This window comes from Cynocephalus volans, chromosome 10, assembly GCF_027409185.1.
Source record: "Cynocephalus volans isolate mCynVol1 chromosome 10, mCynVol1.pri, whole genome shotgun sequence".
Lineage (NCBI taxonomy): Eukaryota > Metazoa > Chordata > Mammalia > Dermoptera > Cynocephalidae > Cynocephalus > Cynocephalus volans.
Genome location: NC_084469.1, coordinates 55,072,134 through 55,141,210, shown reverse-complemented (window position 1 = coordinate 55,141,210; position 69,077 = coordinate 55,072,134). Strand labels below are relative to the sequence as shown.

The 69,077-nt window shown below is 36.9% G+C and overlaps 1 protein-coding gene and 2 pseudogenes across 2 annotated transcripts; 2 read left to right on the top strand and 1 right to left on the bottom strand.

Annotated features, from left to right (window-relative positions):
• The first annotated feature begins 23,461 nt into the window (after positions 1–23,461).
• On the top strand, positions 23,462–39,495 carry ZNF260 (zinc finger protein 260). 2 transcript variants are annotated; one of them, XM_063111908.1, is made up of 4 exons: positions 23,462–23,593; positions 25,518–25,741; positions 35,031–35,841; positions 35,914–39,495. In XM_063111908.1, exons 3-4 carry the CDS (start codon positions 35,510–35,512, stop codon positions 36,740–36,742), a joined length of 1,161 nt encoding a protein of 386 aa, XP_062967978.1. In that variant the 5' UTR covers positions 23,462–23,593; positions 25,518–25,741; positions 35,031–35,509; the 3' UTR covers positions 36,743–39,495. The 2 variants fall into 2 exon arrangements, with proteins under 2 accessions (XP_062967978.1, XP_062967977.1); XM_063111907.1 differs by having other exon boundaries at positions 35,031–39,495.
• LOC134389883 (5S ribosomal RNA) lies at positions 26,201–26,319 on the top strand (annotated as a pseudogene).
• A 16,725-nt stretch (positions 39,496–56,220) lies between the features above and the next one.
• On the bottom strand, positions 56,221–57,161 carry LOC134387398 (heterogeneous nuclear ribonucleoprotein A1-like; annotated as a pseudogene).
• Positions 57,162–69,077: the final 11,916 nt, after the last annotated feature.

Below are 69,077 nucleotides of genomic sequence, written 5' to 3'. Positions count from 1 at the left end.
AGTTTCAGAAGAGAAAGTTACTCAATGGATTGCTAGAGCTAATTGGACTCATCCTTTAGATTTTAATGAAACTAATGAAGAGGCTGACAGAAGCTCAAGCTGTTGCTAAACATCTCTTAGATGCTATCCCTCTGATTTTCTCAAAGAATGCTGATTGGAGTAAAATTCAGCAATGCCACCAAAGTCCAAATGAGACTGTCCTTACTTTGACAGATTTGGAAGAAATTTTAAACAGTATTCAGGAATGCCTTACAACTGTTGGGTCCACCGCCGGCCCACTGGAACAGCCCTACCCTCGTTCCTTTTGGTGGGCGAGCAAATGGCCCGGATTACTCTTTCCCTCCGGTCCCCTTTGGAAAGAGACGGGGAAAGAGAGCCATGAAGAGAGGTGAGCACAGCCGCCGGCCCCAACCAGCCTGGTTAAAGGACACTCGGACACGGCGGGGGTTCTGTCAGCAGTTCTGTTTATTATCACACAAGCACTTGCTTTTTTAGGCAGATGGGGAGGGGAGGTTTTAACATAATCCTATCAGCTTTAACGGTCAAGAGCATGCATCCTATCTCAATGCCTAGCTATTGCAATCACTCAGTGTTCACGAGTGCGGAAGCGTGTATTTGGCCAATAAGGGCTAAGGCAAGGTTCCCACAGACACTCCCACCCTACTTCCTCCTGACGCCGTCTTAGGCTGCAACGTTAATACGCCCTTGTGAGCCATAATGGCGCCATTTGTAATGTCACTTAAGGTGGCGTCAGTTTTAAAGGCCCGACGTACAACATTGTTGGTAATGATCAAAATGTCTCAACGATTAATTCAGCTTTTCTCTCTCAGTGGATTAGATGAAGCATTGATGACTCGTTAAATGTCACCAATTAAATTGGGCCACTACTCAAACTCAACACTTAGTTAACATTGCTGATCAATTGTCTTATACAACTCAAAAGAAAGGAAAATCAAAATCCACTAAATTTATGAGTCTTCAGTTATAACCTATAAAATTTGAGGCTTTCAAAAACTCATCTGACCAGAAAAGTGTTTGCTTTTACCGTAAAAAGCCTGGCCATCTTAAAACAGATTGCAGGAAACTTAAGTGGCAATTAGAAAAGAAAGCCACTGAGGTGTCCTCTGAATGAGGATGCTCTTAGGAATTGCTTTCCTTTTATCCTAACTCCTTGGGAGAAATTGATCTTGTGTGTGCCCTGATACTGGAGCTGCTCTGTTTTAAATCCCACTACTTTGAAGGGACCCCTTTGTCAGAGTAAAGAATCTTTAAATATGGTTAGAACTTCAAATAAGCCTACTAATGTATACAAGTCTTTGTCCTTACCTTTTCAGCTGGAAACATTAACCGGACAGCACTCTTTCCTACTTGTCCCATTGGCACCTATACATTTCCTTGGCCAGGTCTTTTTATAAACTTATCATTCCCATATTTCTTTTTCCCCAAAGGGACAAATGTATCTGAATTTAACAACATCTAATGCTGAACAAAATTTTTCACTTGGTGACCCTTGTTATGATGGCCTCAATTGTTTGGTTCAAATTCACTCTGCAGCAGTAAGGACTGAAACTACAGATGCCAGTATGTTACTTGCCTCCCTACCAGAACTTTTAGAGTCTCAGTTACCCACTGACATTGGAAATATTTTATCAGCAATCCCCACCGAGGTGGAGATAAATCCATCTAAGCCTCTGCCTAACAATTAACAAGACCGTCTAAGATCAAAGGCATTCTAGGGGATTAAACCCATAATAGAGGACTACATAAAAAGGGGTTAATTCCTTGTACAAGTCCTTATAATACCCCTATTTTAACTGTGTGAAACCCAATAATAAAGGATGGTGGTTTGTACAAGACCTTAGAGCTCTCAGCAATATTTTAGTCCCATGACATCCTGTAGTAACAATCCCCATATCTTGTTAACTAATATTCCTTTAAACAATACTATTTTCACAGTCGTTGATTTATGTAGTACCTTCTTTAGATACCTGTAGATCCTGACAGTCAATATCTGTTTGTTTTCACTTGGAATGATTGACAGTATACTTGGATTGCAATACCTCAAATATTTTTCTCAAATTCTTAAAACAGACTTGGATGATGTTTCATTTCCTAATGGCTCAATTTTAATCTAATATGTGGATGATCTCTGCTCTTCTGATTTGAAAGCCTCTCAACAGAATAGTCTACATTTACTAAAGTAATTAGGTATTAAAGGCCATAAGGTATCTAAGGAAAAACTCCAGTTCTGCCAAGAAAAAGTTAAAATCTAGATCACTTAATCTCTAAGGAACCCTGATCAAGTTAAAGGAATATTGGCTTTTCCTCAACCAACAACTAAGAAACAACTATGGGGATTTCTTGGATTGGTGGACTATTGTTGCAATTGAATACCAAATTTCTCTTCAATTGCTCAGCCTGTATAAAAGATTGAACAACGTGAGCCATTAATTTGCACTGACCACGTCAAGAATCTATGGATCAACTCAAAATGGCTTTAAAACAATCTCCTGCTTTGGGGCATCCTAATTACAAACTATGTTTTAGTTGATTTTTCCATGAGTCTAGGGGTAATGCCTTGGGCGTACTCACCCAAAAACATGGGGGCCAAAATAGACCTATAGGATATTATAATCAACAGCTCAAAACAATTGCCAAAGGTCTGCCCCATGTTTACATGCACTCTCTAAATGGTGTTGTTGCTGAAGTCCATGGAAGAAATCATTATGGGATCCCTGTTGACAATATATGTTCCTCATTCAATTGAGATTCTTTTAATTTGCATCACATCCAACATTACTCTGTAAATTGACTGGCTTCTTATGAAATCTTCCTGCTGTCCTCCCCCAATGTTACTACTGCTAGATGTAATAATAATTAAAACCTTGCTAATTTTCTGCCTTTACCAACAGATGAAGTTCTTCATGATTGTTTAATATTAATTGACCAACTTCTCTCACCCAGAAATGATTTAAATGAAAGATCCTTAGGTAATTCTGATTTAATTTGGTTTATAGATGACTCACATTTAAGAGATATAGAAGGAAAATATTCTTCAGGGTATGACTGTAGTCATACTGTCGAAGATGAATGGCTACCAAATGCCTCCTCAGCACAACAGGCAGAATTATTTGCTTTAACTCATGCATGCATTTTAGCTACAGATAAAAGTGCTAACATTTACACTGACAGCAAGTATGCCTTTGGGCTCACTTATGATTTTGGCATGTTATGGAAGCAGAGGATTTCTTACCTCCACTGGACATAATACTAAAAATGGAAAATATGTTTATGAGCTGTTAGAATCTGTTCAGAAACCCAAGGCCTTGGCCATAATAAACGTCCAGGACATTCCAAAGGAAATGAACCAGAAGCTAGAGGTAATCATTTTGTAGACCAGGTAACTAAACAGACGGTCTTAAAAGAAAAAGAAAGGGTTCCTCTTGAAACTTGCTCTTTACAGGTTTTTAAGCTTACTCCTTCCATATTAAAAGAAGCTCAACAATGATTCCCAGATTAAGAAGTTTTATGGGAATCAAAAGGGGGATATTTTCCCTCCCAAAATGGTATCTCGTATACTTCTAAAGATAAATTCATTTTTCCTACATGTCTACATCTTCCATTTCTAGAATATGTACATGAATTAATTCACTGGGTATATGAAAAGGTGTTTGAATGGGGAAAACAATATTACTGGAAACCTTCCTTTACAGTAGCCCAAAGGGTTGCTTCCAGATGCACTATTTGCTCCAAACATAAACCAGGGAAATCTTTCCATAGCTCCCCTGGTCATTTTCCTCTACCTCTCAGATCCTTTGAAGTCTGGCAATTGGCATTTTATCCAAGCACCCCCCTGCCCAAGTTTATAAATTTTTATTGGTCATGAATTCCATGTTCTCCCACTGGGTAGAAGCATTTCCATGCAGAAGAGCCACTGCCTTACAGGTAGGAAAATTATTATTAGAATGATTTATTACCTGTTGGAGAATTCCTTCAGAATCCTACAGCGATCTTGAAACTCATTTTGCTGTACAGATTATGAAATCTACTTGTGATATTTGGCCTTTAATACATTTTCATTGTACATACCATCCACAATCCTCTGAGTTGGTGGAATGCAGCAGTGGAACTATAAAGACTTAATTGGCAAAAATGACCGAGGCTTTTAATCTCCCATGGCTTAAGGCTCTTTCACTGATCTTGCTTAATTTAAGGTTCACACCTTTTGGAAAACATAAATTGTCTGCATTTGAAATTGTTACTGGCAGACCCAAGTCCCCACACTCAGTACCATGGACTTAAAGGGGAACATCTTATATTATTGTACAAACCTTGTCCATTTTCTTGACTATAATGCTAGGCTTGTAAGAGAGTCTATCTACAAGGCACTCCCAGTGAAGAAGATCAAAAATTGCATGATTTACATCCTGGTTACTTTGTTTATTGGAAAAGACATTTAATTAAAAATTCCCTCCAACCTAGATGGGGGCCCCTTACCAGTTTTTGCTAACTAATCCCTGTACAGCAAAGCTAAAAGGTATACAGTCGTGGATCCATATTTCTTATTTTAAAAAGACAAAAATCACTTGACTGGACAGTAACTTCTGGAGAAGGATTTTGTCTGAAGTTCACACAAAACAAGGATGACAAGTAGATGACATTTCAGGTCAGCTGCTGTCCCAAGATATCCAGACCAGACCTAATTAAGATGATCTTATCTGGACTCAATATGATGATCTTCCTATTTTCTATTATTTGTTCTTTTTTAAATTAACAGTAAATTGGATGGCATGACAATACACTTATAAAATTGTTCCAAAGTGTGGCCACTTGAGGAAATTTGTAAGACTGTTGGAGATGTCATATTCTTCCTAGGTCAATTCATGATCATGATCAATTTATGCCCATAGTAATGCCTCTTCCTAACTTTCTAGATGTTCCCATGGCCACTACATATTTCAGCCAACCAACCTGCTACTGGCCTCACTTTACAGGTGGAATTAGTTCCAAATCCTAAAACTCTGTCCCTTGTTTTAATCTTTCCAAAGTTATAAACTTCTTTTATTACTAAAATCCAATTCATTATGCCCTTCCCCCCTCCCAGTTCCTTTATTATTGGTTAAATGAATGTGATGCTGAAAATGATGGCAAATCTATGTTATGTCAACAGAGTCAACAGACTACCGTACAGATGATATCTGGTAAGCCTGTACTAAATGAGACCCTTGGTTTGACTCAATATTATCCCAGTTGTCCATAAATAATTATATCAACAAAAACACATTAGAAGGAATAACCTCTGTATCCTCAGGTTATATTTTTGTTTGTGATATGGGCCCTGGTCCAACTAAAGGACAAGTTCATTGATACCTTTATAGTTGGCAATTACAAGGTTCATGCCTGTTGGGATACTTTTTTACAATTTTGTCCCTACATAGACAACCACTAGGCCCTTTTTCTCCCTACACACCAAATTCAAAAGGACTATGTTGGCTGGACATAATAATAACATTAGTGAAAGTATTTTGGGACTTCTAATCCCCAGTGATGGAGTCTATGTTAATAGGGATATGATTTAAAATTTGTCAGCTACTATTGGCCAAATAGCTGAGGGCACTGCTAAGAGTATTGCTGCTCAACAAGAATCTTTAAACTCCTTAGCCCAAGTGGTTCTTAATACAGAATAGTTCTTGCTGGCCAAACAAGGGAAGTGTATGTGCAGTAGCCCAGACAACCTACTGCACATATATCAATACTTCAGGAGAAGTAGAAACTCTGTTAGAAAGAATTACTCAGCAGGCTAAATGGTTACAAGATACAAGAAAAGCAGATCCCCTAAATAATTTATTTAGCTGGTTACAAGCTGGTTGGAATTGGGACCCTTGTTCCATTCAGGATTATAAATTGTTGTCATTATTATTGTTAGCATTATTGTTATATTTTTTATTTGTAAAATTATTAATGACCTATATTTCAGCTTGCTTTAAATATACTGCTCCAACTAAACTTATGATTGTTCAGTGTTTAGAAATGATTCTTCATGTAAATGAATAACATTCTTGAATCATGAATTCATCTCCGGTTGCTCTTTAATTTGCCCTACCTGCAAAACTCCACTGCTCTCCCCCCACTCCCTAAAAAGGGAAATGACTTCCAAGAATGAGCCTTCCCAGCTCTGTGGGTGGGACCTGAAACATGCACAACATCAAATTGAAATTGATCTTCAAAGCTTTCTATCAAAAGTTTTTGATCAAAAGGGGAAAATGATAAAGGAAATAATCAAAATGAAGCAGGTTTTCCAAAACTCACTGCCTTGGGATAAGTTTCATAAGCTCAGTTTTGACATCTTGTTCTTAAAATAAAAAATATATGCAGTTAAAACTGCTGATTTATTGATTAATGTATAACCTGCTAGTTCTGAATAAGCTATGTAGATATTAAGAATAGCTGAAGCATGAAGCTTCTGCTTTAGGTTGCACATACATGCTTTTGGCTCCCATGTTGTAATCGGTAACCAATGATTGTGATTCTTGTATTCCATGAGAAAAGGACAACTGTGGAGCTTTTGTGGAGGTTTCCTCCTCCCTTTTGAAACTCTCCTATAAACATGCTTGATAAACATGAACCATGTGACATACACAGAATACTTTACCCAGTAACTGGAGATAATACAAATTTTTCAAGTTAAAATGGAACACTTACCTAAATTGATCATATCTCAAGCTATAAAGCAAGTCTCAATGAATTTCAAAGATTGAGATCATATGTAATGTGTTTTCTGATTATTGTGGAATTAAGCAAGAAATCAACAAGAACAAGGTAATAAGAAAATCCCCAAATGTTTAAAAATTAAGCAATACAGCTTCATATATGAGTTAAAGTAAAAAGTAAACTTAAAATATCTTCCTAAACTGATGCAAAAGAAAATATGAGGCAAGATAAAAGTACACTGATATGGGTTATTCATGCCAAAGCATGATAAAAACAGATTATAGCAAACTATAAGTGATAACATTGTCTTTAAAAACAGAGTATGGAAGGACTTTTTCCAACAATCTGATAGTGGTTATCTCCATTTTGTAAGATTAAAGAGAATTATTTTGGTCGTTTATGTTTCTCTATACTTTCTAATGTTTTTGTTCAAGAAGTTTTAAATTGATGGAGTTTGGATGTGTTGTCCCCTCCAAAACTCATGTGGAAATTTGATCTCCAATGTGGCAGTGTTGGAAGCTGTTTGAGGGCGGATCCCTCATGAATGGATTAATGCTCTCCCTGGGGGAGGGGGGAGTAATGAGTGAGTTCTCGCTCTATTAGTTCCCGCAAGACCTCCTTGCTTAAAAAGACTCTGGCACCTTCTCTCTCTCTCTCTTGCTTCCTCTTTCTTGCTTCCTCTCACCATGTGATCTGCTTGTGCCCGCTGGCTCCCTGCTACTTTCCGCCATGTGTAGAAGCAGCCTGAGGCCCATGCCAGATGCAGCTGCCCCAGAATCATAAGCCAAATAAACCTTTTTCCTTTATAAATTACCCAGTCTCAGGTATTCTGTTATAGTAACACAAAATGGACTAAAACATAAATTTACAAAAATGAAGCTGTTTTCAAAAACAAAGAGGCATAATTTTGTGATATATTAAAGATATTGAGTGTAATAATTAAAATATCAGGGAACAGTGGCAAGCACGGGTATATTCATACAAATAATAGAAATGGTAGCCCTGAAATACACACACTAATCCAAATAGGAATATAACATTGCCAAGAAGGTAGATAAACACAATAGGTAAGGGGAAAAAATTATAATACTGATATTGGGATAGAACTTTTGGGTGAAATTATATATTAAAACTCAAAATTTGGGCCGGCCCTGTGGCGCACTCGGGAGAGTGCAGTGCTGGGAGCGCAGCAGTGCTCCCGCTGTGGGTTCGGATCCTATATAAGGATGGCCGGTTCGCTCACTGGCTGAGCGCGCGCAGTGTGGCCGGTCACAAAAATGACAAAAAAAAAAAAAAACCCTCAAAATTCATAATTTAGCATAAAATAAAATTAAAATAAACAAATTAAAAACTTATAGACAAATTATGGGAAAAAAGACATCAAATTCACAGAGATAATCTCATGTGCATTTTTGACATTTAAAGTATGGTTAAAAAGAAGACAAAGGGCTTTTAATAATTCATCAGTATAGATTTCCTGATGTCATAAAAAATTATGTTCTGTTGATAAAAGCCTTCTAATATTTATTTTATTTATAGAACGTTTCTTGAGTACAAATTCTCTCAATCTATTGGAATTGTAAACCATGAATAAAACCTTTCTGTATTAGACAAATATAGAATTTCTTAAGTAACTTGACTTACCTTATTTGTATACATTATTGGTAAAGGCCTACCCAATTTCTTACATTTGTTGTATTTCTTTTTTCTTTTTTAAATTTTTTATTAGCATATTCATTGTTACAGATCATACTTATTCTTTGTGCCCCTTATGCAATTTCTCCCCTTCCACCTCCCCCACCCCTCCTTCCTTCCCCTCTATTTGTTGTATTTCTAATCATATTAATTTTCTGATGTTAAGTAATGTTTGAGTCATAACCAAACATCTTCCTATATTCCTTTCAGTCACAGATTTTCTTACCAGTGTTTTACCTATGTTTTGCCTAATGCAGAACTCCCTCAGGGTGGAACGAGGCTACACAAAGGTCATTCCTCAAAAACACTGAAAGCAAGTGAATAACCAACCGCTGCCTGATGCAAAAGATTACAGTTGAGGCAAACAATACATACATCAAAAGCTTAGGAGGAAAAGCTGAGGGGTAAGATCCTTTGAAGAATTAGGGCATTAAAAAGATACTGGATCTACCCGGTAAATTGAGAAGACATGCTCCTAGGGCAGGAGCATGCTCAGCAAAGACCTGACAAGACCCTGAGCTTTCACCTTGGGATGTTACTTAAGTTCAACATAAGCAGAAAGTAAAGACTAAGGCAGAGTTCTAAATATGTCCTGGGAAGCATGGAAAGAATATCCCAACACACAGCCAAAGGCTTAGAAAGGTTTTTTTTCTTTTATTATTTGCTTTTTTAATCTAGGCATTAAAGGAAATATCTATGAGTTAACTAGCTGACTACAAGCTAAAGGAACAGAAACTTCAGAGACTACAAATATTGTGGAACGAACTTGGCAAGAAAGGCTCCAGATGCTTGGAAGGTAGGAGAGTCAGAAGGTTTATTACGTGTGGGACCCAAGTGGACTCATGTTCTGAGAATCCTTGGACCCTGAACATGAGTTTGACAGGGTATTATAGGCTATAACCTTAGGTTTAATCTTGTATCTTAGACAAACAGCTGTTGATTTTAGTTTTTCCTTACTCATGTGACTTAGGCGAACAGACAAAATTAGAAATGCAAGCGGCGCAGGCTAGCAAGATTGCACAGGCAGAAATGCCTTTAAGCAGTTGATTATTAACTAGGCAGAGTTCTGGGGGCCCTAGGAGATAAGCACATTTAGTTACAGAGGCATTTTACAAGTCAGTTAAAATTTTAATTTTTGAATTCTCTCATCACAAAGAAATAAAGTCTTTACAAATATAGTGCAGAAAAATTACCAATCAAAAAACCTACAACCCACACAAAACAAAAACAAACCCTGAGGAGGGGAAAGAATCTGATTTCCCGTTATCCCATTATAATAATAATAAAAATGTCAAGTTTCCAACAAAAAACTATAAAACATTCAAAGAAAAAAGAAATGGCTGATTCACAGGAAAAAACAACAACAAAAATGCTTTGAGGAAGCACAGACATTGAACTTAACAAAGAATTTAAAGCAATTATCCTAAATATGCTCACAGAGCTAAAGAAAACCGTGCACAAAGAGCTGATGGAAAACAGGCAGGACAATGCTTCAAGAAACAGAGAAATCAATAGAGATAAAATTATTAAAAGAGAAACTCTCAAGATAAAAATTACAATAACTGAAATGAAAAATCCACTAGAGCAGATTTTAGCAGGCAGAAAAAATAATAAACGAACCTAAGGATAGGTCAAATTGAACTTATCCAGTCTGAGGAACAGGAAAACAAAAATGAGGAAAAAGGAATGAAGCCTAAGAGCCATCTGAGACATCATCAAGCATAACGACATACACATAATGGTAGCCCCAGAAGGTAAGGAAAAAGAAAAGAGCAGAAAGAATATTTGGAGAGAGAACGGCTGAAATTTCCCCAAATTTGACAATGTGAATCCAGGAAGCTGGAGAAATTTCAAAAAGTTACAATAAACACACAGATACACACTGAGACACACTGTAATCAAAGCCTCAAAAGATAAACACAAAGAATCTTGAGAACAGCGAGAGAAATGACTCATCGTGTATAAGAAATCCTCAAGAATATTAATAGCCATTTATCAGCAGAAATCATGGAAGCCAAAAAGCAGTGGGATGACATACTTAAAGGTCTGAAACAGAAAAACTGTCAACCAATAACTCCAGCAAAATTATTTTTATACATCCAGCAAAACTATCCTTCAAAAATGAAAGAGGAATTGAGACATTCCTAGATTTTAAAAAAGCTGAGGGAGTTTGTCACTAGTAGATCCACTCTACAATAAATGTTACAAGTTTTTCAGGCAAAAATAAAAGGATATTAGAAAGTAACACAGAGCTATAGGAAGAAATAAAGAACACTGGTAAAGGTAATTACATAGGTAAATACAAAATCCCACATTATTGCATTTTTGGAATATATTCATCTCTTCTTTCTATATTATCTAAAAGACAAATGCATAAAACAATAATTAGAAGTCTCTGTTAATCAGAACACAATGAATGAAAATAAAATTTCTGTTTAAGTCCTAGGGTACACACTGAGAAAATAACTACAAAATGTACAGAAAAAAAAATGAGAAAGGAATCAAACAGGCACAATAAAAAATACGAAACACAAAGAAGGCAGTATTGGAGTAATTAAGGAAGAAAAAAGACATGAAATGTACACAAAACAAACAGCAATATGGCAGAAGTAAATACTACCTTACCAGAAATTACTTTAAATAAAATAGATTAAACTCTCCAATTAAAAGGCAGAAATTGCCAGATAACGTTTTTAAACAAAAACAGCATCCAAGTATATGCTGTCTGCAAAAGACACACTTTAGATCCACGTAAAAAGTAACTAATAGATAAGTGGGGTAGCTATAGTAATATCAAATAAAATAGACTTTATGTCAAAAATTGTTACAAGGGACAAATTAAGGACATTATATATTGACAAAAGGATCAGTCCATCAAGAAGATATAACAATTATAAACACAAAGACACCTAATAGAGCCCCAAAATAAATGAAGCAAACACCACAGAGTTGCAGGCAAAAATAGACAGTTCTACAATAACAGGTGGAGATGTCAATATTTCACATTCAATAATGGATTTAAAATCCTTGTAGAAGACCAAGAAGGAAAGAGAGGACTTGAACAACACTACAGCCAACCTTTGAACAACACAGGTTTGATCTGCCTGGGTCCACTAATACACAGACTTTTTTCCAAGAAATATATTGGAAAATTTTCAGTTAGATACTACTACTTAAGTAAGTTACTATATAAACTAACTAGGCCTAACAGACATACACAGAACACTCTACCCCAAAACAGCAAAATACATTTAACCCTTGAACAATGCAAAGGTTAGGGGCGCTAAACCACCACACAGTCAAAAAGTCAAAAATCCATGTGTAACTTTTTTTTTTTTTTGGCAGCTGGCCAGTATTCATAACATACCTAACCAGAAATTTTCCAATATATTTACCGGAAAAATAAATCCTGTATAAGTGGACCCATGCAGTTCAAGCCTGTTCTTGTTGAAGGGTCAATTGTACATTTTTCTCAAGTGCACATGGAACATTCTGCAGGAGAGACCATAAGTTAAGCAATAAAAAAGTCCCAATACATAAAAAACTTTGTAATCATACAAAGTATCTTCTCTGACCACAATGGATGGAAACTAGAAGTCAATAATGGAAGAAAAACTGAAAAATTCACAAATATGGGGAAATTAAACAGCAAACTCTTAAACAACCAATAGGTCAATGAAAAAATCATAAGTGAAATCATAAGTGAATTTTGAGATGAATAAAAAAATACAATATATGCAAGTTTATGGGATGAAGCAAAAACAGTGCTCAGAGCTATATTTATAGCTATAAATACCTACATTTTTTTTTAAAGTGATGTCGGCAGGATAGTGGAATAGGAAGTCCCAGACCTCATTCCCCTGCAGAAACACTGATTTAACAATGATATATGGACTGAAATACCTTTATGAGAATTCCAGATTCCAATTAAGAAGTTGCAGTACAGTACTACAGGTGAGAACAAACTATAAATACCTGCATTGAAAAGGGTAAAAAGAAATTTCACCTTACCTGCATCAACCCTTCCCTCAAGCCAGCACAGCTCAGTGCCAGGACAGAACACCCCAGTTCACGACTTCTCCCTTGGGGGAAAGAGAAGAGTGAAGCATGTATTTGGCGCTCTTGCTCTCTGGAGGGCTGCCTGAGGTACTGGCTTCTCTCTTGCCTCATTCAGACTGCTGACAGAACCAGTGCAGTTTGGATGCCTGGAAGCCACTGAAAACAAAGAATAATGAGGGTGGAGAGAGGCTGCTTGCTGCTTGCTGCCCCGAGATGGCATGGTGCCATGGGGAGAAGGCACACAACTTGAGGCTTCTTCGTCAGGAGAAAGGGAGAGGAGTGGAATGTGTCTCAGGCAATCTAGATTTTTGGAAGGCTGCCCAAGGGTCTAGTATCTGTTCCACCTGACTCAGGGTACTGAAAGGAAGCTGGAATACTTTGGATGCCTGGTGGCAACTGAGAACAAGAGAGAGTGGGGTGGCTTGCTGCTGTAGAATCACAAAACTTGTAGTGCTGTAGACACACACCAGAGAGAACAAAGAATTATGAGGTCCTGAAAAAGAAATCAGCAAGCCTCTCTAATTGCAAAATTGTGTGCACAGGCCCAGAAAAGTCACCTCCCCACAAAAAAGGTTGCAGAGGCTCCCAGAATCTCCAGCCAAGCTGATTGGTGATGGTTTTGTCCTATTCAAAGCCAGTCCATAAAGACTAGAAGAATTGGCTGTTTTGGTTTTGTTTTTTTCCAAATGAACAGATCCCAACACAAAAACACACAAAGAAATATAGAAACATGGCCTAAAAAAGGAACAAAATAAATCTCTAGAAGCCAGTTCTAAAAAAAAGAGATATATGAATTACCTGACAAATAATTCAAAATAACCATAATAAAGATTCTCTATAAGCTCAAGAACATGATACATAAACAAAATGGGACTACTAACAAAGAGATGGAAAATTTCACAAAGAACTAAACAGAAATTTTGGAGCTAAAGAATAGGATAACTGAACTGAAAAAGTCACTAGAGGGGATGTTTGAACACAGATCCCTTACACCAAAAGTATAGTATGAGTTATTAGCACATTATTAGAATGCCATTCAGTCATTAATAACCAGTCCAGTCTATCATGATATTATGTGAAAATGTCTTCCAGGGTGAGGCCAACCAGGTTTGCAGTCTTCACATTTTGTTTTGTCAAATTCCAAAAGCAGGAGTGGTCCTGGCAAAATTTGGCTTCACCCTTTCAAGCATCTGATATAATTCCACTAACAGACAATATCATCTCTTGCTCAGAGCCACTTTTGAGGTGTTAATGTAATACTGGATTTTCCTCATTATATAACCCATTTATTCATTCCTTTATCCTCAGCTACTACTCCTTCTCTCCATTTATACCCCAACTTCTCCAACTTTGGAAGGGACTTAAAGTTTGGCCACTGTGCTGGTATAGACTTCAGGCAGCAATACTTGCCTAGCAAATACCTCCCTGTCAGTACAATCCCATTTAGATAGGATAAATTTACATAGGTGGAGAACTGTGGAACATTTTTTACCCCCAGGCTATATATAACTACATTCACTGTTCATCCTAATTTTGCCAGTTGGCAAGAAGGTACAACCTGCTTCAACAGGTTCCAGGTATTGGGAGAGATACAGACTTTCAAATCCAAGAGGTTAAAAGATCCCCAAACAGACTCAATCCAAAAAGGTCCTTTCCAAGACATTACAGTCAAACTGGCAAAGTCAGACAGAGAATCCTAAAAACAGCAAGAGAAAAGCATTAAGTCACCTACAGAGGATTCCACATCAGACTAACAGCAGATTTATCAGCAGAACCTCTAAGGACCAGAAGATATATTCAAAATACTAAAACAAAAAAATTGCCAGCCAAGGCTACTATACTCAGCAAGGCTATCCTTCAGAAATGAGGGGGAAATAGTGTATTTCCCAGACAAACAAAAACCACACAACCAGTCCTACAAGAAATCCTCAAGGGAGACCTGCATATAGAATCTGAAAAATGATAATCACTGCCATGAATACATAATAAAGAACAAAACCCACTGGTAGAGCAGATATGATAAGAGAAAGAGTGAGAAACTGTATCTTACCACATTAAAAAAACCAACAAACACCAAAGACAAACAACAAAAGGGAAAGAAATGAACAAAAAGATATTTATAACAACCAAACAAAAATCAACAAAATACCAGGAGTAAGACAATACTTTTCAATAACCATCCTAAATGTAAATTAAATCCCTCACTCAAAACACATAGACTGGCTGGTTGGATTAAAAAACTAGACCCAACTTCATGCTGCCTATGAGAAACTCACCTCACCTGTAAAGAATCACACAGACTAATAGTGAAGGGATGGATAAAGATGTACCATACAAATAGAAACCAAAAATGAGCAGGAGTAGCCATCCTTATATTAAATAAAACAGACTTTAAACCAAAAACTATACAAAGAGACAAAGAAGATCATTATACAATGATAAAGGGATCTATCCAGCAAGAAGACATAACAATCATAAACATATACACACCCAACATCAGAGCACCCAGATATATAAAGCAAACACTATTAGACCTAAAGACAGAGATACCAATACAACAATAATTGGGGACCTAACATAATTCTCTCAACATTGGACAGATTGTCTATGTAACAATCAACAGAGAAATACAGGATTTAACTACAATTTAGACCAACTGGACTTGGCAGATATCAATAGAACATTTCATCACACTACAGAATATACATTCTTCTCATCAGCACATGGAACGTCTCCAGGATAGACGACATGATAGGTCATAAATTAAATCTTTTTTTTGTTTGTTTGTTTTTTTTTTTTTGTCGTTTTTTCGTGACCGGCACTCAGCCAGTGAGTGCACTGGTCAGTCCTATATAGGATCCGAACCCGCGGCGGGAGCGTTGCCGCGCTCCCAGCGCAGCACTCTACCAAGTGCGCCACGGGCTCGGCCCCATAAATTAAATCTTAACAAATTTTAAAAATTGAAATCATTTCAAGTATCTTTTCAGAACACAATGAATTAAAACTAGAAATCAATAATAAGCAAAACATTGGAAACTATACAAATACTTGGAAATTAAACAACATGCTTCTGAGCAACCTATGGGTCCAAGAAGAAATTAAACAGGAAATCAAAAAATTTCTTGAATTAATGAAAGTAAAGACACATCATACCAAAAGCTGTAGGATACTGCAAAAGCAGTACTAAGAGGTAAGTTTATTGCAATAAATGCTACATCAAAAGAATAAAAACATTTCAAATAAACAACCTAATGCTTCACCTCAAAGAAGGAGAAAAACAAGAACAATCCAATCCCAATTAGTAGATGGAAAGAAATAACTAAGATCAGAGCAAAGCCAAATGAAATAGAGACAAAAATAATACAAGAGATAAAACAAAAAGTTGGTGTTTTGAGAAGATAAACAAAATAGAAATCATTAGCTAGACTAACTAAAAAAAAGAAGAGACCCAAATAAAAAAATCAGAAATGAAAAAGGAGACATTACAATTGATACCTGTATCAGTCCATTTTCTGTTGTTATAACAAAATATTTAAGCCTGGGTAATTTATAAAGAACAGAGGTTTATTGGCTTACAATTCCGGGACAGCTGCATCTGGCACGGACCTCAGGCTGCTTCTCCTCATGGTGAATAGTGGCAGGCAGCCGGCAGGTACAAGCAGATCACATGGTAAGAGGAAATAAGAGGGGGGAAGGGGGAGGTGCCAGGGTCTATTAAACAACCAGCTCTTGCAGGAACTAATAGAGTGAGAACTCACTCACTATCCCTCCCCCACCCTCCACCAGGAAGAGCATTAATCCATTCATGAAGGATCTGCCCCCATGACTCAAACAGCTTCCAATGCTGCCACATTGGGGATCAAATTTCCACATGAGTTCTGGGAGGACAATACATCCAAACTCCATCAATACCACAGAAATACAAAGAATCATTACAGACTGTTATGAACAACTATATGCCAACATATTTAAAAACCTGGTGGAAACAGATAAATTTCTGGACAAAAACAAACTACCAAGACTGAACTAAGAAGAAATAGAAAACCTGAACAGACCAATAACAAGCAATGAGATTGACACAGTAATCAGTGGTCTCCCAACAAAGAAGAGCCCAGAACTGGATGGTTTCCCTGCTGAATTCTACCAAACCTTTAAAGAGGAATTAATACCAATTCTTTTCAAACTATTCCAAAAAACTGAAACAGAGGCCATTCTCCCAGTCTAATTCTTTTTTTTTTTTTTGTCTTTTTTGTGACCGGCCGCACCGCGCTCAGCCAGTGAGCGCACTGGCCATCCCCATATAGGATCTGAACCCGCGGCGGGAGCGCTGCTGTGCTCCCAGCGCCGCACTCTCCCAAGTGCGCCACGGGGTCGGCCCCTCCCAGTCTAATTCTATGAGGCCAGCATCACCCTGATACCAAAAACAGACAAAGATATAATAAAAAAAAGAAAACCACAGGCCAACATCCTTGATGGACAAAGATGCAAAAACCCTCAAAAAATATTAGCAAACAGAATACAGCAGCACATCAAAAAGATTATAAATCATGATCAAGGGGATTCATTCCAGTGATGCAAGGATGGTTCAACATATGCAAATCATTAAGTATCATACACCACATCAACAAAGTCACAGACAAAAACCTTATAATTATCTCAACAGATGCAGAAAAAACACTTGATAAAATCTGGCATCATGATAAAGACTGAATGATAAAGACTCTCAACAAATTCAGTACAGAAGGAAACTATCTCAACATAATAAAAGGCATATATGACAAACCCACCACCAATATCACCCTGAATGGGGAAAAGCTCAATGCTTTTCCTTTAAGAACAAGATCAAAACAAGGGTATCCACTCTCACTACTCCTATTTAACATAGTATTAGAAGTACTAGCCAGAGCAATCAGATAAGAAAAAGACATAAAGGGCATCCAAATTGGAAAAGGTCAAGTCGCATTGTCCCTGTTTGTAGATGACATGGTCTTAGCTATAGAAAAACCTAAATACTCTACCAAAAAACTCTTACAGAGTTGATAAACAAATTCAGTAAAGTTGCAGAATACAAAACCAATATACAAATGTTAGTAACATTTTTATACTCCAACAATGAACTAGCAGAAAACGAAATCGAGAAAGCAAGCCTATTTACAATAGCTACCATAAAAATGAAATATCTAGGAATAAATTTAGCCAAGGAGGTGAAAGATCTCTACAAGGAGAACTACAAATCACTACTGAAAGAAATTAAAGAAGAAAAGAAGACGGAACGACATTCTACACTTATGGATTGGAAGAATTAATGTTGTGAAAATGTCCGTATAACCCAAAGCCACCTACAGATCCAATGCAATCACCATCAAAATACCAATGACATTATTCATAGAAATAGAAAAGCTATCCTTACATTCACATGGAAAAGCAAAAGACCCTGAGTAGTCAACCAATCTTGAGCAAAGTAATAATAATAATAAAGCCAGAGGCATTACACTACCTGAATTCAAATTATCTGCAAAAGCTATAGTAACCAAAACAGCATGTACTGGCATAAAAACAGATACACAGACCAATGGAACAGAATAGAGAACCCAGAAATTAATTCACTTACTTACAGACAACTGATGTTCCACAAAGGCACCAAGAACATACACTGGGAAACAGACTGCCTCTTCAGTAAATGGGGCTGGGAAAACTGGACATCCATATGGAGAAGAATGAAGTTAGATCCATACCTCTTGATGTATACCAAAATGAACTCAAAACAGATTAAAAACTTAAATACACGACCTGAAACTCTAAAACTCCTAGAAGAAAACATAGGGGAAACACTTCAGCATGTAGGACTGGGCAAAAACTTTATGAATAAGTCCTCAAAAGAATAGGCAACAAAAGGAAAAGTAAACAAATGGGATTATTTCAAACTAAGAAGCTTCTGCACAGCATAGGAAACAATCAACAAAGTAAAAAGAAAACCTACAGAATGGCAGAAAATATTTGCAAACTATACATCCCCAAAGTGATTAATATCCACAATATACAAGGAACTCAACTTAATTGTAAAAAAAAAGAAAGTAACCCAATTAAAAAATGGGCCAACAAGCTGAATAGACATTTCTCAGAGGAAAACATACAAATGGCCAACAGATACATGAAAAATGCTCAACATCACTAAGCATCAGGGAAACGCAAATCAAAAGCACACTGAGATATAATCTTACCCCAGTTAGGCTGGCTATTATAAAAAAAAAAAAATGAAACAGAGACTAACAAATGCTGGTGAGAATGCAACATAGGGGAACCCTCCTACACTGTTGGTGGGACTGTAAATTAGTGTAGCCATTATGGAAAACAGTATGGAGTTTCCTCAAACAAGTACAGGTAGAACTGCCATATGATCCAGCAATCCCACTGCTGGATATATACCCAAAAGAATGGAAATCATCATGTTGAATGGATACCTACGCTCCCATGTTTATCATAGCTCTATTTACAATAGCCAAGATAGGGAACTAACATAAATGTCCATCAATGGATGTCTGCATAAGGAAATACACACACACACACACACACACACAATGGAATACTACTCTGACATCCAAAAAAAAAAAAAAAAGAAAAAGAAATTCTACCATTGCAGCAGCATGAAAGATCTTGGAGAAAGAAATTCTCAAACAGGTCCATAAAGGATTTGCACGAGGATGTTTCATTTCAGCATTTCTTGTGGTGGTAGAGTACTCGAGGCAATCTGAGTGTCCATCTACCAGAAGAGTAGGTAGGTAAAATGTGGTCAATGCCCTGACAGATGGATTGTCACCATTGCAATAAATGAAAAAGTAAGAAGGAATAGGAGATAGTATTTATATAGATTTAAAAAAAAAAAAAAAAAACCAAACATGCACATAAAACATAAAACTTTGCAAGAATATATTCAAGCATAAAGATAAAATTAATCATTCTGAATGAGTGTCCACAGTGGAAGAAGAATGGAAGCAGGGTATGGGGTTAAAAACAGATCGATAGTCCTTGCATGGATTAGTGATTAATGAGTTTGTTAACTCAAGTTCAGGTTCAGAGGGTGGTAAAAAAAAAATTATAAACATTTATCTTCCCTGCATACTCTCTACGGAATCATGCATTTGATGCCGATGTTACTTCCTCTTTTCAGAATTTTTTTTAACTTCTAAGATTTTTCCTGTTTAATTTGTTTAGCAAGCACCTTCCAAAAAAAAAAAGTTAACTAGTAATAGTAAAAACAAATATTCTTGTCTCTTTCCTGACTTAATGGAAATGCTCCTAGTATTTCCCCATTAAGAACTCAACTGGCTTTTAAGAATCAAACACTTGAAATTTATTTTCTTGTGCACTTTCTACTATACTATGTTCCTTACTCCCATTAAGTCAGAACAGGTAATAATTCACATTGAAGAGAGTGAATTTCAATGTGGAATCAGTATAGGGGAGCCATATAGTTAGAGAGAGGAAAGTAAGAGCCTCTCAACATAGACTTTGGGACATAATAGACTGGGAAGAGCACAATCCATGTCTAAGAAAATTCAGATGGAAAGGCAGTAGACTCAATGGCACTAGGGAAATGGATTCTTGTTCTGACTTTTACTTCTGAGATACTCCAGCAAATACCCAGATGATTTTAATCATATACAGAGAGCACTAAGTCCTTATCTTCTGAAAATATTACCACTAGTCTGTTACCTATCACTGTACCCTTTAAATTTTTTTTTTTAACCCTCTAATTTTTACATATAAGAGTCTGAACATGAAAGGATACCTCATGTATTAATCATTAGAAGGTCTCAAACTCAAGACTGGACAATAGTGACAAGTTATTTTATCTGCCTGCTTTAGGACAGAAACAATAGGCACGTGCTATGCCGACAGTCTTCTTCTGGGGAAAGTGGCCCCAGCAAGTACAATCTGCCTATTTCTTTGGCTTTGCCTGTGCATAAACTCTAAACAACTGAATTACTCATCTCAGAAACCTGAATGTCATTTTTCATTCTCTCTTCTCTTCCTACATCCAATTCTTTATCAAGTTCTAACATTTTCCCCTCTAACTGTATCTAAAATCCATCTATATTTTTCTCCATTTCTACTTACCAACACATTTGTTTGGGCCACCACTGTCTCTTCCTTGGATACCACGATTGCCTTATTCTTTTTTTCTCTAATCTCTCACCACGTTTTAAATCTCCCTATTTCCAATCTTACCTTCTGTTTTCATGTTTAAGGTATCCACAAGAATAAGCCTTACTAAAGTTGTAATTGAACTTTAAAGAATATATATTAATAATCAGTAATCAAGTTTAAATGCCCAAGAAAAACTGGTTATCAATATTTTATACATTATATATAGAAATTTAATAAAGTAAGCATCAAAGAAAACAAAAGAACAGTGAGTAACAGTGAATATCTTTCACCCCACATCAAAAGTCCTGTGCATGATGAATTCATACCCAGACTGAAGAACGCTAACTTATCATAGCCCTTGGCACACCACTGCCCTCCACTAGAAGTAGAATCATCGTAGGTAATCTCAGAGAATAACACAAACCTAAGGTAAGTTTGTGCATTTCTTCTGTACAACCAAACAGAAACTAAATAATACTGCTATCATCTATTAAGTACTTATTATTCTTTCATCAATCAAATATTTCCCAAGAGCCAACTATATATTAGCCATTGTAGTAAATGCTGAAGACTGAACGACTAAACAAAAAGACAAGAACCCCCTTCTTTTACAAACCTGAGTCTAGTTATAATGAAGAAAATTAAGATACTACTACAAATTTCATGCATATAGGTGATTTTTTTTTTTTTTTTACCAAATTGCTTTCATACAACTGAAAATCCACTATTTTCATTTAACATAATATTGTCAACTCTCATACCCTTCCTTTCATAGTAAGTGCATGGTATAAGAAAGCTGCTCCACATGTAGCACATATGCACATTCCAAACAGGAAAGGGAAGAGGGCCAAAAGAATACATGCCCATCGAGGCTGCTCCTCTCCCTGCATCCCCACACCATCAAAGAGCTGTCTAAGAAGCCTAGTCTAACAGTTTTTTCTTACCTCTATAGGAGAAACTAGAACCTGTAGAGTTTTGTTTTGTTTTCTGTTTGTTTTTCTTTATCTAAGCTGGGCACTGTGTTCCTTCTAACAAGAGAGCAATACAGGAGGAGGAAATGGATATTGGGTTAGCCACACATGTGGTTAAGCAATTAACAGTATCTAATATTTAAAATATTCTCAAAGAACTTTCTACTATATGGAAGTTAAAATATCATTTAACTGAAAACATGAGAGATATATGTATATATGCATACACATAGATATACGGGTACTTCAAAAAAGTTCATGGAAAGATTTGTATTATCTGCAAATTCTATTTCTCCACGAACTTTTTGAAGTACTCTCCTCTCTCTCTATGTGTATGTATATGCATCTATATGAATATATATGTATACCTACCTATCTATATGCAAAAGTGAAATAGTTAGCACACAAGATAAACTGAACCATTTCCCATATTAATAAAAGAAAATTAGGGAGTGCAAGGAAGATCTTTCCAAAGAGAAACAGTTGATTCTAGGTTATTTGCCAAGAAAGAAAAAAAATCATGTCCTGAAAAAATAAAGCATTTCAGGAACAAAAAGAAAACACCAAGGCACCTTAAGCATGGCTTTTAGATGTCACAACCATTATTTCCTTCTCCTCTGGGGACCTCTCTTGGAGGACAGAAATGGTAAAGGAGACAACGGACCTCCCCTATGGCCCAAATGAAGAGGTCAGAGTTTACTCGGCCTGCCCCTCCGCCGACATGGGAGGACTATCCGAGGAGTCTGGGGCTTCCGTCTGTCTCAGTATTCATACAGAAGCGCCCCTTTACTATCAAGGAGCCGAGAGGTCTTGTGCTCCTACGAATATTGCCACAGACACACAGTCCCGGCTTCAAATGCACACACACACACACACACACACACACAGTGCTGCACAATCACACGCCCACCACTGGACACAAAGTCACACCCTCAGTCACAAGTACCTTCCCTCCATCCCGAACACTGCTGCACACAGTCACAATTCCCACGGGGACACAAAGTCACAGATGCACAGTCAGAAAGCATACAAAAAGCAACACACGGTCAGTCACAATCACACACCCACCACAGGAACACAGGCACACCCAGTGTTACAGCTAACACCCACCCGCGCACACGGCGCTACACACAGTCAGACATCAACGATCGTATCACAGGGTCTCACAGCACACCCGCGTAATGCTTCTCACATCCGCACACACAGTATCCAACAGAATCACAATCACACACACACAACGATGGGACACTCAGTCACAATCACACACAATTTCACAACCGCCCCCTCACTCAGCCCGTTCCGCCTAGACTTAATACTCAGTCTCAGTCCCCGACTCCTGCTCTAGACTCTTCACCGCTGGCCTCCCCCCGACTGGCGTCAGACTGTAGCCGCCAGGGCGAACGGTTCAGAGCCCAGCACGAAGGATCTGTTCGTTTCTCCTCAGAGCTGCCAGCCGCGCGAGGGGAGGAGCCCAGGACGCGGCGCCCTCTGGGAAATGTAGTTCAAAGCCCCACCAGCGACGGACAAGATGGCGTCCGGCTTGCGGCTGGCGGAAGGGATTTCTCCCTACCCCCAACCCCGAACCCCGCCTGGGAGTTTCCTGGGGCTCCTGGAATAGCATCGCACCGTGATTACCATATGAAGTCAGCCCAGAGCGTTTGAGCTGAGCTTTATTATACCCCTTTGCACACCACTGCCCTCTCCCAGAGGTAAACACAGGTCGTGTTAGTTAACACACTCCTAAGACCCTTAAACCCCTGTCCCCACCAGCGAGACAATCCCACCAGCTTTGGCAGAAGAAAAAGAGTTCGCGCGAAAGCTGACTCGAACCACTGAACCTTCTGGGAAATGTAGTCCATAGTACAAAAAGTGGAGGACGGGCCAAGACCACTTGGTCTCGTCGGTTCTGAGCTCGAGCTGGCGGAGTCCAGACACCCGGGACTGCTAGTCCGCCTTAGGAGTGCGCAGGCGCAGACTCTCCGGCTCGCCATCGTTGTCTTTGTCTGCTGGTGAGTTTGGTTTTGGCTCAGAGGGGCCTGGGTTTCTGGGCCACGAACCGGGCCAGGGGTCCTGTAGGGAAGGATCTGTGGTGCCTGCGATGAGGCTAGGGAGGCTGAAGGAGAGGAATGGCCCTCTTGTGACGTACAGTGTTCAGAGCTCGTGTGGATGGGGGCAGGGGTACAGGAGGAAACGGGGGGGTTCTCGGCCGAGTGACCGAGGGTGTGAGGCGGTGTCTGGGACTGTAGAGTTACTGAGAAACTCGTTCCAGGCTTGTGAGGCTGGATGGGTGGCTTTGTGAGGTAGTAACTTCTAAAATAATGATAATAAGGATGCGGTTTTCTGGAAAATAAAGGGAAAAGGCTAAGGAATTGAGCGGAGAAGTAATTTTAAAAGTGATTTTAAACATAAAAGCAGACCCTGTGGAGTAGAAAACAAAATCAGAATTACTTTTTTTTTTTTTTTTTTGAGAGGAAAAATTTCTGAAAAACTTTAGTTGGGTGCCTACACTCCCCGTAGGTACTGATTTTTCTTAATACTTTGGCGAAACTTTGGTGAATCTTTGGGGCCGAGGCCTTGATACTAAAGAATAGCTTTAGTAGGCTGTTTCCACCAGTGCAGACAGCACAGCATTGGGAGGCTAATTGTCCTGCCTTTGGGGCAGACGTCACGGAACCTATTGAAGACTTCGACTCCCTAGTTTGTCAGGGAGCGCGGTAACCCGACTCCTAGTTTGACCATGTTTCCCCCGACCAAATGGCCTTTGTAAATGTAGTGAAACAAAGATTCTTCTATCTACAAAGACACTTTCTTCAAGTGTTTTGTCACACTTATTCTTAACATATTTTTCAATAAAATGAAAAAGTAAAGTACCAGAGTACAAAAATTCATATACAGAGATAACGGTTTTGATACATACAAAAAATCAGTAAAAGTTATAAAGAAGACAGTACTTGTGTTTCTGCTCTTCCCTTAATTATGGGTAGTCCTGTTTCTAGCTTTGAAAATTTGTTTTTCACCTTTAGGTACTCTGTGAGCAACAGCATTCCCCTGCGATGGTTTCTTCTGCCATGGGTGACTAACAAATGTTCATTTCTATTGAAGGCTTGTCCAGAGCTCCTGGTGCATATATCCAACAGCCTAACAGACAGCTACACTTGGAGGTGTCACAGGAACTGTAAATTTTTTGTGTCCAAAATGCCATACTGATAGCTGCTTCTTCCTTTGGTCTGCCTCCATCCATTCCCTCTTCTGTATTACCTGTTCTGCCAATTCATAGCATTGTCCAGACAGGTTCTAAAGCTCTTACCCCTGGTTAAGAGAAGAGCCTCTGAGTAAGTTTGACACTTTCATCGATCATACTGCATTACAAATTGAAAACCATGGTTTATTACACATAATAAATGGTAAATATACCCATATATGTTTGCTGAATCAGTGAATGAGCATATGATTATAGGACACTTTTTATATTTAATTTCTCCTACAGTAATATAACCTATGTAAAATATTAGACCTCTAAAATTTTTAAGAGCTCTGACCTATGAATACTATCAGAATAATTTTCTATGTACTTTGTCCATATCGCTCAAGGTTGGTGACTTCACATTTACGAGAAAAGTGGTGTTAAGGGGGAAAATGACATTCAAAAATCAGGAGCAAGGCCACAAGTGACACTTGCTCAAAGGAACCTGTATAGGTTGTGATTCTGGAGAACTCTGGCAACTCAGTCTCATAGTTTCTTTGTGTAACCTGAATCGTTTCTGAAATGTGTGGACATTTTAAAGGTCCCAGTTTCCCATTTCTGAAATGTGTGGACCTTTTAAATGGCATAATGGATTTGGCCATAGATGCAAAGTACAAAATACTCTTTTTCCATCTGCTCACATGTATCTGTAAGCCAAAGAGTGATCATTACTTTGTTCTTTTTCACAGGCCAACTTCCTCATTCATCCCTCAGAGCTGCACTTTCCTTACCCTTTAAAACCTTTGAGGTAGGTTCTAAGGGCTCAGCCTGAATTCTGGGATGCTGCTTTGACCCCCCAACTGTGATGGTCCAAGTCTTGTGTCACTTTTCTGTTTACAAGTTTAAAGTCACCAGTTCAAACAAGAAGAACAATTGATGATTGAGGATGAAATGTAAAGAAGGTTCTCTCCAGGTGAGTAAGTGAGAACCTGGCAGGTGTGAATGGGATAAAAGCTCATTACAATTACTCAGTGAGAGTTTGCAACCTCTGAAATATTTTTGAAGAGATTTTATTAGCCTTTGTTTTATTTCTTATTACCCTCATTAACCTTGACAGTGGCTGGAAATTTTTTAGACACCTAAGGGACATTTCCAGGTATTCTTCTTGTATCTATACTTCCTTTACTCAGGTTCTAGAGGACTGGTTGCTCCTATAACCTCTATTCTGGATGCCAGCCTCTCTATTTCATTTGCATCCTCAATTTTATGATTTTTACAGCCTCACTTTAATGTTCATTCTGTCACTAACATTATCCATTTTTCACTTCTTCCTATATGCCAAGACTCATTTTCTTAAGCATTCAATCCTTCATAGATCTGTAATCTTTCAAAAATCAACATGTAGATTCTTTTTGTTAAAATACAATGTTTTGTCTATGGCCATGCCACCCTGAATGTGCCCAATCTTGTCTGATCTCAGAAGCTAAGTAGGGTTGGGCTTGGTTAGTACTTGGATGGGAGACTGCCTGAGAATATCTGATGCTGTAGGCTTAAAAATAAATTAATTAAAAAAGTAAAGTGTAATCTTTCAAAGACTAGCATATAGATTCTTTTCTTTCAAATTTAACTTTGTATTATTTTTCCCAATGTTGTGGATTGAATGTCCCCCCAGACCTCATTAAAACTTCATCCACATTGTAGCATTGTTAAGACAGTGGGAAATCCTATTATGGTAATTGAAAGGTGGGTCCTTGAAGAGGTGGTTAGATTGTGAGGATTATGCCTTTGTGAATGGGTTGATCCATTCATGGAGCAATGAGTGTGGTTCTGATGGCTTTAAAAGGAGTGAGTGAGCAGTTAGCTTGCTCTCTCTCACTCAAGCCATCTGCCATTTGACACCCTGCATTCTTGTGAAGAGTCACTGCCCATCAACAAAGCCCTCACCGGATATGTTCTCTGGACTTTGAACTTCCCAGCCTCCGAAACTGTAAGAAATAAATTTTATTTCTTTATAAATTACCCAGTTTCAGGTATTGTGTTATAAGTAACAGAAATGGACTAATACAGAACATTGGTAACAGGAGTGGGATTGGCTCACCAAGTCCTCAGGCAACTCTGTTCCTATGGCTTTCCTGGTCTCTAACTTGCTTTAGCTGTGCCAGGCTGGTATTGCATGCTGGTAGCTCTACAGTTCTGGGGTCTCCCTACTGGTTCTGCTCTCATGGGTCCACTAGACATGGCCCTTGGGGGGTTTCTCTGCTGCAGCTCCAACCCCACATTTCTGCTTGACATTGGTTTAGTGAAGGCCCTATGCGATGACTCTGCCCCTACAACAGATCTCTTCCTGCGTCCCTAGGCCTTTCCAAAAATCCTTTGAAGTAGGGGTGGCACAGCTCTGGTAGTCTGTGATCCTACAGACTTAACACCACATAGATGCTGCTAAGGTTTCTAGTTTTATCTTCTGAAACTGCAGATCCAGCCACATCTGGGGCCAATTTAGCTACAGCTGGAGCAGCTGGAGCAGCCGGAGCAGCCAGAGCAGCCAGGGTGAGGGGATCAGCGTCTCAAGGTGGCCCTGGACAGTGAGCCCATGGATGGCATCTCGGGGCCTCTTCCCCAAAGCCATTCTGTTTCCCTGTGCCTCTGGGCCTGTAGTGGGAAGGGCAGCCCTGAAGATCTCAGAAATGCTTTCAATGTCTTCTTTCCATTCTCTTTCCACATTCCATAAAGCTTTTGGGTATGAGCAGAATGCAGCCAAGTTTCTTGCCAGTTCATAGCAAGGGTGATCTATCTTCTCAGTATGGCCTTTGTGTTCATATTTCTATCAGCATTCTTGTCACCAACATTTAACCAGTTTCTAAGACATCCCAAACTTTCTAGGTTTTTTGCCTAAGCTCTCACCAGCATCTAGGGTTTTTCTAGCCTTCTCCTCCAAATTATTCCAGCCTCTGCCTGACACCAACTTCCACATTTTAAAGTATTTGTTATAAGCAGCACCCCACTTCTGTGGTACCAACTTTCTGTTTTAGTCCATTTCTGTTATAAGCAACATTTACTACCCACCCAATAAGGCCCTCACCAGATGTGTTCCCTTGGCTTTGGACTTTCCAGCCTGTGGAACTGTAAGAAATAAATTTTATTTCTTTATAAATTACTCAGTGTATTAGTCCGTTTCTGTTGCTTACAACAAAGTACCTAAAACTGGGTGATTTATACAGAAAAATGACATACATTCCTTACATTTCTGAGGCTGGGAAGTCCAAAGTCCACCTGGTGGTGGCAACAGTGACCCAGGGATTTCACATTGCAAAATAGTAGAAGCAGAGAGAGCAGAGAGACAGCTTCTCATTCATTCTCTTTTTAAAGCCCTCAGAACCATGCCCCACCACCATTTTCTACACCTCTATTCACTACAGCACAGTCCTGCAATCTAATCACCTCCTCAAGGCTCTGCCTTTCAATTGCCATAATAGGATTTCCCACCCTCCTAACAGTGACTGTGGGGGCTAAGTTTCTAATACATAAAACTTGGGGACACAATTCAAGCTTCAGGGAGTTTGGGGAGTACATAATTCAATCCAGTACACCCAGTTTCAGGTAATCTGTTATAAGCAACAGAAACGTACTAATGCACCCTTCTTCCATTGTTATATACCTGAGAGTTGAATTTTACCTCATTAGTCTTATCTCATATTGTCTTCTTACTTCCAGCCGTCATAGTTCAACATTTCCCCACCTCCTGCTTTTTATGGTATTGCTGACTTGGAAATTAGTACTGACTTCCTGCTAGTTCACTTCCCTATTACTTTCAAAAAGAAATAATACTATTATTTTTAAATTTTAATACATATACTTGATTCAAAATTAAAACAATGGGGTAGTTTCCTCATTCCTGGCCCTCAGTTCTCTATTTCAGTATCCCAGAAGCAGCCACTATTAACAGTGTTTTGTTTAGCTTCTAAATTTTTTTGTGAGTATATAAGAAAGCATTCAGGTAGATCAGTGACGTCATTTGACTGCACCAAGGTTACTATGGCTGCTGTATGGAGAACTGTAAAACAGTAAAGGCAAAAGTAGCAAGACCAGTAAGGAGTCTATTGAATAATCCAGGCAAGACATGATGTGGCTTAGACCTTGGTGGTCCCAGTGATGATTGTGAGAAATAGCCGGATTCTGGGCATTTTTTGAAATATGTTAACAGGATATGAAGATATAATGAGTGTGTGATCTGAGAGTAAGAGAATTGTTGCTTGAGCAACTTAGAAAATGAAGTCGATATATAAAAAGTTGAAAAGAATTTGTGAGGAGTTGCTTTGGGAGATAGAGCAAAAGTTTGGTTTGAGACAGGGTAAATTAAATCCCTATTCAAGTGGAGATGTTGAGTAGCCGGTTGGATATGTGCATCAGTTGTTGAGAGAGGTCCAGACAGGTAATTAACATTTGTTAGACACCTCAGACTCATAATATGGGAAGTAATGAGACAGGACTAAGAAATATACCACGTATAGTAAAGCTAAGTGACTATAATAAACCTGAAAATATACTGGTTTAAGGGACATAGGAATTGATTTCTTGGTCACGTAATAGTAATGTGAGTAGTCCATATTTTCATGGTAACTTTGACCCTTGTGGTCCTTTAAAGATCCATGTTCTTTCCAGGTTGTCTCTTTATTATCTAGTTGTGGTTGGAGCTGGATCAATGATGCATCCTGGTTCCAGCCAGATGGAAGAGGGAAAACTCAATACTGCAGCACAGGGGGTTAGCACACTATTTCTGTAAAGGGCAAAATGGTAACTATTTTAGGCTTTGTAGGCCCTAGGATCTTTGTTGCAGCCACAGTCATGTGCCACATAACAACATTAAGGTCAGCGACAGACCACATATAACACAGTGGTACCCTAAGATTATAATGGAGCTGAAAAAGTCCTTTTCTATTTTTAGATACGTTTAGATAACACATACACATACCATTGTGTTACAATTACCTATAGTATTCAGAATGATAGCGTGCTTTACAGGTTAGTAGCCTAGGAGCTAGGTGTGTAGTAGGCTGCACCATTTACATTTGTGTAAGGAGACTCTGATTTTTACACAATGACAAAATCACCTAGGGCCGGCCTGTGGCTCACTTGGGAGAGTGCGGTGCTGATAACACCAAGGCCATGGGTTCGGATCCTATATAGGGATGACTGGTTAGCTCAATGGTTGAGTGTGGTGCTGACAACACCAAGCAAAATCACCTAAGGGCTCGTTTTCATAATGTATCCTGTTGTTAAGCAACACATGACTGTATTCAATTCACGAAATTAGTCATAGACAATAAGAAAATTAATGGACAAGAAAATGAACATGGCCTCCTTCCAGTAAAACTCTTTACAAAACAGGTAGTGGGGTATAGTTTGCCAACCCCTGTTCTAACAGGTCCCCATTTATACAGAATGCAATTAAGAGTCACAAGCTAAATGTTGAACAAGGACCATTTTACCTGGTATCAGATGTTATTGCCTAGTTCAGTTTAGCACTGTCATTTACAGTATGAAAAATTCAGTTCTGTTAAGTGTGTGTGAAAGGTATTGATATAATACCTATAAAAATATGAAGGGCTTTAATTATAAAGGAGTTGTAATTCTTTGTTTTCTTTTGGCTTGTTAGGAATATAGTAGCTTAAGTCCCAATCTGTTGTGCATCACACTTCCCCAAATTTAATTAATTTAAAAAATAATTGGGAAATTTAAAATAAATAGTGATACTGTTACCTATTGAAAGTTTAGGAAAATTCACATATTAAGCCACCTATGCCTTGGGCTTAGGGGTAATAAAATACCTTTACAGTTTTCTCTGGTTTTCTATGTTTATTTTTGTATTTAGGTTTTCTGGTTTCAGTTTTCATAGGTTTGTATTTGGTAGGTTTTCATATTTATTTGTGTGGGTTTTACAAAATAGTCTCTATGATCCTTATTTTCTATCTATGGTTATTTCCAAATAATCTTTGTTTCTCCTTTTATTCTTTTTAAATTTTTTTCCTAAGATCAACTCATAAATTTATTATTTTTCTTTTTCTGTTTGTAGTACATTAATTTCTTATCTTTGTTAATTTTTCTTTTTTATGTTTGCTTTTCCTTTTTTAATTGCTTAGCTTATTATTATTTCTTTTTAAAATAATGTAAATATTTATGCTAAAACTTTTTTCTCTAAGTGTTTTTGCAATTATGTTCCATAGGTTCTGATATACTTTGTTTTCATAAATAATATTTTGAATATTCTGCAATTTAATATTCTTTTTGGCCAAATGATTTCTTCAAACCAATAGATAATTTACAAGTAAGAGGTTTTAATTTTGGTTTGTAATTTCTAGGGGGGGGTTTGTGGGTCTTTTGTTTTTTTTTTCGTCAAAGTATTTTGTCTATCTTTTTCTGTTTTCTAGAATAGGCTTACTATATGAGCTGATTTTGAGACTGTTCTTTGATCATTTTAAAAGGTGGTTTGTTATATATTTTCAAAATACAGAATAAACAAATTAGCTCTCTGTTATAAATTAGTATATATTTTTCTTTTTTTTTAGGTAAAATTTTTTTTTTAGGTAAAATGTCTTTGAACTTTTTAAAATTAATCTATTTATTTATTTATTTTTATTGTAACAAAGTTGATTGTACATATCTGTGGGGTACAGAGTTGAACATTAATATTGGTGTGCAATATGTGATGCTCACATCAGAATAATTATTATATTCAATAATATTTTATTTTATTTTATAGGTTGAGAAAGGTTACCTCCTCAGATACTAATGTAGTTTTGTATCTTGGATTTCTCTAGTTATACATGCAAAATTACCCTCTATTTTATCTTTAGTCCGTATTTTGTTTTCAGTATTTTTGATACATATTGTTTTAGATACATATCTTGTGTCTATAGAGTGAAGGTAGGTTTTGCTATTTTAGTAGCTGTTAAACTTAGGCATTCATCAAAGTCATATTAAATACAGATTGGGCCCACGCTCGGATTTGCTGATTCAGGAGTTGGGGCCTATCAATTTATTGTATAAACTTATTATAGTCCTGTTCTTTTAATAGTTATGTTTATTCTAATTGCATTTATTGACATAGACAATATGGTTGGTATTCGTTCTCTTATTTAATGTTATGCATTCTGTTTTAAATTCTGTCTCATCTTTTTTATCTTTGTAGGATCTTTGTGGTTTTTTTGTTTTGAGTATATGTCTTCCCTTCTGAGAATTTGGAAAATTTCTATTTTTTTCCTTTTTTTGGTTGCCTTTATATTCATAACTTTTTAGTCTTCATCCTTGATTTCTTTGCACAATAACTGTTTACTCTCTCCAAGGTTAATGGGGATATTAGTATATTTTCAGTCTCTGTCTACCATGCAGTTGGTGATTGTGATTATTCCAGCTTTAAATAGTATTGTTTGTGCCTTTCTTCCATCCCTCTTCATATACAATTGTGCATTGCTTAACGACAGAGATACATCCTGAGAAATGAATTGTTAGGTGATTTTGTTGTTGTGTGAACATTATAGAGTATATATGAGTACTTACACAAACCTGGATGGTATGACCCACTACACACCTAGGCTATATGGTGTAGCTCTTGCTCCTAGGATACAATCCTATACAACATGTTACTGTATGAATTCTGTAGGGAATTGTAACACAGTGGTAAATATTTGTGTATCGAAACATATCTAAGTATAGAAAAGGTACAGTAAAAATATAGTATAAAAGATAAATAATGGTAGGGTTTTTTATACCAGCATCACCACAAACACGTGAATAATGTGTAGGACAAGGATGTTAGAACAGCTATGATGCACTAGGCAATAGGAGTTTTTCAGCTCCATTATAATCTTACGGGACCACTGTCATATATGCAGACAGACCATCATTGACTGAAATGTCATTATGCATCATATGACCATATATGAAATTCTTTGCACCTTTGCCTTTGACCTATCTGTCAAGGTCCTATCTCTCATTTAACCTTGGGCTTTATTTTTATGAAAATGTTTCATTTTTGGCCCAGTCTCTCCAATCTCTGAGCTTCTATCCCATTTCACATCTTCTGGGTAATATAATTATTGTGTTGTTGACTGGTGAACCAAATGACCTAGTGTGATTCTGTTACATTTCTTGTATAACTTTTTGCTTTTCCTTGATTTGCCTCCTCCTTTTGTTCATTAGTTTTTCATTTATTTTTTTATGGTTCTTCCCAAATTCTCAAATAGAACTGTAAAATTTAGAAGTCTAGGTTGGAAGTAATTTAAGGTCAGGATCGCCCATTGTCTTGCAAGTTTCTAGTGTTCAGCAGTCTGATGCCTTTTTTTTTTTTTTTTTTCTTTTTACTGACCAGTAAGTGGATCACAACCCTCGGCACGGTGTGGTCCGCACCACTCTCAGCCAGTGAGCGCACCGGCCATCCCTATATAGGATCCAAACCCGCAGCCTTGGCTCTCCCAGCACCGCACTGTCCCAAGTGAACCACAGGGCCGGCCCCTGATGTCTTTTTAATGTGATAAATCTTTTTATTTCTCTTTATACGATAAATAATTTTTTGGAATTACTTAGGATCCTCTTTTTATCCATAGCTGAAATCTCACAATGAGGTACTTTTGCATGGATCTTTCTAAATGGAATGTTCTTTGTACTCAGTGGGCCTGTTTAATATGTAGATACATGATCTGTAATTGTGGGAAGTTTTCTTGTAATAGTTCTTTGAACATTTCCTGCATTCATTTTTCTTCATACTTTCTCTGGAACTTCTTTAGTGTGAAGGTTCTGAATTCTTTTACTAATCCACTGATTTTCTGATCATTACTTTTTCTTTGTTCCTTTCTCCTGCCCTTCCTTCTGTTCTTCATTTTTCTGTTCTAGGTTCCATATACTTTTCCCCAACATATTGACTTTTTAAGGTCAATATCATATTGTTTATTTCCAAAAGCACTTTTAATGGAATCCTGTTAATATTTCATTGTTATAATAATCTCTTAGCTTTCTGTGTTATTACAGTGTTATATGTGTGTGGTGTTCTGTTCTTTACCTTTTATTTTTCTATTTGTTTTGATGTATCATTTGTGTTGGGATTTTTGTTAACTGTTTCTGATCTTTAGATCTACATTAATATTTAAGATTGAGGTACCAGAGAGATTATAATAATCACTCTGTGCATGGGCGGGGCTTGTAAAACAGTGGGCTTTGCTGTGTGGCCGTCAGTAAACTAGGTGGTTTTTTTACTGTGACTCCAAATGTTAGTATCTGTAGGTGTTCTCATGGTCTTCTCATTTTTTCAGAAAAGAATCCTTTCATCATCTGACACTGCAACCACCAGCATTCTTGGAGTCCAGCAGTAGTAGAAGGTTGGGCCCCTGTTCTATATATGAATATAAACCTTTATTCATCCCTTTCTTTTCACTGTGGTACTCTCACCTACTTTGCTTGTCATCATTAAATTTGGAGTCTCTCAGTTTTACTTTGTCTGGTTAATAAACTTCCCATTTCCTTCCAGCTAAGGGAGTTGGGGGCATCAGCTGCTCCTTTTGCAATCATTTTATAAGCCCCACCTTTCACTCTTGCCCAGTCTCTCCAGTTACAGAGTCTTTTTCTTGATTTCATGTCACAGATTACCTTGTTTGTAAGGCAGCATCTTCATCTTCTGGCTTTTTATGTAAGCTACTCAGTTCTTCTATTAATTTAAAGTCTTTGATTTGCTTTCCTTCCAAAATTTCCTAATACTTTTTGTCTACTGGTATCTCCTCAACTTTTTAGTTTTTATGCATATATGCCTGCTTATACCCTTTTACTATCTTTCAGTGAAGTTCTAGGAAAACAGGAATAAATACCTTATTTAACTTCTTCTGTTCATTTTAGTTTTGGGCCCATCATCCAAGGCTCTGCCAGTCTTATATGTTTGAATTTTCGTCCTGTTTGCCACCTGTTCTTTATGTTATCTCTTATTTTGCTGATTTATAAAGAATGCAAGGTTACATTTAAAAGTAGTTAAAGCTACATGTATCTATGCTTATTATTTGTATTTGAGCTTTCTTTTATGCTGAGAAATAACTAGGCTTGAATAAAGAATTTATTTTATGATAGCAAATTGCTGCAATTTTATTAAGAATAGTGAGAAATTTCACAGGTGTTAGTGTGTTGAAGATAGTAATAAGTTTATTGGATGCTTACTACATGTCAGGCACTAAAGATTTTACACTAATTAACACTTTTTCAATGATGATTTTTGTACTCCCTTTTAGAAGCAGCCTGGGACATTTATAAACAGATAAAGACACAACATGAAGGACTTGTGAGTTAAGTTTCATCTTTCTCTGTGAAAATAAAGACTGAGGAAAAGCTCAGAAAACGTAGGAAACAGGGAAGTATTTCCTCTGAGCACAGACATTAATTCTTGAAAACTACACTTCTGTGTATGGGACTTGGTTTAAAAGAGTTTGAAATAAAATTTATACTTATACATAATTTACACTTAAACATGAGAGAAGCTGTGTAAGACCCATTAAGAATACGAAGAGAATGCTGTATTTCATCCCTTTTTGTAATCATCTTATCTAAGGGTAATCAGTGTGAGAAAAGTCCTCCATTATAAATTCAGCTTCATTAGATACCTGAGAATTACTATTATAAACATCTGAATTCAGTGAATGTGAAAAAGCTTTCATCTTTGTCATATCTCAGTCGATACTACGGAAATCTTCTGGGAGGAAATTCCCTGTACATGACAGGGATGCTGGAAAGTCTTCAGCCTGAATCAGATCTTCAGCATGATAAAATTCATACTGGAGAGAAATCTTTTGAATGTAAAGAATGTAGAAAAACCTTTAGCCTGAAGCAAAACCTCATAGAACATAAGAAAATGCATACTGGAGAGAAATCGCATGAATGTACTGAATGTGGTAAAGTGTTTTCTCGAGTCTCATCCCTTACTCTACATTTGCGAAGTCATACAGGGAAGAAATCCTATAAATGTAATAAATGTGGAAAAGCCTTCAGCCAGAAGGCAAACTTCCTTTCTCATCAGAAATGTCATACTGGAGAAAAACCTTATGAATGTGGGAAAGCTTCTATTCAGATGCCTACCCTCATTAGACACCAGAGAAATACAGTAAATAAACCCCACACATGTAAGGAATGTGGGAAAGCCTTTAATGGCAAATCATATCTTTTGGAACATGAGAAAATTCATACAGGAGAGAAACCATTTGAATGTAATCAATGTGGAAGAGGCTTCAGCCAGAAGCAATACCTTATCAAACATCAGAACATTCATAGTGGAAAGAAACCCTTTAAATGTAATGAGTGTGGAAAAGCCTTTAGCCAGAAGGAAAACCTCATTATCCATCAGAGAATCCATACTGGAGAGAAACCTTATGAATGTAAAGGGTGTGGGAAAGCTTTCATTCAGAAGTCAAGCCTCATTAGACACCAGAGAAGTCATACTGGAGAGAAACCCTACACATGTAAAGAATGTGGAAAAGCCTTCAGTGGCAAATCAAATCTTACTGAGCATGAGAAAATTCATATTGGAGAGAAACCCTATAAATGTAATGAATGTGGAACAATCTTCAGGCAGAAGCAGTACCTCATTAAACATCACAATATTCATACAGGAGAAAAACCCTATGAATGTAATAAATGTGGAAAAGCCTTCTCTCGAATCACATCGCTTATTGTACATGTGAGAATTCATACAGGTGATAAACCTTATGAATGTAAAATATGTGGGAAAGCCTTCTGTCAAAGCTCATCTCTTACTGTGCATATGAGAAGCCATACAGGTGAGAAACCCTATGGTTGTAATGAATGTGGGAAAGCTTTTTCTCAGTTCTCAACTCTTGCTCTACATATGAGAATCCATACCGGTGAAAAACCTTATCAGTGTAGTGAATGTGGGAAAGCTTTCAGCCAGAAGTCACATCACATTAGACACCAGAGAATTCATACTCATTAAAGCTCTATGAATGCCATGGATTTAGGAAAAACCTTCAGCAGAATTTATACGATATATCAGCAAATTCATTTTACATTAAAGGGACATGAGTGTGGGAAATCTTTTAGCAGCAACTCAAAACTTAAAATACCAAGATGTTTACTAAGAAGTATAATAGTGTAATGAAGACCTGTACCCCCCAAACTCCCACAACAACCATTGTCGATGCTGTACTTCTAGGCGCATTCTCAGTGAAGTTAGTGTCCATTAGTGGACACTAATTAGCATGTTCCTGGAAGGCCTATCAGATGCGTTAAGACAAAGATATGAGAAGTATAAGAATTTAAAATTGGGACAGAAAAATTTTTTTGCTTTGCTACATATGTGATATGTAAAACTATAATCAAAATTATTTGTTGTTGATGCAGTCATAGAAGTTGAGGTTGGGAGAGAATATTGAATCCAGAAACATGCACGAATTTATGAGGAATTGGTAATTGGTAGAGTTGGTATCCCAAATTGGTGGGAACTCAGATGAGTTAAAAAAACGGCCTCAGGGTAATTGACTCCTGATATGGAAATGGACTAGATCTCTGCCATTGCCATACATTAAAATATATATTTCTCATAAATTCCAAAAGTATTGAAGATTAGGATGCAAAAAACAAAATATAAGAATTTTATGGAAGGATGTTTTTAAACCCTTGGGATAAAAGAATTTCTAAAATAGATTCCAGAATACCCAGCAATTCCACTCGAGTATATACAGATACCCAAGAAACTGACTCATGTACACAGGGAATTATATACTAGTCTGTTTGTTGTAGCATGAATTATAGTAGCCAAAAAGAAAAAAAAAGTCTGTAGCTTGTGAAATAGATAAATGTGGTATAGTCACACAGAATACTCTCTAGCAGTTAAGTACAACAAATGAAATCTATAGTATTAACAGAAAGATATGAAAAATCATGTAGAGTGAAGAAAAGTGAAGTGATTGATATATTGTACTGGTACCTGTATGAATTTGAATAAAATCAACACTAACCAACCCTGGTACTAGGCATTGGTGATGGATGAACACTGTTCTGTAAAACAGTGAAGAATGAATTGGAAGGATATACACTCAATTCCTAAAAGCGATTGCCTCTTTTAAGGGAGAAGGGAGGTGGAAGAGAAGTGTAACCAAGAATGGTATTTAAAGGATACTTCAGTTTTGTATCTAAATATCTATTTCTCATTAAAAAGAAATAGAGATTCTAAGTTAAGTGTAATAAAATACTAGTTGACTCTGGGTTGTGATAATATATGTGTTCATTCTATTGTATGTGCTGTTTCTTTTCTTAAACTTCTGGAAATTAAAAAGTAGAGGAGTGAGGAAGCTGTACATGAAGTACATATTATGTACTTACATTATGGGCTTACGTTCCCAGTCATGCTAATTTTTTTTAGAAAATACTTCTAAAGTTATATCTTTATAAAATATGAAATAATTTTTTAAATTGGGTGGCAACTTAAGTGCAGTCATTTAAATTTACTCTTGTATTTCTATACATAGTTAGAAGTTAAAGCATGATTTTGGAACAGATTGGTTGGATATTTAAGGAGCATTATTAAATAATACACATACAGACTTGGTGGAGAGAATTAATTTTTACTAAAACATTTATCAGAAATTTTAGTACTCCACAGAACCAGTATTGGCATTAGAAATTAGACATTTTAAAATCAGAAAACCATGTCACTCTTAATCTTTTTTTATATAAGCCACTGAGTAAAACACCAACTTTTGTATTTCATCTTCTATTTTAACCAGCAGACTAATTTTTCTTCTCTATTCTGCCAGACAAACCAGTTAATCTTCACCTCCTTGTTTGTTTCCTTGGAGAAAATGGTGCTGAAAAGGGAGATCTCAAACCTAAGTAATGTTCTCTTATTTGAAGCAAATCTTTGAGGATTTTTGTTTACTTCATCCCTTTTCAATAGTAACTTGACATATAGAAAGCTATTAAAGCTCTTTTAGAATAATAAAAATTAGTATACATATTTAAACCTTAGGCTGTTTTCAAATACATTTATTTTAAACTCAATAAAATGCTAACATAGCTATAGCACTGCCCTACTTGTTATTAAGGTTGGTCTTGAGATAAGATTGAAAATGTCAGGGGGTGATTTTCTGAGATAATATACTGAAGTTACGTACATGTGTATCTACCTGAATCTAAACTTATCTTTCTCTGTTTTCTTCCATTCCTCATGTTGCTTTAGACATGCTTTCATATTAAGTGTTCTGTCCATGTGCTTGTGCAGCTTTGAAGTCATCAGAGCAACTAGGAACTCTAATTCAGACCAAACTATGAGGACTACCTTTAGGTGCCTTGACTTGGCCAGGGTCCTTGACCCAGCAACAAAAATGATTTTGATGGTCAGAGTAATATGAGCAGTTGTTACATAGTATTTTGTGATGTGTACTATAAATTTGCTCAGCCACCCTCCCTGTTGATTCGCTTGTTGCTCAATTGCCAACATAAACAATGCTACAATAAACATAATCAGCCCTAACATTTCAGATGTTTTTATTTCTGTGGATAGATTACAGAGAAGAGATTGTTGGATCAAAGGATATATGCTATTTTTAAGTTTTTAGTAGATGTTGTTGGAGTCATTTTCAAAAAGACAACATCTCTAGCCCTGTAATAGATAGTGTGATACTAGTTAAATTTATGCTGCTTTGATGAGTATAAACCTCACTTGCTCCAAATTTGTTTCTTTGTGGATTTTGATATTGTTAGCCTGTTTTCCTGTAGTATTATCTTGCAAAATTTTGAAGACCTCTTTATATATTACATCTTTGGAATTTGTCTGATTTTTGTCATAGAAATTATTTTCTACAAAAATGTACTTTAATTTCCATATAATCAAATATGTCTTCATTTTTTTCCTGAACTTCTGGATTGGTTGAGAATATCTTTTTACCCTAGGTTTTGCATGTAACTTCTTAAGATTTTCTTGCAAATTTTAAATAACAAATGGTTTGTTTCATTTTTCAATGTGTAAATATTTAATCAGTCTAGAATTTAATTTTTAATATCATATAAAATGAAGGTTCACTGTTATTTTCTTGCAAATGGGATTTCAGCTATACAACTACAATTAATAAAAATAATCCGTCTGGTCAGCAGCCAGACATATAGCTCGGATACCAATCTCCATGTCCACCAGCAGCAACCACAGGTTTGGATGGGCAAACAAACAGAACAGAATAGTCTTTAACCCAGCACCAGGTTCAATAGCTTTGTCAGGGCAAGAAAACACTTGTACCACATTTTCACAAGCCCTGCAACTGCCCGAGCAAGCATATTCTCCAGGGTCTGAGCACTGTGCAGGGGAGAGGAGGTCAAGATGGGTGTGGTTTATCAGCACTGGGAAACATGATCATCCACGACGTCTTACAGTAACCCAACTGCATCTTCTAGGGCCACCAACACATAAGGCATAGTTGTAAGAGATGTAGCTGATAGCCACTTAAACCACTGCCCTGGTTTCCCAGGATTTGAAATGCTTTAGTCACATAGGCTATCACATGTCTATGTGCAAGTTTGCAGCTGCCCCCAACCAGGTGCAGGATATAAATAAGGGGTTACAATGCTATACTTTAAGGAAACAGTGTGGTAGAGAGACAAATCCAAGGCCACTTCCCTTACATGGGTCAGTGGGAAAGGACTGCTCGATATTTTATCGATACAATCCTTTTCCTATTCAACTGAAACTTTACTATGTAATTCTTTAGTATACGATCCTTTCCTCATTCAATTGAAATGCTCACGTATTAAGTTTTCATTTGTACCAAGATCTTTTCAGTATTTTCTTATATCACTAATCTATTTTCCTATTCCTGTGCTAATACCATATTAATAACAATTTAACATTAGCTTTATTATGTTTTGATATTTCACAATAAAGCAAGTCTCCACTGGGTTTTTTTGTTTTGTTTTTTAGTTTTATTCACTAAGTTAATTTTCATTCTACATAAATGAGTGTAGTTTTGTCAAATTACAAAATCGAAAACCCTTTCGTGTTCTGATTGGAATTACATTTAATTACATTTATTTTGGGAGAATTGACATTTATGATACTAAGTCTTTCTCCCCTAATACATAATATGCCTTTGCATTTGTTCAAATTATGCTTCATGTTCTTCAGCCTGAGGATTCTGAAAATAATTTTAAGTGCATCCCTGCTTAATACCTTTGTATTCAAGAAAGGTTTGGTAGTTTGAAAACAAAGGTTCCTCTCCCACTTCATTCTACTGCAATCATTACATATGGGAATGATTATCATATGCTTATTAAGTACTCCAAATATATGGTAAGAAAGACAAAGTCTCTTTATTAAAAGAGTATAATCCCAACACTTAAAAGTCTGTAATTTTTGATAATTGTTATACTTCCCTGTGCACAAGTTTATTCATATTAAGATGAGTATTGGAAAGAAAATAGTAGGTGAAAAACTAGAGTTGTTGGAAGTGATATCAGCACAGTGGTGGACAAAGAAGCTCCAAGCTCCTCTTCTCCCACAGACACATTGAAAAAGCAACCAAAAGTTGTCTGAACCTACTTTGTATGACCTCTGGTAAAGAAAGATTTATAGAAACCAAGCAAATACCCAGTCAAAAAAAAAATCCATCTTAAAAATGTTAGTAAAGTTTTGTGGCAGTATTACTTGCCCTTGCCCACCTCTCCTTGGTGTGGCAGCAGTCTGTGTTTTGAGCAAGTTGCAGCCTAGTTCTCAGTTTCTCCCCTCAAACCAGAGGGAGCAGAGCAGACCTTATTTGCAAATTATTGTGTTTGCCTATTCCATCCTATCTTGGTGATATATGAAGGGCTGATGTAAAACAGCCATCTGTTCCACACAACTCAGAATGCAGGTGGGAGAAGCAGCTGACATTGCTTATAAAAGCTACAAGGCAGATTACAAACCCACAGATACTCAGGGCAAGACATTATGAGCAGAGACATACAATAGATAATGTAAGGAATGGAGGGGAGGCTGGGGTAAGACTCAGGGAAATTTGGTTATTCAAAAGCAGATCTATTTACAGGGGACTTTAGAAAGCCATGCACGTGTCCAGACAAAATTCTCAGAAAAGACCTGAGAAGACAGGCTTGCTTTTTTTTTTTTTTAATTAATATTTTTTACATTCTATGATGTTGTTGCAGAGCAGTTGAGATGGAGGGGGAGAGGAGAAAGGGGAAGGAAATGTGATGGAAGAAGGAAGAAGGAGGAGGGGCAGGACTGAAGCCTGTGGCACCACCCACATTCCCACAGGGGAGATCAGGGGGCTTCCCACGGTGTCTTGGTCATTACTGGGCTGGGTGCAGAAGTCAGGGGATGTGGCAAAAGCTCTTCCCTCCCACCTCCCTAGCTCAGGTACCCAGGGCCCCTCTTGCTGCAGCTTGATGGCCATCGCTGGGCTGGCTGTGGGTGTGAGGCGGGAGCATGGCCAAGGCTCTCGGCCCCACACCGCCCTGGCTCAGGAGAGCCCAGGGAAGACAGGCTTTCATATAGGGATGATTCCTCACCTCAGAGCAAGGAGTGCACCAGCAAAAGCCAATCTGTAAAGACTAGAAAAGGTGGTTCTTTTTTAGTTTATTGTGGTCTGTGTGTGTTTCAGCTCCTGGCATTCAAGAAAATCTGTCAAAACTTAGTTAAAAATTATCTAAAGAAACAGCTTTAAGTGTTCCCATATGACAAGGAATAGTGTAGGCAAAAGTAGGTTATAAAAGTCTCAAAACAAATGGGTTACTACAGACTTCAACAACCCCCCCCAAAAAAAGAAAGCCTGGGAGGGGCTAAATTTGATTTCCAGAATTAGCAAATTATGATAGTAGCCAATATTCACCAAAAAACACAAGATATATGAAGCGATAGGAAATAAGACTCATTCAAAGGAACAAAATTAATTGGGAAAAAAAAACCTTAGGAAACCTATAATTGGACTAACTAGACAAAGACATTAAAATAACTGTCTTAAATACGAACAAAGAGGTAAGGGAAACATGGAAAAATAACTAAAGGAAATCAGGAAAGCCACAAATAAAAAAAGTGAATATATCAACAAAAGCATAGAAATTATGAAATGGAATTGAGCTGAGGTACACAAAAATATAAAAAATTTACTACAGGAGCTCAACAGCAAGTTTGAGTAAAGAAAAATTAGTTAACTCAAAAGTAGGACAATTAAAATTATTGAGTCTGAGGAGAGGAAAAAAAAGAAAAAGAATGCAGAAAAGTGCCTGAGGGATTTGTGAGATACAATCAAGGAGACCAACTTATGCATTATCAGAGTCTCAGAAGAGATAAGAAAGGGAAAGAAGAAAGATTATTTAAATGAATACTTGCCCAGAACATTCTAAATTTGATTAAATATGTAAATCTATAAACCCAAGAAGCTCAATGAACTACAACCAAGGTATACCCAAAGAGAACCACACCAAAACACACTGTATTCAAACTGTCAAAAGAAACAGAGAATCTTGAAAGCAGAAAGAGAAAAGCAAATTGTTGCATACAAGAGATCCTCAATAAGATTTTCAGCCAATTTCTCATCAGAAACCTTAGAAGCCAAAAGGCAGTGGGATAGTATATTTGAAGTTCTGAAAGAAAAATAAAATCCATCAACTGAGAATTCTATTTCTGGAAAAACTGTCTCTCAACAACAAAACAATAAACAAATGGGATTATATGAAACTAAAGAGTGCACAGCAAAGGAAACAATCAACAGAGTGAAAAGACAACATACAGAATGGGAGAAAATATTTGCCAACTATACACCCAACAAGGGATTAATATCCAGAATATACAAGGAATTCAAAACAACTCAACAGTAAAAACAGCAAACAAAAACAAACAAGTAACCTGATTAAAAAATGGGCAAAGGAGCTGACTAGACATTTCTCAAGGGAGGACATACAAATGGCCAACAGATACATGAAAGATGCTCAACGTCACTGAGCATCAGGAAAATGCAAATCAAAACCATTCTGAAATATCATCTCACCCCAGTTAGACTGGCATCATCAAAAAGAAAATAACAAATGCTGGCAATGAGGTGGAGAAAGGGGAACCCTCCTACGTTGTTGGTGGGACTGTAAATTAGTGCAGACATTATGGAAAACAGTATGGAGGTTTCTCAAACAACTATTGATGGAACTGCCATATGATCCAGCAATCTCACTACTAGGCAAAGGAATGGAAGTCATCATGTTGAAGGGACACCTGCACTCCCAAGTTTATTACAGCTCTACTTACAACACCCAAGATATGGAACCAATGTTAATGTCCATTGACAAACCACTGGATAAGGAAAGTGTGGTATACATACACAATGGAATACTACTCAGCCTTAAAAACAATGAAATTCTGCCATTTGCAGCAACATGGATGAGCTTGGAGAAAATTATGTTAAGTGAAATAATCCAGGCACAGAAAGAGAAATACCACATGTCCTCACTCATAATTGGGAGCTAAAAAAAGAAAGAAAGAGAAAAAAAGAAACAACAAATACTTCCAAAAAGAGAGAACAGAACTGTAGTTATAAAGGTGGTAGAGGTGGTAAAGGAGGAGGGGGAGAGAGGTTAGTGAAAAACTGGTTAAGGATCACAAGAAAGATTTATTTTATAAAGATGGGTATACTAATTATCCTGACCTGATCATCACATGTTGTTCACTGATACTGATATTCAATTCTGTACCCCCAAAATATGTGTAATAAAGTATGTTTACATTTCTTAAAAACCTATCTTTCAAAAATTAGCAAGGAAATAAGACATTTCCTACCCTTCAAGAAATGCTAAAAGGAGTCCTTCAGATTAAAATGAAAGGAAGCTAAACAGTAACTCAAAGCCGTATGAAGATATAAAGATCTCCAGTAGAGGAAAATACAAGGGAAAATATATAAACAGTTTTTGTTTAAATTTCAGACTGTAACTCCACTTTATATTTTCTATAGAATTTAAAAGATAAGCAAAAAATAATTGTAAATCTGTTATTGGGCACCTATTGCATAAAGATATAAATTTGTGACATTTATAATATCCTTATAATGGACAGAGATGTATAAGAGTAGACTTTTTTTGTGATTGTAAATAAGTTAGTATTATTTCAAATTATATTGTCACAACTTTAGAGTGTTATATGTAACCAATGGTGACCACAAAGAAATATTCCTAGAATATACACAAAAGGAAATAAGAAAGAAATCAAAATGTGTCACTACATAAAATCAACTGAACACAAAAGAAGGCAGTAATGGAGGAAACGATGGATAAAAATGCTGTAAGACATACAAAAAGCAAATAACAAAATAGCAGAAGTCCTTATTAGTAATTATATTGTACATTGACTCAACTCTTCAATCAAAAGGCAGAGATTAGCAGACTGGAGTTTTTTTTTTTTAATTATCCAACTGTGCACTGTGTATCAGAGACTCACTTTAGGTCTGAAGATACAAACAGGTTGAAAATGAAAGGATCTACAAAATTGACAAACTTGCAAAAATACTGACTAAAAAAACCAGAAGACTCAAATTACTGAAATTACTAAAAAGTGGGGACACTGGATGTAAAAAGGATTATAACAATACTATGAATAATTGTACACCAACAAATTGGATAACCTAAATGAAACAGATAGTCCTAAAAACACAGAACTTATCAAGACTGAATCATGAGGAAATAGAAAATATGAACAGACCTGTACTGTAAGGGGACTGAATCAGTAATCAAAATCCTCCCAACAAAGAAGAGCCCTAAGCCAGATGGCTTCACTGGTCATTTTTACCAAATTTAAAAAAGATTCGACACCAATTCTTTTAAAACTCTTTTAAAAAGTTGAAGAAGGAATACTTCATAACTCATTCTACAATGTCTGCATTACTCTGATACCAAAGCCAGACAAAAATGCTACAAGAAAACTACAGACCAATATCCCTTATGAATATTAATGCAAAATTCCTCAATAAATACTAAGAAACTGAAATCAGCAATGTATCAAAAAGATTATACACCATGACCAAGCGGAATTTATTCCTGGATGGTTCAAAATATTCAAAGATAGTTTGACACAAAAAAATCAATCAGTGTAATATACCACATTAACAGAATGAAGGAAGGGGGGAACCCTGATCATACCAATTGATGCAGAAAAAACATTTGACAAAATTCAATATCCATTCAAGATTTAAAAAATAAAAAGAAATAAGAAGAAAACAATAAACTAGTAATGGAATGGAACTTCCTCAACATGATAAAGGCCATGTGAAAAACTGACAGTAAACATCATACTCAATGGTGAAAGATTGAAAACATTCTCCCTAAGATCAGGAAGAAGACAAACCACTTCTATTTAAAATAGTATTGGAAGGTCTAGCCAGAGCCATTAGGCAAGAAAAAGAAATAAAGGAAGGGCACAATAAATTGGAGAGGAAGAAGTAAAACTATCTCTGTTTTCTGACATAAATCTTTTATATAGAAAACCCTAAACATTACACCAAAAAAGTGTTAGAGCTGATAAATGAATTTAGCAAGTTGCAGGATGCAAAATCAACATGCGAAATTCAATTGTACTTCTATACACTAACAAAGAGGAATCCAAAAAGGAAATTAAGAAAACAGTTCCACTTACAATAGTAAAAAAAGAATAAAATAGTAAATTAACCAAGGAGGGAAAAGACTTGTATAGTCCAAAGTACATAGTAGAACTAAAAGAAATTAAATATGAGTAAATGGAAAAACATACAGTGTTCATGGATGGGAGACAATATTAAGATGACAGTACTACCCAAAGTGATATACAGATTCATATACCTGTTGACCATTTGTATGTCTTCTTTTGAGAAATGCTGATTCAGATATTTTGCTCATTCTTAAATCACAATGGCATGTTTTGCAGAAATAGAAAAATTCATCCTAAAATTCATATGTAATTTTAAGAGATGCTGAATAGCCAAACAATCTTGAAAAAGAACAAAATTGGAAGATCTCCTGATCCTGATTTCAAAACTTTCTACAAAGCTACAGTAACAAAAACAGTGTGGTATTGGCATAAAGACAGACATGTAGATCAGTGGAATTGAATAGAGAGCCCAGAAAATAACCCTTGCATATATTGTCAACTGATTTTCAACAAGGGTGCCAAGACCATTCCATCAGGAAAGTTTTATCTTTTCAACAAATGGTGCTGGTAATACTGGATGTCCACATGCAAAAGGATAAGGTTGGACCCTAACCTATACCACATTAAATTAACTCAAATTGGATCAAAGACCTAGATGTGAAGCCTAAAACTATAAAGCTCTTAGAAGAAAACATAGGGGAAAAGCTTTATAACATTAGATTTGGAAATAATTTCTTGGATATGACACCCAAAGCACAGGCAACAAAGGGAAAAAATAGATAAATTGTACTTCATCAAAATTAAAAGCTTTTGTGCATCAAAGGTCATTATCAAGAGAGTGGAGAAAAAAGCACCCACAGAATGGGAGACATTACTTGCAAAGCATATATCATACAAGGAATTCATATTTGAATATATAAAGAACTCCAACAATTCAACAGCAAAAACCAAACAACCCAATTGGAAAATGAGCCAAAGACCTGCAAACATTTCTCCAAAAAGATACACAAATGGCCAATAAGCACATGAAAAGATGCTCAACCTCACTAATCATTAGGGAAATCCAAGTAAAAGCCACAATGAGATCCACTTGACACCCATTAGAATGGCAATTATCAAAAAGTAGAAAATAAGTGTTAGCAAGTATACGGAGAAATTGGAAGACTTTTATTGCTGGTGAGAATGTAAAATGGTGCTGCTGTAGGAAAATAGGTTGGTGGTTCCTCAAAATTTTAAGCATAGAATTACCATGTGACCCAGCAATTCAACTTCTGGGTATGTACCCCAAAATTTGAAAACAGAGACTCTGAGATATTTGTACTCCCATGTTCACAGTAGCATTATTTGCAATGGCCAAATGGTGGAAACAACTCTAATGTCCTTTGACAGATGAATGGATATATACATAAATGTGATATATACATATACATACAATGGAATATTATTCAGCTTTATAAAAGAATGAAATTCTAATACAATGTGGACAAAATTTGAAAATACTATGCTAATGTAAATAACTCAAACACAAAAGGACAAATACTGTATGATTCTACTTATATGAAGCACCTAGAACAGAAAAGTTCACAGAGACAGAAAGACAAATAGAGGTTACCAGAGGCTGGAGAAGAGGGGGATTGGGAGTTATTTATTTACTAAGCATAAAGTTTTTGTTTCATATGATGAAAAAGTTTTGAAAATAGGTAGTGGTCATGGTTGCTCAATACTGTGAATGTACTTAATGCTACTGAATTGTACATTTAAAATTTGTTAAAATGGTAGATTTTATGTATACTTTGCTCCAATAAAAAAAAATCTATTTCATGATAGAGAGTATGCACTGAGTAAATTTTAAAATCATCATTGTTATCTAATATTTAAATGAGGAAAATAGTTCATATTAAAAACTTAAAAATAATAAACCTATTAAATCAGTCTTAACTATGACAAAAACTAAGAGTAATATTTGCTTAGACAAGGTACAGCTCAATGCTAATTGAAAGAGTTTTATCAATTTAGGTAGAAATTTTAAAAAATTAACTTCAGAGGATATTTCTATATGGGCAGAGCATATCATAAGGAAGGCAGATGTAGAGAAGCATACCATGTGAAAAACATTAAGGGAACTTGAATGCAGGAAGAGTAAATCTTCCTTATTTAAGTACAATTGATTTTCCTGTCCAGTAACTCCAGCTTTTGAAGGTTTTTAATTCAAATTGTGTAACCCAAAATATACTCATTTGGCATTGTCTCTATAGACAATCTGGGTCACAAATGGAATCTATTTGAAGTAATCTCTCAAACATGAAAATAATGAGTATGTTGACCAAGCAATATATTTTCCATCTGCAGCCAAAGGGACATTTATTGTTCACCATAGGCCAGGACATTGATGAGCTATGTGTTTTCAGAAAAGTCTCAGTCAGATAGTTTGTCAAGTGTCCTAACTAGGCATGCTAGTTATCCCGTAAGTATGAAAACATAGATATGAGGGTACCTCAAAAAGGTTTTGGAAAAATAGAATTAAAATATAATACAAATCTTTCCATGAACTTTTTGAACTACTGTCAAGTATTGTGATGTTTTTCTAAGTACTTTCATATGCATTATCCCAAGTGATCCTGACTACATTTTCTGTGGTATGAAGTATATAGACCCAAATTTATTTTTAATTCAATTATTGACTGTTGATTCCACCACTGGGTAAGGTCCTATTCCTGGCTAATGGATGCATAATATATAGTTTGTTCCCTGAGGCTCAATTTGTGTAGTACAGGAAAGAGATATAGGTCAAATAACCATAAAAGTTGTGGAATAGAGTCATTCGATAGATCTGCAGGAGCAGAAGAACCTGTGGCAAAATTTGAATCTGGGTCTGGGGAGGCTTTGCACACATAGTGACATTTAAGCTGGGGCTTAAAAGATGAGAGTGACATCACTAAGCAGAAAAGGGAAGAAGGATAATTTCTATGCAAAGGATGCCCTATGTGCAATTGACTATATTACAAAGATTATGTCTTAGTTCCTCTTGTGTTGTAGTAACAGAATACCTGAGACTGGATATTGACAAAAAAAAAAAAAAGAGGTTTATTTAGCTTACACTTCTGCAAGCTGGGAAGTTCAAGATCAGGCAGCTACATCTGGTGGCTTCTGGTGAGGGCCTCATACAAAGTCAAAACACGATGGAGATAAAAAATGGGCAAATGATCTGAATAGACATTTCTCAAAAGAATACATGCAAATGGCCAACAGGTATATGAAAAAATGCTTGACATCACTAATCTTCAGGGAAATGCAAATCAAAACCACAGGGTGTCATGTCATCCCAGATAGGATGACTATTATCAAAAAGACAAAAAATAGCAAATACTGGTGTGGATGCAGAGAAAAGGGAACACTTATACACTGTTAGTGAGAATGTAAATTAATACAGCCATTGTGGAAAACAGCATGGAGATTCCTAACAAACAAACAAACTAAACTAAAAATAAAACTAGCATATGAGATTTTCAAATCCCAGCTGCTTCAAGGCTGGAGCTGGTGAGCACATGGAGCAAGAACTGGCAAAAGCCGCAGCTATGCCCTTCCTATGAAGTTGCTTGGAGGCAGCAGGGGAGAGGAGGGCCTTGGTGGCCCTCAGGCCAGCAGGACCACTAACAGGATTCCTGTGGACCCACATAGGAACAAAGAGCCACAGCAACAGAAAAAAGGAGCCACTCAGAGGCCAGTGAGTCATCACAAGGGACTAGCGCATGGCCCATCACATGGGAACCATTTGGAGTGTGGATAGTGGGGAAGACGGCCCCACTGGGGGAATATCAGGGCACAGCATGGACAGCTGATCTTCACCCCCATCATTGCAGGGCCACTCTGTGTAGATTGGTTAGGGATATAGAACTGCAGGGGGTGCAGTTTGCTGAAAAGACTCAGGCCCAGACCAGAGTTTCCATACAACCCAGGTGTACCAGAACTCACAAGACCTGGAAGTACCTACAAAGTCAATCATTAAAACCCAAGCTGCACAAAAATCCTTCCCCAGAGAATCAGTAGCAAAGCAGCAGTTTAGCTCAACCATGGGGCTCAAGTACTGGTCCCTACAGGAAGTTCCCCCATTTTAGAAGTAAGCAAAGGACACCAAATTAGTTCCAGTGCAGAGTCTAAGTAGTGGGAATAGTGAATAATCCAACACAGAACTGAAAGGAAAAGCAAAATACCCACAGACCAGAGACAGTTCAATATCACCAAAGAACACCTATAAAACCTAGAAGGACAGGAAGCCCCCTGGGCCCCCAAGCCAGGGAGGCAGTAGGGCTGGGTCCTCAGCCATGCCCTCTGACACCCACAACCAGCCCAATGACAACCACTGAACTGCTGCAGAAAGCACCCTAGGCTCCCAAACTGGAAAGGGGGGGCCAAGGGCCTTGGCCATGGCCCCCTGACACCTGCAACCAGCCCAGCAATGAGCACTGAGCCACTGCTGGAAGTCCCCTGGTCTCCCGTACCCACTGATCAGAGACAAAGTTCTGATATTAACCAGTAAAGGTCTAATACCACCAAAGAACACTTATAAAACCCAGAAAGACTGGAAGCCCTCCAGGCTCTCAAGCTTGGGTCAGGGAAGAGCCAAGGGCCTCAGCCGTCCCCCCAACATCAGTATCCAGCCTGGTGACGACCACCAGGCCACCACCATAAGTGACCCAGGCTCTAAGCCAGGCAGCAGGGACATCGGCCCCCCTGATGTCTGCATCCAGCCCAGCGATAACCACCAGGCTGCCACGGGAAGTGCCCCAGGCTCCTGAGCCAGGGCAGTGTGGAACTGAAGGCCTCAGCCATGCACCCTGGACATCTGTATCCAGGCCAGCCATGACCGAGCCTCCACTGGAAGCCCCCTGGTCTCCTCTGCTGGAATGAGGGGTATGTCTTGGACCTTGACCATGCTCCTTCCCTCCTTCCTCCTCCTTCCACCTTATCACCCTCCCCTTTCTCCTGTCCCTTTCCCCCCAACTGCTACATAACAACATCTTAGAATGTGAAATAATAATAATAATAAATAAACAAAAATTTTTAAAGGCAGCACAAAAAGATGTCACAAGGAGACCACAAACTGCATGCAATGATTAAAAGAAAGGAAGCTGCTGGGAACACATTGTGACCAGACTTCCCTGGACCAGACTTATTGGGCACCAAGGGATGGATAAATACAACCTCAGTTTAAATTGAAGGAATAAGATAACTGATTTTAAATGTAAAATGTTTACACTGCAGGCTGTTATAATAATAGGTGTGATAATATTGTATCTCTTCAGAGAGTAGCCACAAAGTACCTCTGCATGCTTATTAGAAATTATCTTTATGTCCCTTTTCATTCCCCACCCAGATTGTCATTCTGCCACCTGTTTTTCTCAACCATCGTCCATGTTGATGCTTGGAACTTATTGAAAAAAATTACTTATCATTGGTTTTAGTCTCTAGTTGTTAAGTAGAAGGATTTGTGACCACTTATCAGAAAAGCAAATGAATAAAGAGCCTGGACTATGGAATCAGAAGAAAAAATTGGTAAAACTGAATGGAAAAATGGACAGAATCACAGTTACATTTGGAGACTTCAGCCCTCGTCTCTGAGTAATGGATAGAGCACGCAGACAGAAAATCAACAGAATATAGAAGAAAACACCACCACTATCACTCAACTGGATCTAATTGACATTTATAGAACACTTCACTCAACTGAAGCACAATACACATTCTTTTGAAGTGCACATTGGATATTCATCAAAACAGACAACATTCTGAGTCATTAAGAAAAAGCCTTAGCAAATTTAAAAGAATTGAAATTATACAAAGTACATTATTTGGCCTTAATAGAATTAAACAGGAAGATAAAGCGGTAAATTTCCAAATTCTTGGAAGTGAAACAACATACTTCTAAATAATCTGTGGGTCCAAGAGAGTAACTCAACACAAATTTTTAAATATTTTCTTTGAACAAAAGTGAAAATAAAGCCTTTCAAGATTACTTGTAGGATGCAGCTAAACCCGTGCGTAGAAGAAAATTTATGAATTTATAGGATTAAATGCTTTCATCAGAAAAGAAGTCTCAAATCAATAATCAAAGCCTCCACTTTTAAGAACTGGAAAAAGCAGAACAAACTAATTCCAAAGCAAGTAAAAAGAAGGAAATAATAAAAATGAGAGCAGAAATCAATTAAATTGCAAACTAGTGAGTGAGAGAGGGAGAGAGAGAGATATCAATGAACCTAACCTAAAGCTAGTTCTTTGGAAAGGCCAATAATATTAATAAACAACTAGCCAAACAAAGAAAAAAAGGGAAGATATAACTTACCAATATCAGGAATGAAATAAGGACTGTTACTACTGACATCACAGATATTGAAAGGCTAATATGGAAACACTTGAAACAACTCCATGCACACAAGCTGGACAACTCAGATGAAACGGACAAATTCCATGACAGCCACAAACTACCATCACTCAACGACAACAACAAAAAACAGATATCCTGAATAGTTCAACTAAGAAATTGAATTAATAGTTAAAAACATTCCAAAAAATAAAATTCCACTCAAAATGGTATTGCTGAAGTCTACAAAATATTTAAAGTATATATAATGTCAGTTCTGCACAATCTTTTCCAAAATAGAGAAGGAAAAATGTCTCAACTCATTTTATGAGGCTAGCATTACCCTGATACTGAAACCAAACACAATACTAGAATAAAAACTACAGAACAATATCTCTCATGAACACAGATACAAATTTGCTCAAAAAAATGTTAGCAAGTCAAGCCCAGCAATATGTAAAAAAAACACATCACAAGCCAAACTGGGTTTATCCCAGGAATGCAAGGTGGTTCAATATTTGAAAAACCAAATAATGCAATACACTATATTTATGAACTAAAATAGAAACCCATGTGATCATATCAATTAATGCAGAAAAAGCATATCCATTAATCATATAACTTATGAATTAAAAGGACCTTTCTTAACCTAATAAAGCACCTAAAATTCATGGTGAAAGACTGCCTTCCCTCCCAGATGGGGAACAAGACAGTAATGTCACTCTCACTACTCCTATTCAACATCATACTGGATGTCCTAGCCAGTGAAATAGAAGAAGGAGGAGAAAGTGGAGAAGTAGGAGAATGACAGAAGAGGAAGAAGAACAAGCAGTAATACTTGGAGTAGTAAAAAACATAAAAAGGAAAAAGAAGAATTAAACGGTCTCTTTGAGACATGATTGTTTAAAGAGAAAATTCCAAGGAATCTTCAAAGCAAAGCAAAACGAAACAAAACAAAAACTCCTGGAACTAATGAATGAGCTCATGAAGACTGCAGAATACAAGGTCAGCCTGCAGAACTTAATCTCATCTCTATACACTAGCAATGGATGAATGGAAACTGCAATTGATTACTCCCCCAAATAAAATATTTGGGTACAAATTTAACAACACATGTGCCTATCTGTATACTATAAACTATAAAACTCTGAAGAAAGAAATAAAAGAGCAAAATAAGCATCGTGTTCATATATTGGAAGACAGAATAGAGTTAAGGTGTAAATTCCCCTCACATTGATACACAGGTTTAGCACAATTCAATTAAATGTTCCGGCAGTATTTTTTTGACGATAAGGACAAACTGATCCCAAAACATATACGGAAAAGCACAGGAACTGGAATAGTCAAAACAAATGTGAAGAATAAAGTTATGTAACTCAAACTATCTGATTTTAACACATTGTAAATCTATAGTAATAAAGGCAGTGTTGTATTAGTGCAGGAATACACAGATAGATAAAGAGAACAGATTAGAATCCAGGAATGAACCCACATAAATAATATGGTCAACTGATTGTCAGCAAAGGTGCAAAAGTAATTCAATATAAAAAGGGTAGTCTTTTCAATAAAGAGTAATGGAATAATTGGACATCCATATGCAAAGAATGAGCCTTATACCTTATACAAGAGTAAGATGTATCTTCTACAAAAATTAGCTCAAAATGGATCATAAGCCTATATGTGAAATGTAAAATATAAAACTTTTAGAAAAAATCATATGTGAGGGCTCCCTGACCTTAGATTAGGCAAAGAGTTTAAATAATCATATTCAGAATTCTTAAAAAGTAAAATAGGTAAGTTTTATTGTATGTAAATTATACCTCAGTAAGGTTGACTTTTTAAAAAGTATACAAAGATTGTGACTCAAATTTTTTTCTTTCTTTCTTTTGGCCACTGGCCAGTAAGTGGATCTGAATGAACCCTTGACCCTGTTTTTACCAGCACTATGCTCTCCCAAGTGAGCTAACTGGTCAGCCCTGAAAAAAGTTTGTAAAAGAGGAGCTGGTTTCTCAGTCTTCACAGAAAAATGACTGTTAAAATATTACTCTGGCAGGATATAGATCTATTATCGACAGAAATTTAATCAGAAAGGCGACTGACTTTGGAGATAACATGTAAAGCAGATGGCACCTGAAAACAGGGATAAATTTATCTTCCTGGCCCCTTTCAGTTAATGAGCCCAGATATCATAGTGAACTTTTTAGTTCTCTTCCTCAGTTCCCTAGTTTAGCTTTTCCCTTCTTCTTTTACTCTTCCTCCTCTTTCTTATGTTAAACTTGAAAGGACAGCCAGTGATCACCAAATAATTGCAGGACACCTCGATTTCACCTTTAACATAAACACTAGATCTCTAAGGCAAATTCCAGAAGAACTTGTACAAACAGTATCACAGAGAGCCAACAGCAATTGCTGTAGCAATGAAGCAATGAAACAAATAGGGTCTTACAAAAAAACGTGTTTTTGAAAATCATCAATTTAAAAGAAAGCTTGGAGGAAAAAACTTGAAGTTGAATAAATCTTCCAGAATTTAGGAAAATAAAGCATTAGAAAAATAGGAGAAAAAAAATCAGACAATTGGAAGATAAATCTAAAGTGCTTCAGTAATCACCTAATCATAATCCTTTTAAGGTCTGCGTATGTTTGAAATTTTCCATGACAAAAAGTATAATAAATAATACATTAAAAACACATTCAGAGATTTTCTTTCCTTTGTACAACGAGTAGTGGAATGGCTGGATCGTGTGGCAGTCCTATCTGTAGGTTTTGTTTGTTTGTTTGTTTTAGAATTTAATCATTTATTGATTACACATAATGGATGATACACAAACTTCATTCCCATCTATTATTTTATCTGGTACCATTATTCAATTTAGATATATTGCATAGGATGTGCCCACAGTCATTTTTATAACCAAATAATTCTGTGACTTGGCTTGAGTGATCCTTGTAATGATGAACTTCAGATCACAACAATAACTGTCAGTTCAACTACACCAAGATTTCTGAAGACAATGGTTTCTCCACTCAAGCAGATTGTAAATAAATTTCAAGTGGAACCTGGCATTACCTTGAAGGAAATCTAACTGCACACTGTTGGGGAAGTTTGCCAAGATGGCTTCAGAGCAGACTAACTTTACACAGCACATTTTAAAAAGACACATTTATTCAGCATCATGATCAGGCAGGGATGCCCCCCACCAAAAAAAATTCTACATTAAAACCCTTTGTTGGGATGCTTTAACTTTCCAGAGAACAGAAACTAAAATAACCTGTTATACAATTAGGCACAAATGCAGTCCTTGAGTTTTTCTTTACCCATAGACATGAGTGTTGTCTAAAACATGTCTTCTTTGTCACAGCAAGGCCCTGCAACCTCTGTGCTTGGCTGAGTTCACAAATCTGTTGTAACCTGTATCTTCCCTGTCAGTTCTCTGGCTCTCCTCTTCTGTTAAACTTTGTTTCCTGGAAGTTAATTAAAACCTCCCGCCACTGCCATGCCATAGCTGCTGCTGCTGCTGCTGCTTCTGGAACCACCTTGGTTTTGTGGTTTGGCAAAGTATTGGCCTCCACCACCATAAGGGCCAGAGCTTCTGCCTCCAAAATTTCCTCCCTTCATGGACCCATAATTTGAAGACCGATTGCTGTAATTGCCAAAATCATTGTAGCTTCCACCACCTCCAAAATTGCTCCCATCGTTACCAAATCCATTATGACCATACCCACTGTCACCATATTCACCACCACCACAGCTATCACCAAAGCCACCATGACCACTGAAGTTTCCTCCATGACCAAAGTTGTCATTCCCACCAAAACCACCACCAAAATTTCCAGAACTGCTTCAACCTCTTTGGCTGGATGAAGCACTAGCCATCTCTTGCTTTGACAGGGCTTTCCTCACTTCACAGTTGTGGCCATTCACAGTATGGTATTTCTGAATGACAGTCTTATCTGTGGAGTTATGGCCATCAAAGGTTACAAAAGCAAAGGCCCTCCTCCAGCCGCTGCCTCTGTCAGTCATGATTTCAATCACTTCAATTTTCCCATACTGTTCAAAGTAATCTCTCAGGTAATGTTCTTCAGTGCCCTCTTTAATGCCACCAACAAAGATCTTTTTCACAGTTAAGTGGGCACCTGGTCTTTGAGAATTCTCTCTTGAGACAGCCCTCTTTGGTCCCACAGCTCTTCCATCCAGCTTGTGTGGCCTTGCATTCATGGCTGCATCCATCTCCTCCACAGTGGCATGTGTCACAAACCCAAAGCCCCTGGAGCACTTGGTGTTTGGAGCCCTCATTACAACACAGTCTGTGAGCATTCCCCATTGCTCAGAATGGCTCCAGTTGTTTCAAAGCTCAACCCACTGATAAAGAGCTTCCTCAGCTGTTCGGGCTCAGACTCTGACTTATACATGATGACAGCGGGAAGAGACTTTAACGATGCTTCCTCAGCAGCATCCACAGCCAGGAAGCCTATTTGTAGTTTTTCGAGAAATCTCCATACTGTTTTTCATAATGGCTGTATTAATTTAAATTCCTACAGTAGTGTATAAGCATTCACTTTTCTCTGAATCCTCATCAGACTTTGTTAGTTTTTGTCTTCTTAATAATAACCATTCTAATTGCAGTGAAATGATATATCATTGTGGTTTCGATTTGCATTTCCCTGATAATAAGTGATATTGAGCAGTTTTTCATGTACTTGGCCAATTCTATGTCTTCTTGTGAGAAGTGTCTATTCAGATCATTTGTCCATTTTAAAATCAGATTATTTGTTTTTTGTTCTTGAGTTGTTTGAGTTCGTTGTATATTCTTGATATTAATCCCTTTCTGCACCCTTATATTTACTGTAGCATATTCACAATAAGCCATAATATGGAATCAATCTAAATGTTGAAGACTGGATTTTAAAAGTGTAGTATATATAGACAATGGGATACTACACAGCCGTGAAAAACAATGAAATCCTGTCATTTGCAGCAACATGGATGAGCATGGAGGACATTATGTTAAGTGAAATAAGCCAGGCACAGAAAGATAAATACCACATGTTCTCACTCATATGTGGAAACTTTAAAAAGTTGATCTTATAGACATAGAGAATAGAATAGTATTTAATAGAGGCTGGGAAGGGAAGGGGTGGGAGAGGTAGAAAGAGATTGGTCAATGGATACTAAAACACAGCTAAAAAGAAAAAATAAGTTTATGTGTTCTATAGCACTGAAGGGTGACTATAGTGAACAACAATATATTGCTTACTTTCAAATAGCTAGAAGAGAGGATTTTGAAGTTCCCAACACAAAGAAATGATAAATGTTTAAGATGATGGATATGCTAATTACTTTGATGTGATCATTGCACATTGTATCCATGAATGTAAATATCACATTGTACCCCATATAAATGTACAACTATTATGTGTTAATAAAAATAAGAATAAAAAAAAAGACATCCAGAAAGCAAATGATAAAAATTAAGTGCAGGAAATTTCAAAGAATTAAAATGAGAAAATTTTCTAAAATATACATTGTAAGTTTTCATATTAAAAGGCACATTTTGATGTTCCTTCACAGCAAAGTTTTAAAAGACCTCACTAATGCATATTGTTAAATTTTATAATTATGGGAGTGAAGACAGAATTCTAAATACATTGAGAAAAAAACACATATAAAAAGTATGAAAGGACATAGACATTCTAACATAAACATATGTTAAGCTACAGTAAAATGCATTCAAAATTTGGAGGGGAAAAAAATATAACCTAGATGTCTAAATCTAGCCAACTTATTAATCAAGTGAGAGGACAAAAATAAAGCCATTTTTAGACATGCAAAGGCTCAAATAACTTACCTCAAATGAATCTTTCTCAGGTTATTACTGGAGAATGTGCTACACAAATATGAAGTACTAGAGAGAAGAGATAAGATCAAGGAAACAAGGAACCCTGCACAGGAGAGATGTGTAGGAAAATTCCCCAGTCCTAGGATGACAGCTAACAGGTCTGAAAAGCAAGTTTAGATTACAGCAGGAATAAAACTTGAAGAGAAATGTCTCTAGCAAAGAAAACAAAACCAAACCTGAAATACTCATTTTCCTGTTGCATTTGACTACATACTCCTCCCAAGATTATTGAGTGGGTTTGTAGTGAAGAATTGACTTTACTCAAAGAGAGGTCTGGCCATTGCCCCAACTTCTGAGAGATAACCTCTAGGTCCTTGGAATTTCCAACTGGTGAGTGTCTTTATTGTTAATGGCGGGCCCTTCTGGCCTCTCCTGATACTTTATGCTAAGGAAATGACCCAAGGTGGGGGTTGGCCACACCAGAAAAACCAACCATGTAATTTGATGGATGGGACTTTGAGCCACATAAAATCCTGACCTCTGGGGAGGAAAGGGAGAGTGGAGATTGAGTTCAACCACATGGCCATTGAGTTAATCAGTCATGCCTATGTAATAAAGCCTTAATAAAAACTCTGGACATTGAAACTCAGGTAAATTTGATGGGTTGGCAACACTGTGCATGTTGCTACCTATTGACACTGCGGTAAAGTATTCCTGGAGACATGGAAGCTTCACATCTGGAACCCTCCGGGTCCTAGATTCTGTTCTTTCTGTCTTTTTCTCTTAGCTGGTTCTGATTTGTATCCTTTTGCTATAATAAAAGTATGATCATAACTACAGTACTTTCTCAAGTTCTGTGAGTTGTTCTAGCGAATTATCAAAACTTAGGATGTCCCTAAATTTGTGGCCAGCTGGTCTGAAGTGAAGGTGGCCATGGAAACCCCTAAACTTGTGGCTGATGTCAGAAATCTTGGGCAGACATGACAGTCTGGAGGACTATGCTCTTAATCTCAATTTTGGCTAACTCCAAGTGGAGAGGTTGTACAATAATATGTTTGAGAAGCTGAGAATAACCATAAATAAATAGAAAACTCAGCAAGCAAACAAACAAAAAAATGAGGTAAACTCCAGAAGAAGCAAAACACTGTATAATTATATAATTTTAGAACACTATTTGGTTTAATAGTGAGCAGTATTTAAATGACATAATATAAACAAAGTTAATTTAATAAAAAATGATACAACTCTCATTGGAAGGCAGCTGTAGGGAATTATTTAAGACTTACAAATCTTTTTTTTTCTTTCTTTTTTTTTTTTTTTAAAAGATGACCGGTAAGGGGATCTTAACCCTTGACTTGGTGTTGTCAGCACCACACTCAGCCAGTGAGCGAACCGGCCATCCCTATATAGGGATCCGAACCTGTGGCGTTGGTGTTCTCAACACCGCACTCTCCCGAGTGAGCCACGGGCTGGCCCGAAATCTTTTTTTTTCTATAACAGCTAATCATAATCTATAAAATTGCTGAATAAAATAAAATAACAGTAAAATATTCATTTTAAAATATAAAGCTAAGTGGTTGAAGAAAGTTCTAAATGAGCTGAATATGGGTACCTAATGTGGAGCATGATTTGAAGTCATGCAGGGGTGGTAAAAGGAAATGCTGTAGCAATAATTAATCTTAAAACAATGTATTTGTATTGCTTTGAGAAAAATTAAAGTGTACTTTAAAAATGGGGGAGGGGTAGATGATGATCCTGAGGGTGAAATATTCACAGCAGTATGAGGTTTAGAGAGGCTAATCATGGCCCAAGTCCTTATTACCCTACCCCTAAAGAATAGGCACAAAATCTTCACAGGTTACCTTAATCATTGCCACTATCCCTTCTTGTCCATTCAGCACCCCACAACCAAATTAATTTTTTCTAAAAGCCTTTTCTTTTATATCTTATATGAAGACACTTGAAAGTCCAAGCCTCAACTTCAGTCAGCCCATAATTGGGTGCTCATTCCCTGTAACTCAAAATACTCAAGCATCCCTCTTCTCTTCTCTTCTTTATACTTATTTGGATACTTCCAGTATGCCCCTGCTTCAGGGCGTTTGTGCTTGCTTTTCCTTCTGCCTAGAATGCTCTTCTCACCGATATCATGGTCTTGCTCCTTTCTACTAACTGAATTCAACAGTCCCATCTTTGATAGCATATTTTCTTTTTAGCAAAATTCCTATCAATTTGAAGTCATCAGCATTAAACAACATATAGAAAATTATTCTGATAGTATACATGAATCAGACCTCATAAAAAATTAGAATCCTATTATTTTAACAAGTTATTATTCTCTGTTAAAAAAATCCCCCACCACATTATAAATGCCTCATAACTTTATTTCTACTGGTTTAGCAAATATATTTATAATTTTTATGAATGATAGAAGAGGCCTTGGCCACAAATTTATACTAGGTTCTAATAGAGACTTACAACCCAGCTGGAGAGCTTTGTGAATCACTGAGACAGGTCATATGGAAGGGGAGTAGATGGAAGAAGAATCTCAGATATGGGAGATAAAGTATGGCATTTGGAAAAGTCTGAGTTTGGAGTTCCTGTGAATATCCTATTAGAGATGTCTGTTGGACAGCTGGATATACAGATTAGTAGATTAAGATGAGTGCTATGGTCTGAATGTTTGACTCCTCCAAAGCTCATGTGGAGGCTTGATCCTCATTGTGATAGTGTTGAAAGGTGGGGCTTTTGGGAGGTGATTGGATCTTAAGGGCTATGCCTCATGAATAAAGGAATCCATTCATGGATTAATGGGTTAATGGGTAAGTGGGTTATCATGGGAGAGGCACTGGTGGCTTTACAAGGAGAGCGAGTGTGCATGTTAATGCACTCTCACTCTTGCCCTGTTGCTGTGTGATACCCTCTGCCTCCTCAAGACTCTGCAGAGAGTTTCCACCAAGAAGGTCCTCACCAGATGTGCCCCCTTGACCTTGGACTTCCAGCCTTCAAAACTGAAAGAGATAAATTTTATTTTTTTATAAATTACCCAGTTTCAGGCATTCTGCTATTAGCAACAGAAAACAGATTAATACAACAAGTCTAATCAAATTGGAAAGAAAGAAGTAAAATTATCTGTTTTCACAGATGGCATGACCTTATACATAGAAAATTCTAAAGATTCTACAAAAACTGTTGGAACTTATAATTTGCAAACTTGCAAGATATAAAATCAACACACCCAAATCAGTTGCATTTCCATACATTAACAATGAAGGATCTGAAAAAAACTTTAAAAACTAATTACATTTACAATTTACAATTACATTTAAAATAATCACATGTATGATATTCATACATTTTAAAATAGCACCCAAATGAATACTTAGGAATAAACTCAACCAAGAAGATGAAATATTTATACACTGAAAACTGAAAAAGATTGCTGAAAGAAATTAAAAAAGAGGATCTGAGGGCAGTTCCTGCCAACAGATGTCAGGAGCGTAGGGTGCTGTCTTGCAGCAGGCCCACTGCTGCCACAGACACCACTGCCTCAAGGGTGGTCCACCACAGCTATGACTGCCATCACTGCCTCAGGGCAGCCTGCTCTCACAGCAGCAGCCACCAGTGTCACAGCAGTGACCACCACCTTGCAGGTGGCCTGCTGACCACTCAACTGCATTGACACAAGGAGGGTCAGCAGCAGAGTGAGCACAGACCTTTAACCCAGTGGTCCAAACCACAGGGGGAATTATGCTGTCCCCAACTCAGTCGTACAACTGGGGGTGGAGGATATGTGCACAACCCATGCAACTGCATTGATCTGGGGAGAGACACACATGGAATCCCTTCAGAGTGCAAAAATCCAGGCTAGCCAAATAGAGTAAGGAAGAAAATTCCCAACCACCACCAACCCATCTCCTAACTGGGGGAAGAAGGGTTCCAGGAGGAGCCTCCGTCTGTAGAAAAGAGGAAAGAGAAACCCCACCCAGGGTCATCAATTCATACCGAAGAGGTCCAGTATACCCCAGTGTATCAACCAGTGTCACAGTATGCTAGTCAGGGTGCCAACAAACCTGCCCATGGTCACCCACCCCAGTCAAAGAGTAACAGGGCACCCAGGCAATTTTCCCAAGAACTTGAGATCTCACTTACTTCCTTGATGACCCAACACAGTGTCACTAACCTCAGCAAGGAATCACTAAGTTCTCCCGTGCCTAGGCCATGAAGGCACCCAATACAACTACAACACTGAATATGGTCTAAGTACACACATGGAGACTACACTACTGCATCTATCCAACCAATACTAAAACACCCTACTCAATGGTCAATATATAACATATCACCAGGAGGAAGTCTCTCAAAGCCCACTCCAAAGAAATAAAAGAAGGAACTGCTCTACTAGATGACAAAGATACTAGAAATACAAAAAAAAAAAAAAAAAAGGAAAGAAAAAGAAAATATGACACCACCAAAGGAATACAATAATTCACAAGTACCGGACCCTATTGAACAGGAAACCCTTGAAATGACTAAAAGGAATTCTGAGCAACAATCTTGAGGAAACTCACTGAGATACAAGAAGACTCAGACAACACAACGAAATGAGAAAAACTATCCAGGATATGAAGGAGGAAATTTACAAAGAGATTAATACCTTAAAACAGAATGCAATAGAACTCCTGGAACTGAAGGACACATTCAATGAAATTCAAAACACAGGGGCCAGCACATGGCTCTCTTGGGAGAGTGTGGTGCTGATAACACCAAGGCCATGGGTTCAGATCCCTATATAGGCATGGCCAGTTAGCTCATTTGGGAGACCATGGTGCTGACAACACCAAGTCAAGGGTTAAGATCCACTTACTGATCATCTTTAAAAAAAAAAAAAAGAAGAAGAAGCCACAACCAAGAGATTAAGCAGCAGGCCAGAGCAAGCAGAAGAAAGAATTTCTGATCTTGAAGACAGTATTTTTGAAATAACACAGGGGAACAAAAAAACAAAAAGAAAAAGAAAAAAGAATCGAAGAATCAAAGGAGGATGAAGAGGAGAAGAAAATCTAGGAAAGAAGGAGAAAATCTGAGAGGTATCAGACAACCTTAAGTGCACAGACATCTGAATCACCAGTATTCCTGTGAAAGAGAGGAGAAAGGAAAAGGCACTAAAAAATATTCAATCAAATAATAGCAGAAAACATCCCAGGTACAGAGAGAGACATGGACCTTCATCCAGGAGGCTCAAAGATCCCCAAACAAATTCAATTCAAAAAGGTCCTCTCTGAGACACATTAGAGTCAAACCAGAAAAACTCAAAGACAAAAGAAAACCCTAGAAACAGCAAGAGAAAAGCATCAAATCACCAATAAGGAAGTCCCCATCAGACTAACAGCAGACTTCTCAACAGACACTCTACAGGCCAGAAGAAACTGGGACAATATATTCAAAATACAGAATTTATCACTGAAATGGATAGGAGGCAGTAGTTTCATCACAGGTTTTTACAGTCCAGCAAGGGCCAAAGAAGAATAGTATATAAATTGATATTATTTGTGTTGAACTATATGGAATTAGTAGAATCTACAGAAATAGTCTGAAATAAGTTTTTGGTCTTTAAAGCCTAGAATGCAAATTTTTGCCTCATACTGACTTGAAATGAATTTGAGCAGATATTAATCTGCCAAAACAAGGACAAATCTTATTTTATTAACAGCAATGTTGCTTCTCATTTTCTTTGCTATTGACTCACCTTTTTGCTGACCATTTGTGAATTTCTGTCTAAAAATGTATAATGTAAAGAGCTGCAAGAAAAAAACAAATGTACAGATTGTAAAGTTTTATTTTTTGACACCTAATGTAAGTTCTTTTGTGTGTAACATTTATATGATAAAAGACATTAGGATCACAGGAAGAAGAAAGAAGAAGAAGAAAGAAGAAGAAGAAGAAGAGGAGGAGGAGGAGGAGGAGGAGGAGGAGGAGGAAGAAGAAGAAGAAGAAGAAGAAGAAGAAGAAGAAGAAGAAGAAGAAGAAGAAGAAGAAGAAGAAGAAGAATATATACCTCTCAAATGTAAACCCCAAATGAGCAGAGGTAGTTATTCTTATATCACATAAAATAGACTTTAAACCAAAAACTATAAAAAGAGAAAAAGAAGGCCATTATATAATGATAAAAGGATCTATCCAGCAAGAACACATAACAATTATAAATATATATGTACCCAACACTAGAGCACCCAGATACATAAAGCAAACACTATTAGACCTAAAGAAAGAGATAGAACCCCATACTATAGTAATTGGGGAGCTGAACACCACTCTCAGCATTGGACAGATCATCTAGGCAACAAATCAACAGATAAACACAGGATTTAAATTACACTTTAGATTAATTGGACTTGGAAAATATCTGCAGAATATTTTATCCAACAACTACAGAATACACATTATTCTCATAAGTACATGGAACATTCTCCAGGACAGACCACTTGTTCGGCCACAAATCAAGACTCAACAAATTTTAAAAAGTTAAAATCATTTCAAGTATTTTTTCAGAACACAACATTTAAAACTAGAGCTCAATAACAAGTGAAACTCTAGAAACCATTAAAATACATGTAAATTAAACAACATGCTCCTGAAAGACCTATGGGTCCAAGAAGAAATTAAACAGCAAATCAAAAAATTTCTTGAAACTAATAAAAATAAAGACACATTATACCAAAACCTCTGGGATACTGCAAAAGCAGTTCTAAGAGGGAAGTTTATCGTGATAAACACTTACATCAAAAGAATAGAAAGATTTCAAACAAACAACCTAACACTACACCTTAAAGAAGGAAAAAAAACAAGAACAATCCAATCCCAAATTAGTAGATGGAAAGAAATAACTAAGATCAGAACAGAATAAAATAAAATAGAGACCCCCAAGAATGATACAAAATATAAATGAAACAAAAAGTTAGTTTTTTGAAAAGATAAACAAAATGGACAAACTATTAGCTAGGCTAACTAAAAAAAGAAGAGAGAAGACCCAAATAACAAAAATCAGAAATGAAAAATGAGACACTACAACCAATATCACAGAAATACAAAGAATCATTAAAGACTGTTATAAACAAAAATATGCTAACCAATTTGAAAACCTGGAGGAAATAGATAAATTTCTGGACACATACCAACTACCAAAGCTGAACCAAGAAGAAACAGGATACCTGAACAAATGAGTAACAAGCAATGGGATTGATGCAGTAACCAGCAATCTCCCAACAAAGAAAAGCCCAGGACTGGATGGTTTTACTGCTAAATTCTACCAAACCTTTGAAAGAGGAATTATTAGTAATTCCCTTTAAACTATTCCAAAATATTGAAACAAAGATAATTCTCCCAAACTCAATCTATGAGGCCAGCATCACCCTGATACCAAAGCCAGACAAAGATACAGCAACAAAAAAGAAAATTACAGGCCAATGTCCTTGATGAACATAAAAACAAAAACCCTTAACAAAATATTTGCAATCAGAATACAGCAACACATCAGAAAAGTTATACAGCACAATCAAGTGGGATTGATCCCAGGGATGCATGGATGGTTCTACATACACAAGTCAAGAAATGTGATACACCCCATCAACAAATCAAGGACAAAAACCATATGATTATCTCAGTAGACACAGAAAAAGCATTTGACAAATTTCAACATCCCTTCATGATAAAGACTCTCAGCAAATTAGGTACAGAATGAAAGTATCTCAGCACAATAAAAGATATATACAACAAACCCACTGAACAGGAACAAGACAATGATGCCCACTCTCACCACTCCTATTCAACACAGTATTGGAATTACTAGCCAGAACAATCATGCAAGAGAAATAAATTAGGGCACGCTGATTGGAAAAGTGAAGTCAAACTGTCCCTGTTTGCAGATGACATGATCCTATATATAGAAAAGCCTAAAGATTCTAGAAAAAACTCTTAGAGCTGATAAGTGAACTCAATAAAGTTGCAGGATACAAAATCAACACACAAAAATCAGCAGCATTTTAATACACTAGTAATTAACTAGCAGAAAAAGAAATCAAGAAAGTAAGCCCATTTACAATAGTCGCCCAAAAGTAAAATACCTAGGAATTAATTTAACCAAGGAGATGAAACATCTCTACAATGAGAACTACAAGTCACTGCTGAAAAAAATTAAATAGTTCACAAAAAGATGGAAAGACATTCCATGCTCTTGAATTGGAAGAATTAACCTTGTGAAAGCATCCATATTACCTAAAGTGACCTAAAGGCTCAATGCAATCCCCATCAAATACCAATGACATTCTTCACAGAAACAGAAAAAACAATCTGAACATTTATATGGAACAACAAAAGACCTTGAATAACCAAAAGAATTCTGAGCAAGAAAAAATAAAATAAAATAAAAATAAAGCCAGAAGCATTACACTACTTGACTTCAAATTACAGTACAAAGCAATAGTAAACAAAACTGCATGGTACTGGCATAAAATCAGACACTTGGACCAACAGAACAAAATAGAGAACCCAGAAATCAATCTGCATACTTAACGCTAACTGATCTTTGGCAAAGGCACCAAGAACATACATTAGGGAAGACTGCTTCCTCAATAAATGATGCTGGGGAAACTGGACATCCATAAGCAGAAGAACGAAACTAGACCTGTATCTTCTGCCATGTACCAAAATCAACTCGAAATGGATTAAAGACTTAAATATAAGTCCAGTAACTATAAAACTCCTAAAAGAAAACAGCAGAAACACTTTAGGAAGTAGGACTGGGCAGACTTTATAAATGAGATCCCCCAAAGCCCAGAGAATAATGAAAAAAAAAATAAACAAATGGGATTATATCAAACTAAAAAGCTTCTGTACAGAAAAATAAATTAACAGAGCATAAAGACAACCTACAGAATGGGAGAAAATATTTGCAAACCATATATCTGACAAGGGATTACTATGCAGAAGATACACGGAACTCAAACAACTGAACAGTAAATAAAACAAGTAACCCAATTAAAAAATGGACAAAGGAGCTGAATAGACATTTCTCAGAGGAAGATATACAAATGGACAACAGACATATGAAAAAATGCTCAACATCACTCAGCATCAGGAACATGCAAATAAAAATCACATTGAGATATCATCTCACCCCAGTTAGACTGGCATTATTGAAAAGAAAGAATAACAAATGCTGGTGAAGATGTGGAGAAAGGGGAACCTTCCTACTTTGTTGGTGGGACTGTTAATTAGTGCAGACATTATGGAAAACAGTATGGAGTTTCCTGAAATAACTACAGAGAGACCTTCCATACAGTTCAGCTATCCCACTGCTGGTTGTGTACTCAAAGGAATGGAAATCATCATGTCGAAGGGATGCCTGCAATCCCATGTTTATTGCAGCTCTATTTACAATAGCCAAGATATGGAAGCAACCTAAATGTCCATCAATGGATGACTAGGTAAGGAAAACGTGGTGTATACACACAATGGATTACTACTCTGCCATAAGAAAGAATAAAATTTTGCCATTCACAGCAACATGGATGAACTTAGAGGAAATTATGTTATGTGAAATAAGCCAGTCACAGAGAAATACTGCATGTTCCTCACTCATGAGTTGGAGCTAAAAAAATAAACAAATTAATTTTAAAAAGAAAGATACAGTAATCACAAGAATTCATTGAACTTTCAAAAAGAGAGAACAGATTTGAGGCCACTAGAGGTGGGAATGAAGGGAAGGAAAGGAGGGGTTAAGGAGAAATTGGTAAAGGGCAACAAAAAATGATTAAATTTGTAATATTGAATATACTAATTATCCTGATTTAAGCATCTCATATTGCACACAGGCAATGATACTCAACTCTGTACCCCATGGAGATGTACAGTCAATTATGGTTTTTAATTAAATAAACACACACACACACACACACATCCAAGAAGAAATTAATAAATTGAGAGACATTCTGTGTTCATGGATTGGAAGACTTAATATCGTAAAGATGTTAGTACTACCTAAAGCAATCTATATACTCAATGCAATCCCTATCAAAATACCAACGATATTTTTTGCAGAAATAGAAAAATTCAACCTAAAATTTCTGTGGAATCTCACTGGACCCTGAATAGCCAAAAATAAGAGAAAGAACAGAAGAAAAGAGAAAAAGAAAAAAAAAAAGGACAAAGTTGGAGGTCTCACACTTCCTGATTTCCAAACTTACTACAAAGCTTCAGTAATCAAAGCTATGTGGTGCTGGCATAAAGACAGACATACAGATCAATGAAATAGAATAGAGAGCCAGAAATAAATTCTCACAAAGAAAAAACTGATAAATTTATCTTCATCAATATTAAAAGCTTTTGTGCATCAAAGGACACTATAAACAGAGTAAAAAGGCAACCCGCAAAATCGGAGAAAATATTTGCAAATCATATATCTGATAAGGGTTTAATATCTAGAATATATAAAGAA

Coding starts and splice junctions, on each gene's coding strand:
- ZNF260 (XM_063111907.1), top strand. CDS start 35,510: ATGACAGGGATGCTGGAAAGTCTTCAGCCTGAATCAGATCTTCAGCAT.